The sequence below is a fragment of the Phyllostomus discolor genome, chromosome 5, assembly GCF_004126475.2.
Source record: "Phyllostomus discolor isolate MPI-MPIP mPhyDis1 chromosome 5, mPhyDis1.pri.v3, whole genome shotgun sequence".
Classification (NCBI taxonomy): Eukaryota; Metazoa; Chordata; class Mammalia; order Chiroptera; family Phyllostomidae; genus Phyllostomus; species Phyllostomus discolor.
In genome coordinates this window covers 117,671,978-117,723,640 of record NC_040907.2, presented here as the reverse complement: position 1 = coordinate 117,723,640, position 51,663 = coordinate 117,671,978, and the positions used below count along the sequence as shown (strand labels likewise).

The window sequence follows — 51,663 nt, the reverse complement described above, 5'->3', positions numbered from 1 at the left end:
ATCATTTACAATTTGAAGGGTAAATAAAATGCTTCCCAGACAAGTTAACTTAAAGGAGTTCATCATCACCAAGCCATTGTTACATGAAATGTTAAAGGAGCTTATTTAAGAAAAAGATGAAGATCAAAATTATGAACACTAAAGTGGCAACAAATTCACAGCTATCAACAACTGAATCTAAAAACAACCCAATAAACTAAGCAAACAAGCAGAACAGAACCATAGATATGGAGATCATTTGGAGGGTTCTCAGCTGGGAGGGGGAAGGGAGAGAATGAGGGGAAAGGCACAGGGATTAAGAAGTGTAATTGGTAGGTATAAAACAGACAAGAGGGAGTTAAGAACAGTATAGGAAACAAAAAAGTCAAAGGACTTATATGCGTGACCCATGGACATGAACCGGTGAGAGGGACTGCTAGAGGGGGGCAGAGAGGTAAAATTGGGACAACTGTAATAGCATAATCAATAAAATATATTTTTTAAAAAACAGAAAGGAAAAAAACCACCCACAGAATAAAATATTTGCAGATTACATATTTGATAAAAGTCTCATGTGCACAGCACATAAAGAACTCTGACAACAAAGGGCAACCCTATATTAAAAATGGGCAAAGGACTTGAATAGCCATTTTCCCAAAAAACAGAAACATACAAAGAGCCAACAAATATGTGAAAAGATGCTTAGCATCACTAGTCATTAGGTAAATCCAACTTAAAACCACAATGATAGACCAGTGGACACCTAATATAATGGCTATTATGGAAAGACATGGTGAGCATGTGGCAGCAGGAAACTGTTATATAAGCATTGCTGGTGGGAAGGTAAAATGGTACAGCTGCTGTGCAAATAAATAAATAAATAAACAAACAAATTAAATAAATGGTCATTTTTCAAAAATTTAAACAGAATTACTATTTGAATCAGCAATTCCATCCCTAGTTATGGACCCAAGAGAAATGAAAGTATGTGTCCACACAAAAGGGAATGAAGTATTGATATATGCTATATAGTGTGGATGAACCTTGAAAACATACTAAGTGAAAAAAGACACAAAAGGCCACATATTGTAGCATTCTGTTTATATGAAATGTCCAGAATAGGGAAGTCCATAGAGATGGAATTATCAGTGGGTTCAAGGGGTGGTGAGAGGGGAAATGGGAAGTGATGTTTACTAGGCACAGGGTTTCCCTTGGGCTGGTTGAAGTGCTCTGGAATTAGAGAGCGGTGATGATTGTACAACATGGGGAAGCCACTGCATTTGTACAGTTTAAAATGGTTAAGTTTGAATTTTTTGTTACGTAAATTTTACCTCGGTTAAAAAAAAATGTTTTAACTTGAATGAGCACACAAATCCCCTGGGAGGGAGCTCATTAAAATGTAAATTCTGATTTAGGAGGTTTGGGTGGGGCCTCAAATTCTGCATTTCTGACAAACTCCCAGGTTAGGCCGCTGCTGCTCATCTGTGGCCATACTCTGAGCAGCAAGGCTGCCCGAAGGACACTTCCACTGCATCATCGTATGATTCTGGGCTTCAAGTGCCTCACCTCTGTGGACCATGCCTGCCCTGTCCGCCCCTATAAAGAAGGGTGGCTGAAGCACAGAAGGGATGGGGGTTCCCAGGTCTGAGCCTTTAGGGGGATGTGGGCCTCAGGCTATGGGAGTAGATGGGGAAGGGGCTGTGGCTGTAAGGGTCACTCTGTCAGCAGACACAGATCAGTGGAGTAGCTTTTATTTTGTACAAAGCTGAGGAAGAAAGGCCAGACGCAAGGCTCCATTCTTAAAGGAGAGCTGTCGGATGGGTGTATTATTACTTCCAGTTGCTGGGCAACACCATCTCCAGTGCTCAAAAATGATCTGAAAGAAAGGGAGAGGTTCAGAGAGAGGGCATGCTGAAGGCACCCTCCCCTCCCCTCCTCTTCCCTCCCCTGAGGAGCTCCTGTGCCAGGGAACAAACACAGGACTCAAGGAGGGAGCAGGGTGGCAAACTCTCCACTGGCTGGTCAGAGGGATGCTAGTCTTTCCTGAAAGACTAGCACACAGGTGGTCCTTGGAAGGGACAGGAAAGGAACCAATGAGCTTGGAGGCAGCTGCTCTGTGTGAGGGTGGTGGTGCTAAGAGTGGACCTTGGGAGAACGGGGAGCTCCTCCAGGTGCCCTGAATGATGCTGGGCTGCAGCCACTCACGGATGGGGGCGGGGACCAAGAACACTCGGGTGAGCTAGGGGAAATGTCTTCCCACTTCTGCCCCACAGAGGAGCTGGAGCCATGGCTTGTTCAGGCTATTACCAGTACACCTATCCCCATCCTGCTTGCCCAGCCTCAGAGGATGTCATCTCTGCCACCTGAGACACTACACTCACCATCTCCCAGGAGATCAGGGGTTGGGCTGAAGGGTCCCTGGGGCAGGTTCCAGGCCAGCTCCTCCAGCTGGTTCATCAGGCCTTTCACTTCTGCCTCCAGGTGCTCCACTGTCTTCTCTACCTTCTAGAGCAAGGAGTGATGGGAACAGTGTGAGAGGAGCCGAGGATAAGAGTAATACCAAGTCCTGCTTCATCAGGAGCACTGGTGGTGCAGTGGGGAGAGAGAGCTGGGTGCCAGGGGACCTGGGTTCTTCTGGGTCAGCTTCTGTCCTTGCCTGACTCCTGTTCCCCAGATGACAAAATCTTTAGGGGCTCCCTCTCTATGGCTGCTCCTGACTCTGGCACTCTGGTTTTTCTTAGTCACAGGTGTGGCGTGACTAGGGATCCTTCTCTATTTTTAGGACTCATAACTGGGAGTGCACATTCCTTTTGTTGCTCTGCCTCCTGGTGGCAACTCTGCCAAATGACAAGTTTGGGATTTTGAAATTTATTCAGTGTTTTTTTTTTCATGAATGAACCCCATTAATAGTCTAGTGAAACCTACAGACCCCTTCTTAGAAAAATGATTTAATTAAAAAATAAAACATAGGATTTCCAAGGACACCAACTGCATATTAAAATTAAATTTTTGATATGTTTTTTTAACTTTTATTTATTGATTTTTAGAGGGAGAGAGGAAAAGAGTGAGAGAGACAGCAATTTGTTGTCCCACTTATTGATGCATTCATTGGTTGATTTTTGTGTGTGCCATGACTGGGGACTGAACCCACAATCTTGGCACATCAGGATGGCACTCCAGCCAACTGAGCCACCTGGTCAGGGCTAAAATTTATGTTTTATTAACTCACTAAACAACATGATCTACCATAAGGTCTAACAACTACTTCAATTTTGACATACTAGTTAGAATAAATGATATGTTGGATACATTGAGATATTTGCAACAACTCTAACGGGATGAAATTTTCTGATTTCTGTGATAACAGAAATCGTAGTACTGTCAATATTACTATGGTTTGTGGTATTTATATGAAATTGAAATGCTAAGGTTTTTGAAATAAAGTATAATTTTCCCCACACAAGTTTGTAACCCCAGGTTACATACTTTGGCTGTATAACAAAATGCAGTGACTGACCACCTTTCCCACTAGCAATTTCTGGCTGGGTGTCAGCAAGGCCCTAGGGGTGGCAGGACCCTTTGGGAGCTGGTCAGCCTGACAGCCCAGGCAGGGCAGGGAAATGTTTAGCCTGCCAGCTCAGTGGCCAGGCAGCAGGATTGGCCTGGATCTCCCTAATATTCCAAAGCAAGGTTGGTCTGAACACTATAAAGCCACCAGCCTGGCAGGGGGACCCAAAGAAGCATGTCCTCCCAGGTCACCCTTGTCACCTCCTCTATGACGTCTAAACGGCCGTGGACAGCCATGTGTGTGTCACACCCTGTGCTTCGAGCCGGGTCTCCTCGGGAGGGGATGAAAGGTTCAGCAGCTGTGGGAAGACAAGTCTTGTAACTGTGGGGACCTTTGTTTTCTTCGTTAACACTTGAGATTCCTGTAAAACACTGGGTTCAAGTGAGGTGGGGTCTGAAAACAGTCACAAAGAGAAGCAAAGGCAGGCTCAGTGGGGGTCAGGTAACAAGTATAGGGCTGCCCCAATTGCTCATTTGTCTCTGTGGTTTCTATGAGCTCACTTACCATCCAGGTGGGCTTCCTCATGGAGGTGCTGCCTGAGCTGGTTAAGAAAGGAAGAAAGTCTCCACCAGAGAAAATGGCATGTGCAAAGACAGAGAAGCATGAATGAGCAGGGCTCATGTACCAACCCTGGGGAGTTCAAAGTGGCTGGGAAGTACAGGGTGTGTGGGAGATGAGACTTGAGAGGTAGATCATAAAAACCAAGCCAGAGGCCCTAATAACCAATCATGATGCTTGTTATGGGGTTTAACAGAAGGGTCACATAGTCATATATGAATTTTTAAAATACAGAGACTGGATTGGGGGACTTTGTCTTTGAAGGCAGGAAGTTATTGCAGTAATCAGGGTAAAAGATGAGGAAAAAGGAGGCATAGCAGTAGGAACAGAGAGGAAGAAAATGTGTGGAGATTTTAAGAGTAGCATTGACACCGGTAACCAGTTAATAATAGCTGACATTTGATGAGTGCTTACTATGTACCACAAAGTGTGTTAAACAGATGTATTAACTCAATCAAACTCTATAATAATGAATTATTATCCTTAATTTATACACAAGGAAATTGATACACAGAGGGGTGAAATGATATGTCCAATGTCACACAGCTAGTAAGTGGAAGATCTGAGGTTCAACCTGTTCAACCCTTGACTCATCATTTCTCTCCCCAATGCTGGTTCTCCTTGGTTCTTCTTGGCACTATCAACCTTCATACCAGAAGTCTTACACCCCTGGTTCTGAGCTCAGGTGTCAGAGTTGGTGGCTCTGAGATGCCCATGGGTCATCAGAGTTGGCTGGAACTTTGAAGAATGCTGACAGAAGGGAGGATACTCTCCCAGAAAGTAAGAGAAGCAAAGAGCTTTACAGAGGATGAAGTGGTCAGTGTGATCTACAGCACCCCAGAGGTCTAGCAAGCTAAGGATGAAAAAACAGAGTGACAGGAAAGTCACTAGTAAATCCACCCCAGCACTTTTAGTGGACTGGTGGAAGCAAAGTAAAGTTTAGGTTGCAGTGGGATGAAAGGGAAGGAGGGATCAGAAGGTAAAAATCTGGATCCTGGAAAATGTTTCCATGAAGCTTGACTGTGAAGAAAGGGAGAGCAGAACACAGGTCTAGAGAAAGTTTATTGTTTCTTCCCATTTTCTACTGCACTGAAGAAACACAGCCATGCTTGTAGCCCAAGGGACAAGAGGAAGAGAGGAGAACTGAAGGAATGTATTCAAGAGAGGCCATGCAATCCAGAAAGGGGTGGTGGCAGTAGAGATAAACATGGAAGGAAGAGAGAAGGAATGCAGCAAAAATGGGTTAAAAATTCTATTTCTAGAGGGAGTGCCAAAAGTTGAATGAGTTCCCACCTGATGGGCTCTACTCATTCTGTAAAGTAACAGGAGAATCATTTTGCTGAAAAGTCATGTAGGGTGAGGAAAGAGGAGAGATGGTTGTTGAATTTTCAGGAGTTCTGTGAGTGGGCTGTTAAACACAGTTACTAAAATAGAAGCCATGGTGAGAGCATTGACAGCACACCAGTGGGGAGCTGGAATAAGGAGAGGGCTCCCAAAAGGGGTGAGGAGAAGAAAGAGGCAGCGCAGGAGGACTGCAGTATGACCTGGCATCAGTGAGGATCTTTGGAAGCACCAGTCCTCCCCCAGTGCAGTGCAGAGCGGCAAAGATGAATGGCTAGATGGAGCTGAAGCCTGGAAGTCTGCAGGATGAGTGTGGTGGAGGGCAAAGGAGCAAAGGAATTGAGGGTTTGACTAGCAAGGGGTTGAGAGAATGAGCTCTGGAATCTTGCTTGGATAAGGAAGAAAAGAGGCCAATAAGTAAACCACGGGGAGAAATGGAGGGGCTGAAAGGATTGGAGGTCTTGATATGATGATGAGAGAAACAAATGGAACAAGTAGTGAGGGATACTGCAATTTTAGCTTTTAAAGGTGGAGTAGCATCACAGTCACAATATCAGGGTTGTGGCTCTGGATATGGACATCTGAAACACAGGGGGTTAACAGTTACTGCACTTGGTCTCCGTAGGTGCAAAACTTCTGAACTTATAATGTGTCAATTGGGTTGTCCAAAGAGACATCTAAAGTTACCTAAAAGGTTGGGAGGTCTTGAGGTAAGAATGGAGATGTTAAGCCATTTCACTGGTGATGAATGTGTCACTCTGAGAGGTTGAGTGACTTGCCCAAGATCACATAGTCAACAAATGACAGGATCCCAAGCAACCTGGCCTTCTCCTGACACCTCCTCAGCAAGCTGGCCTTCTGATCTCTGCTGGAATCACTAGATTCTCTGGTTCCAACTCTATCTAGATCATAGTTCTTGTATTCAGGGCTGAGGACCATGAGCAAAGACGAAAATCCCTTCCACTTTGAGCATCTTTTGTGGAGAACAATTTGTTTTACACCCTTCATTTCATTATTTCCCTCTACTGAACTTACAAAAGCCTCTTCAAAAGACAATGGTCTTCTGAACTTCTGGCCAAGATGGAGGCATAGGTAGACACACTGTGCCTCCTGGCACAACCAAAATAAGGACAACAACAATTTAAAAACAAAATAACAATCAGAAATGATAGAAAATTGAACTATAAGAAAGTCTGACAACCAAGGAGTTAAAATAGACACAGTCATCCAGACCAGTAGGAGGGGCGGAGTTAGACCTTCGGGTGGAGAGGGGTCTCAGCAAAAAAAAAGCAGTGGCACCAGATGTGCAAGGCAGCAGCTGACAAACCCCGGGAGCACAAGACAGCAGCGGGCGGGCCCTGGGCACACAGGCAGGGGATAATAGACCACAGGCCCAAGATGGCAACTGGCAGACCCAGCAAGGTGGCGATTGTGAAGTGGGGCATAGTGTGCAAGGTGGCTGGCTGATCAGATGGCCCCACATTTGCATGCAGATAAACCAGGCGAAACTGAGGAGCAAGACAAATCGCGCAACTCAGAGTCCCAGCGCAGGGAAATAAGGCTCAAAACATCAATTGAAAACACCTGTGGGGGTTGAGGTGCCAGGAGGGACTCCCAGCCTCACAGGAGAGTTTGTTGGAGAGACCCACAGGATCCTAGAACATACACAAGCCCACCCACACAAAAGGCCCAGTTTGCTTGGGGGAAACAGCAGAAGGGACTGAAGTCTGACAGAGAGTGGAGCAAGAGCCATTGTTCCCTCTCAGACCCCTGCCCCACAAACAGCGTCACAACCCAGGGACCCAGGTTGCCCCCACTGGTGAATACCTAAGGCTCTGCCCCTCACTATAGAACAGGCACAAAAAGACAAAAAAAAAAAAAAAAAAAAAAAAAAAGACCCAAATGGAAGAACAGATCAAAGCCTCAGAGCAAATACTACTAAGCGACGGAGAGATAGCCAATCTATCAGATGCACAGTTCAAAGCACTGGTGATCAGGATGCTCACAGAATTGGTTGAATTTGGTCGCAAATTAGATGAAAAAATGAAGGCTACGCTAAGTGAAAGAAGGAAAATGCACAGAGAATCAATAGTAATGGGAAGAAAACTGAGACTCAAATCAATGGAGGGGACCAGAAGGAGAAAAGAAACAACCAAACAGAAAAGAATGAAGAAACAAGAATTCAAAAAAATGAGGAGAGGCTTAGGAACCTCCAGGACATCTTTAAACGTTCCAACATCCAAATTATAGGGGTACCAGAAGGAGAAGAGGAAGAGCAACAAGTGGAAAACTTATTTGAACAAATAATAAAGGAGAACTTCCCCAATCTGGCAAAGGAAATAGACTTCCAGGAAGTCCAGGAAGCTCAGAGAGCCCCAAAGAAGTTGGACCTAAGGAGGAACACACCAAGGCACATCATAATTACATTAGCCAAGGTAAAAATGAAGGAGAGAATCCTAGAAGCAGCAAGAGAGAAGGGGACAGTTATCTACCAAAGAGTTCCCATCCACCTGTCAAGCTGATTTCTCAAAAGAGACCTTGTAGGCAAGAAGGGGCTGGAAAGAAACATTTCAAGTCATGAAAGGCAAGGACCTACAACCAAGATTGCTCTATCCAGCAAAGCTTTCATTTAGAATGGAAGGGCAGATGAAGTGCTTCTCAGATAAGGTCAAGTTGAAGGAGTTCATCATCACCAAGCCTTTATTTTATGAAATGTTAAAGGGACTTATGTAATAAAAAGAAGAGAAAAAACATGTGTAGTAAAATGACAGCAAACTCACAGTTATTAACAACCACACCTAAAACAAAACCAAAAGAAACTAAGCAAACAACTAGAACAGGAACAGAACCACAGAAACAGAGATTACATGGAGGGTTAGCAACAAGGGAGTGGGAGGAGGAGGGGGTGGAAAGACACAGAGAATAAGTAGCATAGATTGTAGGGAGAAAATAGACAGGGGGAGGGCAAGAATATTATGGGGAATGTAGAAGCTAAAGAAGTTATGACACATGGACATGAACTAAAGGGGGGAATGTGGGTGGGAGAGGGTGTGCAGGGTGGAGAGGAATGAAGGGGGGTAATAGGACAACCGTAATAGCATAACCAATAAAATATATTTAAAAAAGACAATGGTCTTCTTGTTGACTTTGGGTAGGGAGGGGGATGTTATAATGGCTCTTTGGTTACTTTTTTTAAAGGGAGTGTTTTAGAGATCTATACCAAAATATTTACAGATGAAATTCTATGATGTCTTGGATTTATTTCAAAACAATCTAGTCCTGGGAGTGGGATGAGGCATAGGTGGGAGTGCAGAGCAAACAGGATTGGCCAAGATTAACAACCATTGAAATTGGGTGATGGGGACAGGAGAGTTCACTGTACTCTTCTCTCTAGTGTTGTACATACATATGGTTTAACATTTTTCATAAGAAAAGCCAGTTGTCTGTCGGGTTGTTGCAAAAAACCCCAGAGACTATCATGGGCTGCGTGCACTCATGGAAAATGTTTAGGGCTGGGGAGGGGTGGCAGGGAAACGCGGCCTAAAGGGCCCTGCTCCATTCTGGGCCACATGTCCTAAGCAGGTATAGTGGTAGCCAGGATGAAGGGACTCCAAGTTTTGACTCATTTATCTCAGTGGAAAGAACTGGGGAGCTCAGTCTGAAGAGGAAAGGCTTCAAGGGGGCAGGAAGAGCAGTTCTCACCCACAATGAAGGCTGTCGCGGAAGAGGTGGCTGCCCCATTGTGGGTCTGTGTCCACACTCACCCTGTATAGATCTGCCCAGTGCCTTTGGCCAAATTTTTCCCCTGAGCCTTGCCTGCCCTCTCCCAGAGCCTAACCTACTCTCTGCCCCTCTCCCAAGCTGAGGCAAAGAGGAAGCACCATGGCTCTGTCAGCCAAGTAGAGATCAGCCAACTTTGTAACTCATGAACAACATGAATATGCCCCTCCCACTGGCCTAAAACATACTGTTCTTTATGTGTCTGTGGTGAGATCTAAGTTGGCTCCAAAACCCCTCCAGGGATAAGGCTGGACTGACGTTGCTCTCTATATTACACAGCACTAATCTCTCACATCTGGATAGGTCTTTGCCCTGAGCTCCACCGCCCAACTGTCCATGAGCTCATCTGAGCCTCCCGACCAGTTCACAGAGAAAGCTGGGGCAGAGCCAGGGACAGAGCCAGGGCCAGGGCCCTCACTCTGCACCACAGCTTCCTTGCCCACGTGGGTCTCCCTGGCATTGACCTCAACACATGATGGCAGAAAATACACTGGACACCCATGTTCTCAGCCCAGCTCAGCCATGAATTGGTGTGAGCCTGTGAGAAAATTTCTCCTCTTGTCTCAGTCTTTGCAGCTTTCTCTGTAATAGGGGTAGGAAGGCCCAAAGCACTGCAGCCCAGATATAGCTCATCCGAGATGCTGCTGGGTCTTTCAGAGCCTGCTGAGAGGCCTCAAAAATTAGCTACAGCCCTGACCAGTGTGGCTCAGTGGGTTAGGCGTGGTCCTGCCGAACCCAAAGGTCACAGGTTTGATTCCAAGTCAGGACACATGCCTGGGTTGTGACTAAGGCGTGTACAAGAGGCAACCAATTGATATTACTCTCTCACATCAATATTTTTCTTTCTTTCTTCCTCCCCTTCCCTCTCTCTACAAATAAATAAATAAAACCTTAAAAAAATTAGCTACAAGGATAGCACTGGGATGAGTCAAGGACAAATTGCTTCCTGGACCAGAACCTCCAGTAAGGCAAGACTTGGGTGCCTTCTATTTTTTTTTTTTTGAACTTGTACAAATACACGCACACATATACCTTGGAGCTGTGGCTTCCTTCTCAATAGAAAGGGGCTCAGGATAATGCCTGCTTCATGAGGCTTTTATTTTTTATTTTAAATATTTATTTATTTATTTTTAGACCAAAGGAGAAGGGAGGGAAAGAAATATCAATGTGTGGTTGCCTCTCACAAGACCCCTACCAGGGAACCTGGCCTGCAACCCAGACATGTGTGCCGACTGAGAATTGAACCTGCAACCTTCTGGTTTGCAGGCTGGCACTCGATCCACTGAGCCACACCAGCCGGGGATTCACGGGGCTTTTAGAAAACTCCAACAGGAGAGGAGTGGGGAAGCCTGAAGGATTACCATGCTCCACCCTCAGTAGCCAAGGCTGTGGTTCTCATCTTCCCTTCCTTCCTCAGCTCCCTCCCTCCCTGCCTGGCCTATGGGGAAATGAACCTTTTTGGAAGCTGGTTGTTTTCCCTGGACTGGCTCCTGCTCAGGGCCTTTGTGCAACCTGGACAGTGGCCAGGGGTAGAATGTCATGAGCTGGTGAGAACAGGCTGCCAGTAGAGGCCAGAAGCCCAGGGGGAGGCACTGGGCTAACTTCCCGAGTTAAGGAGACATGGTCACTCATAAGCAGAGGAGAACTTTTTCATCTGGGACTCAAACACTACGAAAGCACCCACAACTCATTTCTGCCTTGCCAGGCGATGACAGGCACTTTCTCAGTGGTGATGCTGGAAGGTGCTGCTGTGCCTCCATCAAAGATGCACTGCATGACCAGCAACTGTTGTCACTGGGGGGTTCATTATATTTGACCACATTCAATATAATAGAATAATAAATTTTACCACATTTGATGTTTGTATTAAACTTTGTGATTCATTCAAAACCATCAGTGGTTTTTGATTATTTTTTTAAAGCAAAAGAACATTATTTTCAAGCAATTATGTAAAGAACTCCAATCTGTGGAACTGCTCTGGCTGAAACAGCAGAGGGATCCTCAGATCCCCAAAGAGCTCAGACTCTAAGGAACATTTTAGTTTAGTTTAGTTTAGTTTTGTTTTGGGAGAGACACGTCCTGCTTCCTTGGTCTCTAGTCCTTTTCCAGACATGGATTTAAGCCTTGCTGATCACACGGAGAGCAAAGCAATGTCATTCCAACACCTTCAGTATCTGGTTAAGTTAATATTTTGCCTAGGACACAAATTAGGCTGCTGTAACAAAGAGCCCCCTAAATTATACACGTGTTTATTTCTTTCTCATGTATCCGTTCAGAGGCAGACTGGCTGGTGGTCAAGGCTGTCGGGCAGCTTGGCTCCCTCAGGCCATACAGAAACCAAGGTTCCTTCTATCTTGGAATACTGGGCTTTTTAATTCACTGGGTTATAATGTACTAGAACATTCCCAAACCCCCATAATGTGGAGAAGGTCTAAGAAGCCACCTGGGATAAATAACCTCTCTCCACACGCTGTGAGGAGAACGCAAGGCTGGGAGTTGGGGACACAGTGATATCGTCACTGCTTACTGACTGTGCTCTTTGCCTCACACTAGCTTCCTTGTCTGTGAGGGATCTGCTCTGCTCTGCCTCTTTGCAGGATTGCTGTGTTGATCACAGGAGATCCTGTATTTGAAGATGCTTTGGAACTTCCAAGGGAGGTACAAATGCCATGCAGGGCATTTACCAGGTGAGCTGAAGACTGAGTAGGTCAGTGAAAGTGCCCCATGGCTCCCTCCTCCACATGGGGTCAGTGCTCTTGGCTAGATCACTCCAATCAGCTCTCCTCAAGATGGGGTGGGGTTGGGGACACCTGCTCTAGAACTAAACCCATGCAGATGTCCAAGGGATGCTGGGAGGAGCTTCTCCAACAAGCACAAAAAGGGCTCAGTGCTGATCCAGCTCTCTGGGCTCTCTTAAGTCAATCCCACTTGTTGGGGCCTTAGTTTCCTCACCTTTAGAATGGGCATAACCATATTCTACTTTCAAAGCCACTCTTGGTATGTGATCACTTACTATGTGCCAAGCTTTTTGTTGACTGTTTAAATACATTACTTATTTATTCTATCTGTAAGCTCATTACTCATATCTTTTATTTTTACAAATCAGAAAACCAACAATCAAAGACATTAATGCCCCAGATTACACAGCTAGTAGGTGACAGGATTTGAATCTGAACTTCCCGACACTGTCTATACTATGCCCTGGCAGTGGTGTGACCTTGTGTAAGTTCCTCCCAGTTGAAGCCTCAGCTGCCTCTTCTAAAAATGAGGGGTTGGACAGGTGTGGGGCAAATGGGACCTGTACACTTGACACCTTTGCAGCTGTCTTGAGGCCCCACAAGAGCCCAAATGTGTGCCTTTGACCCAACTGTCTTTGAGTGCTTTGCTCCCCACAACATATATTTTTGTAAGAAGAAAAGCTGTGATCCTCACCACAGCCCTTCAGGATCTTCCTCTTTCTCCTATAAAAGTAGGATCCTGAGGGAAGTCAGGGACCCAGAGTGGTCAGTGGTGGACAGTGAGAGCTCCCCCAATGGGCCCGGAGGCATAGGTGCAGGGGGTTACACTGGTTAAAAGGAGCAGGCTCTAGCCCTGGCTGGCGTAGCTCAGTGGATTGAGCTCGGGCTGTGAACCAAAGTGTCGCAGGTTCGATTCCCAGCCAGGGTACATGCTTGGGTTGCAGGCCATAACCCCCAGCAACCGCACATTGATGTTTCTCTCTCACTCGCGCGCTCTCTCTCTCTCTCCCTCCCTTCCTTCCCTCTCTAAAAGTGAATAAAAAAAAAGATATAAAAAAGTAAAAAAAAAAAGGAGCAGGCTCTAGGATTCCAGGTCCCTCTGTTGGCAAAACAGGAAAGAAACACTGCCAAAGTCTGAACCTAAGAAAAAATTCTCTACAAGTGACACAAAACAGTTTGCCTCACTCAATACATAAAGGGTTTTTACAGATCAATATGAAAAGTCTCAATAACAATTGAAAAGTCAAAAACAATTTACAAGGAGTTGTAGGAACAACCAATATGCATTTGAAGAAAAAGTTCACTCTTGGTAGTGATTAAATAAATGCAAATCAAGACAATAGAGACCATCTAAAAGTATTCTTGCAAAAAAAAATTCTAACTGGGATTAGAACAAGCTTCTAGATCTAGCTACTAGTTTATAGACAATACAGGGGCAAAAAGAACATTTAAATATTTGAGGGGTACAAACAGCCAAAACCTAAATGTGGAAAACAATAGGACAAACGACCAGTTTCCTTAACAAATAAATTTTAAGAAAAAAGAAGGAGAAGGGAACTTACGTATTTAAAGACACTTAACAGACATATCAACCAAAAGCAATGTATGCATCTTATCTGGGCCAAAGAAAGCAAATGTGGCAAAATGATGCAATCGGGCAGCGGAACTCTGAACATCTGATGATGTTAAGGGATTCTGGTCCTCTTTTAGGTTGTAATAATGGCATCGTAGGTATGTTTATTAAAAGATTACTTATCTTTTAGAGATACATCAGGAAATTTTTAGGATGAAAAATATGATATCTATAATTTCCTTCAAAATAATTTACAAACATACCTCAATTTATTGCACCTTGCCAATATTGCATTTTTTTTTTACAAATTGAAGGCAAGATCCTCCACCAGCAAAAAAGATTATGACACAGTGAAGATTCAGATAATGGTTAGAATTTATTTTTATCAATAAAGTACTTTTAAATTATTGTTTTTGTAGACATAACTATTGCTCACTTAACAGGCTATGGCACAGTGTAAATAATTTGACTCATTTTATTGCAATAGTTACATTATTGTGGTGGTCTGGAACTGAGCTGACAATATTTCTGAGGTCTGCCTTTATATCCAGAAGATTTCATAAATGAAAGTTAAGAAAAACAGTGGTACATTGTGTGAAGTTTTATGTGAAGTTCACAAAAATGTGTGAACTCAATGTGAAATTACATGAACACATTTATGCTTTCCTCCTTTTTCTTAATGTGTAGCAATGAGCATGCATAATCATAAAGAAAATAAAAATGATTGTAAATTAAAGATTATAGATATACATTATATACACACACATACATACACATATATATACACACACATACACACGCCCCAGTTGTGGCTACCGGGGCCACAGAAAGTCACTTGTGGGCAGGTGGCCAGCTCCTCTCTCAGGGAAGACCCAGAATCTGCTTTGTGTCCTCAGCTCCAGGGGGTGGGGACTGCCAGGGGAGGGGATGGGTATAGAAAAAGAAGGTCGTGCACTATGCTGAACCACTCCTCCCACAGCCTGTGAGCTCCTCTTTACAGGTGAAGAAATTGAGGCTCAGAGGGATCAGTTGGGGCTGTCTGAGGGGAGGAGAGAAGGATCCAATGCATGTTGACATTTGGGTGCTTCCTCTTTTGTCTAATGCAGGCAGAGAGCTCTGTGGGTTGGGTGTCATTCTTCCTAATTTACAGAGGAGGACATAACCTTAGAAAGGTGAAGTGACTTACCCAAGGTCACTCAGCCAGGGTTGCCCTGATCAGGACTGGCCTCGATTCTTTCCCTGGTGCTTATTCCCACAGCTCACTGTGCCCTGAGGTGGACTAGGGTTGAGGCCTGCCATTCAACTAACACAGGGGACATTGCCTGGGTGAGTCAACACCCACTTGCTCCAGGTTGATGGGGGAGCAGCCTGGCCTCAGGGGAAAGGGCCTGACTGAGGGCAGGCAGCCTGGATGCTTAGTGCAGGCTCTGCCTTGGCACCACCATGAGACCTGAGTTTCCTCTCACCTGGACAACTGGGATGAGCACCAGCTGCCTCCTGCTGAGGCCTTTTTGAGACATTGAGTATGTGGGAACAAGGCTTGTAAACTGTAACATTGTGCAGTATGCAGAGTCTTGGTGGGGATGAGGGGCAAGGAAGGAGCATCTATGTGTACAGAAAACAAATATACCTGCAGGCACCTGACCTGAGGCACCTGACAGGTGAAGGGGCAGCACTTAAGACTGCTTTTGGGGGATTGTAGAGGGGACAGTGCAAGGCAGAGAGCCCAGCCAGCATGGCACCCAGAGGGCTTCTCCCTCCTGCACCCCTTCTTCCTCCCCTCAAGGCAGCTCAGGCTCTCAGAGACCTCTCTGGCAGCCTGGAGACTGGTCTCCTCAACCCACCTGTGGAGCCTCTTCAGGCCACCTGACAAGTGAAACAGGGACCTTTCTCCTTTCTTCTGGGCCTGCCTGCCTGTCCCTGACTGGTTGTGCTGGGCCAGGCCTGGATCACCTGCCTGTTGAAGCTCAGTTTCCAAGGCCCAATAAGACCAGGCCTGGGAGCCTCTGGACCCTCTGGAGAGAGCAGGGTAGGGGTCAAGGGCTGCCCCTCCTTCAGACGTGACCTCCCACACTGTTATACTTGTCTCCTCCTCTCTCTCTCCTTCGTCGTGGGGTTTCTCCGCAATCTCTCTTCCTTTTTGGTCTCTCAAATCTTTGTCTTTTCTGCTGTATTCTCTTCCCGCCCCCATTTCTCTTATCATGTTAAGTCCTCTATTTCTTTCCCTCTTGTTCCCTTTACCTCTCAAACTCCTTTTTCCTTCTATCCCAGTTCATAGCTCACAGTTCACACCCATCTGTTTCTCTCCAAAGTCTGCCTCAGCCTCTACCTTTCTCTCTCTATTCTTCCCTCTGTCCTCTCTCTAATCGTCTGTCTCCTGCCTTTATTTCTTTGCCTTTTCCGATCTTTCTCTTATCTCTCACCATCTTCCTCTATTTCTCCATCTCTCTCCATCCGGCTCTGTTTCCACGTCCCTCCCTCCTCCATCGCTCTCACTCTTCCCTACCTCCCCGTGCGCGTCTCTTTGGAGCCCCTGCCCGTCCAGGCCCCACTCACCGACGTCCGTGCCCGGGGCGCGGAGCAGAGCGATCCCGGCCAGCGCGCAGAGCAGGGTCCACATGGTGCCGTCTGCCCGTCACAGCCCTCCCCGGTATCGCACGGAGATCGCGCCGGCCCGCCCGGGAGGAAATGCTCTCAGTCCCGGCCAAAATTCCTGGGCGGCTCCGGGCTTTCTGGCTCAAGCGAACCCGCCCCCTTCAGAGGCCCCTCTGCACCCTACGGGCCCTGCGGAGCCCAGAGACCCGGCGGGCGGAGGGTGGACGCGCCAGCCTTGGTGTCTGCTGGGCAAGGGGGTCCGCCCTGGAGTCCGCTTCGCCTCCTGGGGGCCTGGCAGAGTAGAGGGAGGAGGACGAGGGGGTAAGGGTAAAAGGAGTGGGCTCCTGGCTACCGCTCCCGGCCCTGGAACATTCGTTATGAGCCCATTTTACAGACCGTCCGGCCAACTGAAGCTTGGAGAGCAGTGCCGCCTTCCTCGGTGTGACCCACAGCTGTGGCACAGGATGTAAGCCCTTGACTGCACAGAGTGTGGAAGCTAGTCTCTGTCCCCAGACGAGTAAGTTATCACTCTTATTATATGAGAACAGTGTCTGGCCCTGAGAAGAGGTGTCTGCCCTCTATGAAAACGTACTGTTCTGCTAAAGAAGTAAATAGAACATTAGAAGATACTTTTCAAAAACAGTAAAAACCGTGAGAACTGTAAAATGAGCATGTGTTGAAGATTTGATTTAACTCATGGTTAATAAGGGAATCAGTAAGAGGTGACAAACCAGATCAAAGGACAGTCACATCCGGAATATAGACACGAATGTGCAATAGAGATAAAACTGGCTTCTTCTACACCCTGAGGGAGAATGAACTGAACCTATAACAGGAATAATTTGCATACATATAGACAAGCATTTTTTTTTGCATTCCTGTCTAATGGCTTACAGACTTGTAAAACAGGTTAAAGGCAATGAAAGGCCTCGATCCCTAAGAGAATCAGATATCAAGGTGTTTGGCTTTGTTCTAGGAGTGTTAGGTAGACTGGTGGAGGGAGAAAATGAAACAATTCTTATTCATATATGGTCTGCCCTCAAGGAGTTGTACAGTCTAGTTACCACTGTATTATTAATAAACAATAACTAATCTTTGATTTACCTCTACATACACCCTGTCTCTGATCTACACTGCAGCTCTGTGGGGGGCACATCATTATGTTCATTTTTCAGACCAAGAAACTGGAGACTCTGAATGTTAGGAACCTTGCTGACAGCCACCCAGCTGGTATAATGTGGAGTCAGGATTTGAATCCAGTTCTGCTGCCTCTGCAGGCCAGCTGTTAGATCAGTGATTTTCCAACCTTATTCTTCTTATGGGACACATAAACTAATCACTAAAATTCTGCAGCACACCAAAAAAATATACTATATTTTTTGCCTATGTAACAAAAAAATTGGTATAATTTTGATTCATTCATACTGGATGGCTATTGTCATTTTTAAAAATTTGACCATCTAAGGAGAAAGATGTCAGTGACCCTGACTAAATAGTCAGGTATTGCATATTTTAAAAGTTCTTGCTGCACACCGGTTGAAAATTGCTGCTTTAAATATATAATATACACTGTGCTTCTCAGAGCTGGTTTGTCTTTCTTCATTATAAGCAAGCCAGGGTTAAGAGCTGGGTGGGTTTTCAGGTCACTTCAAATCCACCTCCCTCTAGTTTAGAATATAGTAGGCAAACCCACATCCAAGTGCCAAAACAGTTAAGTTTTAGTAAAAACAAAAGCAAAAACTGAGTAGCCATAACATCTGTGCTGTAGAGCCTTGAGTGTTGTAGCCTGGGTTCAGTGGAGAGCCTTCACCACCAAGCCCAGGGGAGTGTATTTTTGCAGCAAAAGCCCCATCAGGGTTAACCAGAGTTCTTGCAGATCAAGGGCTTGCCTCTCTGTCTCTGCAGTTGTCCAGCACAGTCAGCACACTGACCAGTAATCCTGACTTTTTACTTCCTCCTCCACACAACAGCCATTAGGCACAGGAATTCCAGTTCTGAATCAGTAGATCTGGGACAGAGACTGGGATCTAATTGTTAAGATGCCCTGGTGAGGATTAGGATGCCCAGAAGAGCTGACTCAGAAGAATTTATTTTAAGAATGCCAATAATTTCTCACACTTGTTAGTAGGACATTCCTGGGCAAGTTAGTCAGGTGGGAAGTTGTTAAAGAACAGCCAAACTGACAGGGATTCATGCAGCTCAGAACCAGTGTGCTACCTAATACTTGAATTTGCAATAAAAACAACACACATAAAGTACTTTCTTGTTGCAGTAGAGTCACAAAGTAAGGAAGCAGACAGAGGAAAGTGTAAAACTCCTTTCTGTCACTAATTCCCCCTACACAGTGAATCTAATCCAATCCCCTCAGCTTGTTGACCTCTTCCAGTTCTTTGTGCATTCCCTAACTATCTAAGATATTCAAGCAGACATAAACATATACCTGGGATTGAAAAAAAGATATCTTTGGAACTTGCTTTCACATCCTTGTTTATCTCACTCATACTATCAAATCTGGAAGATCATTCTACATTAGTGTTGCTGGTGGAAATGGGGTCCTTTTAAAGTCATGAGGAAAGCATTCTAGGGACCCACATATGGGAGGATAAGGTGTAGTGGTAAGATGTATTGTAGAAGCAAAATCAAAGGACTGTCCTGGGTTGAGCTCCATTCCACTGTGAAAGAAGTTAGCTTTGTCTTCTGCAGGCCCAGAAATAGGGCCAATGTCCAGACATTTTATGCTACACTGATGTTTAGTCCAGTTTAGCCTCTGTCCTTGTCCCACTAGTTAGTGTGTGATCCAGATGCACTCTGGCTGGTGTCGAGTTCCTGTACCTAGGCTCATGCTTGGAGCCTGCACTTGAAGTCTGTGTAGCTGCTATGGAGAGAGAATGTGTGAGTGCATGGAGCAAGTGAGAGAAGGAGGGAGGGAGGGAGAGAGACAGAGAGAAGGAGGGAGAGAGGGAGAGGGAGGGAGAGAGAGAGACAGAAAGAAGGAAGAAGAGAGGGAGAAATCTTTGTTAAGTTTGGATCATATTATCTCGGGTTTGGGAAGGACCAGGAACTCTTTCAAACTAACCAATCAATTTCCCAATACTTTATGGGCTAGCATTGGGTCTTTTCCTCTAACCAATCCATTTTCCTAGATTTTCTGGGGTTTTGTGTCCCTTATCCTATACAATCCTTTTTTCCAAGCTAGGCTCCACCCTTATGGTCACCATCTTGCCTCCTACTGTGCAGGCCTCATAATAGAGACATCCCCCTGCACCATCTGGCTTCTACTGGCATGTGCCCAGCCGAGGAATTTCCCCTTTTATTGTTTTATTCCTGCCACATCCCCCCTCCCATGAATGAATTTGCACCCTCGAGAGATTGGGAAAACGGTCCTTCCTCCCAGAATGGCCTCGGGGAGGTGTTAATTCCACTTTTCGGGGCAATGCTACAGTCCCTTGGGGTTTCTGAAGCTGTAATTTCCTAGCAAAGCAGGCTTGTATCCCTAGTTGATTTGCTTAAAAATGTCTAATTCCCTTTGCCCTCTTCCTTTATTAATATCTAGCTACCTATGCTAACCGTACACATAAAGCTACTTCATTCCTTTGAAGAGTTGCAAAATATCTTGTGAATGGTTGCACCATTAATTTTTTCAGACAACCCCCTATTGATGTACATGCAGTTTATTTCTCCCACCACCCCCAGTGTAAAGTATGCTTCAATGAACATCCTTTTGCATATATCTTTATATACATATTACATACTTATTATTTGTGAAAAGCTAGATTCCTGGAAGAGAAATTGTTGAGCCATAGGGCATTTTATATTTTGTTTGAATGTGCCAAAAAAACTCTTACTAAACCCATTAGTGGGACCTGGCACCGAGTTCCTCTGGGCTTTCCCCTATTAATCCTGTTCTATGTTGGAGTTGTGCTGCAGGTGGGCGCTATTTACATAAAATAGCTTAAGTAGAGGAGAGACTTGAAGTTCCATATCTAGTAGCCTTGTACATTCTCCAACACTGGATATAAATGTTTTAAAATATAGACAATTTGATGATAAAAATGTTACCTTGTTGTTGTTTTTATTTATGTGCTATTTACTATGAGTTGAGCTTTATTTGCCAATTCAAATACTTTTTTTAGCCCCCTGTTTTCTTTACATATTCTGATTATCAATTCAATATTTGTTATAGGTATTGGCAATGTTTTCTTCCATTCTCCCATTGTATTTTTCTTTGTGGTGACTTTCATCACACAGAAGGTTTACACATTTAGGTAGTCAAATTCTCAATATTTTCCTTCATGGCTTGTAGGTTTTACAACTTGTTTATGATTCCTCATGCCAAAACTGTAAAAATCTTTTCCAATATTTTCTTCAAATAGTTTAAAAGCTTTTTCAAATCCATTTAGAATTTGTATATGGTTGTAAGAAAAGACTTAATAATTTAATTCCCCCCTGCAAATGACATTGAAAATCCTCATGTTCTTTATTGATGGCTTCTTCCTTTGGCCACTAATTTGAACATGAAATAAATTGCTGGTTAGTTTATTTCATGGAACTCCATTCCCAAGTGGAGTCCAGAAAGTGCTCTAGCCATCATGTCCATCCTGAGGTCAGGGAAACAAAAATAAAAGTGTATCATTTTAATAAAATACTGGAAACTATTGTTTGATTGAAAGTAACAGCTATCTCAAACTTAAAAACAGCAACAAACTCTAAGAGGCAGAAATAAAGGAAATAAAGGGACATCTCCTAACAAGGTAACTACTTTATCTTAAACAAAAAGTTTACATGTATATTCTGGAGGAAGGAGCGAGGCATTCTTATTAAGCCCACCATCACCACTACTAATTATCCATGGTTTGATTGAGGCAACGAAGCACTAATGAATGGAAGAGATTTATGAAGGGAGAGAAAATAGTGCTAATTAATGGAAGATTCATTTGCTTTTTTCGAAATACAGTATACTAGAAGAACTAAGAAGTGTTTGGAAATCAATTTATTTCCTCACACCAACAGAAATCAGCTTAAACACAAAGGAAAACTTCTAGGCAAGATGATAGTAGGACTCATTTTGCTAGTCTCCCTCCTTCCAAAATTCTCTAGAAATGACCAATGGAACTAAAAATATGGGAAACGGGCATCAGTGCCAGTAACTTGGGAAATATGCTGCCCACATGCCAGGCCTCAAAGCAAGTTGATGGCCAGCTGGGATTAATGGCAATAACAATCATTATGTATCATTAGTCTGTTATTTGCTAAACGTCTTCTTTGAACTGGTATTGAGCTAAGGCTGTATATGTTTTATCTTATGTAATCCTTGTACCAATAAACCTGTAAGGTAGGTATCCTAATCTCTGTTTTTTCAAATATGATATATTTGATCAAGGTCAGAGGGTGGTAGTTCTAAGGCTGGAAGCAAGTAGATCTGATTCTAAAATCCATGCTCTTAAGTATTATCAGGCCACTTTACTCTCAGGCCCCAAGGGAGTAGTTAGGTAGTGAGGGTGTCTGGAGAGAGGTGGAAATAAGAAGACAGCGAAACTGTCTTAGCATAGCAAGTTCTTAGCAGTTAGGGGGAGCCCACCCATAACCACCTGCATAAATGAAATGACATAATGTGCAGAGCTTTTCTTTCACTTAATGCTCCTGTCACCCTGGCAGGCAGCATCAAGGTCCACAGTGAACACCGTGTGAGGCTCGGAGAAGTTAGGAGGTGCCCATATAGAAATGTGGGGTTTGTTTCCAGGGTGCCTATTCCATCCTGAGGCAAAGCCACAGGATGCACATGGGCCTCCCAGCCTGGCTGTGCTGAGGGGACAAATGATGGGGAGTCTGGCAGGGGGGCTATGGGAACAGGAAATAGGGGCCTGGCCACCTCTCTGGGGGTGGAGTGGGAGGAGAGGGACAGCCCCTATTGAAAGGGCTTTGGTGGCCAGGAGGGTGGGAAGCTGCACAAAGCTTTCTTTGTCTTCTGTCTTGGCACAGGCAAGACCAGTCCAGGAGAGCCCTCAGCACTATGTGGGTCAGGCCACCTCCTCTCTGCATAGATGCAGGGGCCCAGGGACACACAAATTATGGTCAGAGAATTGAAACACTTGGGTGTGGGTATTCATGTCTCCGTTGGGGGAACAAAAACAAGGGGCACTTGACAAACTGAGATCTAAGAATTTTTTTGTTTTTAATCCCACCTAAGGGACATGTTTCCATTGATTTTGTAAAGAGACGGGAAGGAAGAGAGAGAGAAACATTGACGTGAGAGAGAAACATAGATTAGTTGCCTCTTGCACACACCCTGATCAGGGATATAACTCGCAACCCTGGATCGAACTGGCAACCTTTCTGTGCACAGAATGACTGTCCAAGAAACTGAGCCAACTGGAGAGGGCTTCTTCTTTTTTTAAATCTACCCTCCTTACTTGCAGTTCTGAATCCTCCCAGGCAGGGCAGATGGGAAAATCTGTTGGGTACAGGAAGAAGTAAAGTTTGGGAGGAGGGTAGAGGTCTATTATTAACAATAATTATAGTTCTAACAGCCAATGTTCATTGATTCTGACTTTCTGTCAAGCACTGTTCAAAGCATTGTGTGCTTAATTTCTCTGTTAATCTGGGCTATCTCCTGCATGAGGTGGCTTTTGCAGTTATCTCAGAGCTTGGCAATAGCAGTTTCCTAAACAGTGTGCTTTGAAGTAATGAACCCACATTTAAAGGTTGCGCAATAGAATCCTACCCACCTTGGCTTTGAGATATTTTTGCACACATTCACATTGCTTATTGGCAATTCAATTAATAGGTAATTCTGAGATCCTCTGTGCACTTGGGGATCAAGGAGTCCGTGGCATTTTCCCTAGCCTTCTGAGAACTTTGTTGCAGTGTTCTCTAGGGATGTCTCATTTTGCTCCTTGAGGTTGGTGTTGCAGTAAATGTAACCTGTCTGAGGACTCGGTTTGCCTGACTACTCAAAGCATTTCAGTTAGAATTCTCTCAGTAATGGGAGGTTTCAAACCCTGACCTTATCCTTACTGGCTGTGAGGCTTTAGGCAGGTCACCTTTCCTTCACTGAGCTTCAGTTTCCTCACCAGCAAAGAGGACTAACACATCATTTACCTCACAGTGGAAAATTATGAATGCCTTGCTTGCCTCCTGACCTGCTTTCCAGCTTTCTTGAGCCTGTCACTGTTTCCTGGTCTTATTTATTTGCAGGTTGGGAGCTTCCTAAAGGTAGAAGGGTGTGAGCAGTTCCTGACAGGGCTATGGAGGAACTTTTGGAAGGAGTTCAATGTTCCAAGGAGTCAGAAAAATCAACTGCTGACCAAGTAAGAGCCAGCAAAGAGGACCAAAGAGCAGCTGACTGCTTCCTGAAGGAGGTGCAGGAGGATCACAGCCATTGCTTTCATAATCTTTTGGAACACAGACCCCTTTTAGGATTTTATAAAAGCAGGGGACTTGTGCCTAAGTATACACCTACACTCACACATACACACATGCAACTTTGTATACACTTCAAAGAATTAATTGATGATCTCAGTGTATGAGACATCATATAAAAAGCCCAAATTGACTTTTTGGAGGATGAGATACCACATAGAGTCCTAAGTTGTTCTAGTCCTTCCAAAGAGGTTCATAAGTGAGTCCAGAGAGATCAACAAAGACCAGCAGAAAAATCACCCTTCTGAGCCCAGCCCAAATTGTCATGTGCAGAATCATGAGGTAAATAATGGCTAGTGTTTAAAACTACTACATTTGGGGATGGTTTATTATACAGCAAGAGCTAATTGATACAATCTCCATGAAGAAAAATTGGAAATGCTATTGGCAGACACAAAATAAGACTTGAACAAATGGAAAGACATATCATGTTTCTTGGATAGGAACACTTAAGGTCAGGGAGATATCATTTTCCCCTACAGTTATTCTATAATTTAAATAAGCTACAAATGAAATACAAATAGGGTTCTTTTTAATATCAGATGAGCTGATTTTAAAGTTTATATAGAAAAACATCAAGAACCAGGAAAAAAAAAAACCCCGGAAGAGAAACTGCTGTTGCTGGGCCTCTCTGGATTCCAGACAATATCAAAGCTTCACTGACTCATCCATGGACCCCAGGATAAAAACCTCTATTTTAGAAACTTCGGAGTGCTGAAGGCCAGGTTCTTCTTTCTACATTCTGCAAGACAATCCTCACTCAGCCACCTCCCAATGTTACAGGGATGATCATCTCCCCATTTCTGATATACCTTTTTGGGTACCCAGCCTCCTGTAGTCCCAGTGGCCTCTTAATCTCTACCTTGATTCTGCATGAAGCTGCCTGGTCTCTGACTCATAGACCCTTGAAGACTAATGTCCATTTACCTACCCCTTCCACCTGGTCTGGATTGTAGCAGTTACAGCTCACCTGCTTGGAGTTATCTTCCCCACAGTAACCATGGAAGAAAAGCTTGGTACTTGCTTGGGTGGGGCCTGGGCCTGGCCATGCCTACCCCTAGAAGATGTTGGTTGCCACTAATACTACCTTGGAGCATATCTCTTAGCCACATTAACCCTCCTTCCCAACCAGGCAGCATGGCTGGCTCTGTGCTTCTCAGTTAGCCCCTCCTCCTCCCCTTGAATTAACTCCCTATGGTGAGAAATCAAGAAGCATCGCTGCCATCTTTTACAAGGGCCAAGCTTCTGTTGTATAGTTTCCCAGTGGCTTCAGAGCAGGCTGCTGTAGCCAATCCTTGCTCAGATTCATGTTCAGATACCTGAGGGAAATCCTGTCTCTGGAGTCCTTCCAGTCAAAGATGAATGAATTGGCCCAGACACAATCTGTCTGGGGGAGAAAGGGGCTAGAGATTCCCTCCGCGGAGAATGTCCCCAACCCTTCCTCGAAACAGCTTTTATTGAGATCAGAATGCACAGGGTATACTGCAGATGTGCATGCTTATCAATCAATGTCAAAGGCTATAATTACAGAAAACAGCTATTATCTATAGATAACAATTGAAGAAACACAGATCTGCCTCAAGTTAGGGTCTGTTAGATAAGCTGACACCAGAGAGTCGTTAAGGCATGGATCATGAATTCAGGAGTTCACTCCTTTATGCTTTGAACTTAAACATCTGGTTTATACAACAGGGTTATACAAAGCAAAGCAAGCTTTAAAGGGTACAATGCATTCTTTAGGCCTGATTTCCCACGGGAACCCTCAGTGATAGCTTTGGGTCATGCCCGCCTCCTGCATTCCCCGTTTTTCTGGTCATCTTACAGGTCTCTTTCAAGACTTTGCTTGCCCAGGGCTACAGTATCCCATACCACACAAATGGTCCCTAACAGATACCATTTCAATAGACATTTCAACTGGACTCCTTGCTTGAAATAGAAATGGAGTATTTCTACATAAGGATTAGATGGTGGAATCTATTTTAAATGTGTACTCTTCACAGAGCCATGTATTTTACTGTGAAAATACTGATGCCAGGGAGTGATTTTAAATGTCATGGTTATAGCTATAATTTACAATCAATAGGCCATGAACACACACATGCACACAAAAGCCGAACACAGGCTTTGGAGTCACAGGGATCTAGCTGTGATTCCTGCTTCTGCCACTCACTAGCTCAGATTGTTAACAAGCTACTTAATTTCATTAGGCATCAGTTTTCTAACTGGAAAAATGGCACAGTGGCACCTACCTCCTAGTGGCTAAAGGGAGATTAAGTGAAAGCACACCTACTCCTAGTGGCTAAAGGGAAGATTAAGTGAAAGAATACACTTGAGGTCCTAAGCACAATGCTTGGCATACAGTGAGTGTAAAAGTAATGTTTGTTCTTATTACTATTAACAAAGAGGCCATTCTTTGGGATTCCTGTGGGTTCAAGGATATAGTGAAATTACACAAGAATTCCTGCCTCTGGCCAATAGTATGTTTTGCAACAAACATGACAGGATGCACAGGACAATATTAGTGACACATTGACAACTGAAATTTTATAATATATTTATTTTCAGTTCCCTAGGAAAGATTCTGTAATACTCTGAAAACCCAGCAAGCTCTGTAGCTGTGCAGATATTATAGCTTCATAAATGCTATGAATACCTCTATTCTATGTACATGTGCAACATATTATTGCTGCACCTATTAACCAATGGCAAGAAAACCCCTAGGTCTGTGAGTGTTTTGGTATTTGTGCATTGCTATGGATACAGTATCAAAGGCAGGCGCCAGTAACATGAACAGGATGTAGTTTAGGGCACGCTAACAGTGATGGAAACTATTCTCACTCTTAATGGGTCATTCTTGGATAATATTTGTAAAATATTTGGGAGGTGAGGCATGCTGTGTTGAGAACATTTCTTTGGCTGCTTCATCCAACAGTGCTGACAGGCAAGCTTAGTGAAATGCTAAGGAGTCTGGGACTTTGGTCTGCCACCAAATTGGCTAGGTGGACTTTGCTTCGTGGTTACTTTGCTTCATGGGCCCTCAGTTTCTCCCAGTGTCAAGTGAGGGGGTCTCTCTGAAGATTTTTGCAGTCCTTCCAGCATTCTCATTACAAGTGGACACAAACATGATTTTATCTCATATCCTGTGTAGTTTAATGCAGTTCTGGTGCAGTCAAGCAAATTAAGAGAGATTTTTGGAGGCAAGATGAGCTATGTGAGTTGGCTAGCCTGGACTTTCTTTTCCTGTTGTTACCTGTCTTGTCACAGACACGTAGCAGGTTCAAATTGGCTCTCACATTGTCTTGGAGACAGATTTTTTCCTCCTCCAAGGGAGCACGTGGAAAGTGGTCAACTCAGCTCCTTTGGCAAATTGTCAAGAATTAAATGAAAATCAGATTAAGTAACAAACTCCCACTGTCCTCACGGTCCTTCTCAAGATGCCTAAGTTCAGCAGCAGTTGACATACTGGAACATGATTGGGTCTTATCACAACATTTTATTTATTTTAAATATTTTATTTATTGATTTAAGAGAGCAAGAGGAACACTGATTTGTTTTTCCACTTATTTATATATCGTTGGTTGACTCTTGGGTGCCCTGACCGAGGATGGGACCCACAACCTTGATGTACCGGGATGACACTCTAACCAACTGCACTACCCAGCCAGGTCCACAACACTATTTATTTAGATTAAAAATACATGCTCACAGAACAACAATGTGGTTTTTGCAAGAATGCATGCACAGCAAATGCACTGGAATCATTGCCTGGGAGTCATTGCAGGAGGAAAATGGGGATAAAAGGAAAGAAACAAATCAAGAGGGGAGTAAACACTGAGACTCAAAGAGAGGATAAAAGTTACCCAAGGTGATGTAGGTAGTGAGTAGTGGGTAACAATTTGAACAGAGCAGTCACTCAAAAGCCAAGGACTCTATTCCATTACAGTATACTTCCTTTTGCTCCTAATGGAACAAAACAGTAACAACAAATTATCAAAATGTGACTTGTTATTTATCAGTTCTCTAGAGGGTGCTATGTTTTTACTTTTTCCTTGAAAAGTAAAGTACCTGCAAGATTCCCTCTTAGGGAGCTTTCTCTTTATCAGATCTTGTATAATTTGGGTGATTTCATTCCCCAGTAGCATGAAAGTTATAGTAATTAATTTGAGTCAAGTTGTCTGAGATCGTTTCAGGGTAAATAATTCCAGTTCATCGAGATTTTAGACTCTAGAGGGTTAAAAAGTGGAAAGCATCTCAAATTTGTTTCTTAGTCTGGTATACCACTCTCCCAGGGATAGCACCTGAAATATGTTAGGTGTTTTGTGAAAGAGCCTCTTCCTCTTTTCATCTGGGAAATCTACTCTATGGAGCATCTATTAAAGGAATTGACATTTAAGGAAAAGGCAAAATAAAAAATATTCATGTGTGCCATGGCTGGTGTGGCCCAGTGGATTGAGTGCCAACCTGTGAACCAAAGGGTTGCAGGTTCCATTCCCAGTCAGGGCACAAGCCTGGTTGTGGGCCAGGTCCCCAGTAGGGGGTATGCGAGAAGCAACCACACATTGATGTTCCTCTCCCTCCCTCCTTCCCTTCCCCTCTCTCTAAAAATAAATAAATAAAATCTATACAAAATACTCATATGTATTGCTTTTATTTGCAAAATTACACACAGGAAGGATAAACAAGAAATTAATGATATTTGTTATGTAAGGTAAATGAAAATAAGATTGAATTTTCCCTGTTACCAAAAGAGAGAGATATTTTCTCCCTTCTCTTTTCTTGGAAACCCCTTTTTCTCTTTGGAAGCTTCTAAAGTTTTCTCTTTGTCCTTATTTTTTTGAAGTATATTTTACTGATTATGCTATTACAGTTGTCCCAACTCTTTCCCCCTTTGCCCCCCTCCTCCTGGTATGCCCTTCCCTCCAGCAATGCTCCTCTTAGTTCATGTCCATGAATATTGCATATAAGTTCTTTGGCTTCTCCAGTTCCTGTACTATTCTTCACATCTCTCTGTCTGTTTTGTACCTACCAGTTATGCTTCTTATTCCCTGTACCTTGCCCCCATTCTCTTCCTTCTCCCCTCTGATAACTCTCCATATGATCTCTATATCTATGATTCTGTTCCTGTTCTAGTTGTTTACTTACTTTGTTTTTGTTTTTAGATATAGTTGTTGATAGTTGTGAGTTTGTTATCATTTTGATGTTCATAGTTTTGATCTTCTTTTTCTTAAATAAACCCCTTTAACATTTCATATAAGGGCTTGGTGACGATGAACTCCTTTAGTTTTACCTTGTCTGGGAAGCACTCTATTTGCCCTTCAATTTTAAATAATAGCTTGCTGGACAGAGTAATCTTGGATGTAGGTCCTTGCTTTCATGACTGTGAATACTTCTTGCCAACCCCTTCTTGCCTGCAAGATTTCTTTTGAGAAATTAGCTGATAGTCTTATGAGAACTTCCTTTGTAGGTAACTGTCTCCTTTTTCTCTTGCTGCTTTAAGATTCTCTCTTTATCTTTAAACTTGGGCACTTTAATTATGGTATGTCTTGGTCTAATCCTCTTTCGGTACAACTTCTTTGGGACTCTCTGAGCTTCTTGGACTTCCTGGAAGCCCTATTTCCTTTGCCAGATTGGGGAAGTTCTCCTTCATTATGTTTTCAAATAAGTTTTCAATTTCTTGCTCTTCCTCTTCTCCCTCTGGCACCCCTATGATTCGGATGTTAGTATGTTTGGAGATGTCCCAGAGTCTTCTTATTCTCTCATTTTTTTTAAACACTTGTTTCTTCATTCTGTACTGGTTGACTATTTATTTTATCCTTCCTTATGTACCAAATCATTGATTTAAATCCTGGTTTCCTTCCCTCTACTGTTGGTTCCCTGTGGATTTTTCTTTATTTCACTTAGTGTGAAATTTCATTTCTTCCCTTATGTGTTTGCCATACTCAATGAGTTCTCTGAGCTTCCTTAACACCAATGTTTTGCTGTGTATCTGATAGGTTGGTTATCTCCATTTCATTTAGTTTTTTTTTTTTTTCTGGAGTTTTGTTCTGTTCTTTCATTTGAGCTACATTTCTTTTTCTCCTAAATTTGGCAGCCTCCCTGTGTTTGTTTCTGTGTGTTAGGTAGAGCTGCTTGACTACTTGTCTTGGTGCACTTGTTACATTGTATGGGATAGAGTCTTAAATATTCACCAGGGCAGGGCAACCCGGTTCACTGCTTTGTGGTGCTGTATGTGAGGGAGAGGTCAAGGAGGGAACAATGCTGCTTACTTGGCCCTCACCCTGTTTCCAGTCACTTTACCCACTCTGGCATGAGACTGGCATCCCTCTAGCTTTGCACTGGAGGTGATTCCCAGAGTGGATGGGTTTGCATAAGTTCTAGGACCTTGGGGCCCTCTAAATGGACTGTCCAGGGAGACCAGCAGTTTATTCTGCAGCCCCAATCCCACTTGTTTGTATAACCAAAAGTTATGAGGCTTTATTTTCCTGGTGTGGGGACCCTGGGCTGCGTGGTCTGGCCTCAGGCTGCAATCACTCACTTCCCAAGTGTTCCTCCTGGTTTTTATTCACCGCAGATGAATGTGGGACTGCCTGTTTGCTGGCCGCACAGCTACTGCTACACTGCCATCACACCGTGACCTCTCTAACCCCGGCTCCCTGGCTCCACCCCTCCTACCCATCTGGATGAATATTTCTTCTTTAATCCTTAGTTGTCAGACTTCCATACCGTTCTACTTTTTTGCAGTTCTGATTGCTTTTTGTTTTGAGGTTAGTTGTGTGGGGAGGTGAATCATGTCTACCTATGCCTCCATCTTGGCTGGAAGTCCTCTCTTTGTCATTACTATTCTAAAGTGTTATTGTTCAGGATGTTTCCTTACCACATTTGTTTAGCACTTTTTAAGCCCATTTAAATAAAGTCATTTGGGGGAAATTTATCTACATTATTTCTTCAAATATTTCCTTCACATTATTTTTACTTTTCTCTCTATCTGGAACTACTGCCCAGGCATCAGCATTTCTAAGTTAATTGTCCACATTTCCAAGTTTTTCCTTCACATTTTGTATCTTTTGTGTTTTCCTATTGTAAGATTTCCACAGTCTTGTATTCACAATTTTTTTCTTCAACTACATCCATTCTATTTTACTTCTTCTATTTTCATTTATTAGATTCTTTATATCATGCCTATCTTGAATGAATTCGAAAAGTTTGGAGGCTTTACTAGAAATAAATTACAAAAATTTATTCAAGATTCTTAGGGTTTGCAAATCATAAATGAAACTAGGCAAAAGTCCAGAAGTGTTCTGAAGAAGAAAGAAAAGAGTCATTTTTTTGAAATATATATATATTTTTAATATTTAGTTTTACTTTTAGAGAGGGAAGGGAGGGAGAAAGAGAGAGAGAGAGAGAAACATCAATGTGCAGTTGCTGGGGGTCATGGCCTGCAACCCAGGCATGTACCCTGACTGGGAATCGAACCTGCGACACTTTGGTTCGCAGCCCATGCTCAATCCACTGAGCTTCGCCAGCCAGGGCTGAAAAGAGTCATTTTTTAAAAAATTATTTATTTATTTTTAGAAAGAGGGAATGGAAGGGAGAAAGAGGGAGAAAAACATCAATGTGTGAGAGAAACACGGCTTGCAAGCCCTCCACAACCACACCAGGCAAGACAAAGTTAAGAGTTCTTATAGTGAAAAACGCATTCCTGAGAAGAATCAGTCCTGGATTCGGGGCCCTAGGATTGGCACCAGGATGGTTATCAGTCCAATGTCAGGTGGTATGGAAAATGGATGACAGGTCATCTGGAAGATGGCACCTGAAAGTCTTCTTATGTCTGGTGGTGTGGATGATGGGAGTCACATAGATGTCAGGTGGACAGGATATGTGAGTCCTTCAGGGGGTAACCAGAGAGTTATCTGGAGTATTGACATGATATTGAGGCAGGGCTGGAAAGTTCAAAATTTAAGTTCCTAGGCCAGTTAAAACAAGTATATAATAATTTCCTCATGCCTCATTCTACTCAATTTTAGTAAGTTAGCAGCTTGCCTATAGTGACTCCATCTTATTTCTTCATTCTGTTCCTCAGTGAATATTTTTACTTAGTTCTTTTTTGTGATATTTTGTTCCTATTTCATATTGCTAATATCTTCTTTTATTAACTCTTTATCTCCTATTCATGGAACATTTTTAGTTCTAATGCTGTTCTAATGCTTCTCTTCAGATGATATGTGGCTCTGTGTATAGCTGTTGTCCTCTGCTACCTGGTTATTTGGCTTGTGAGCTTATTTTCTCTTGGGGCCACGACCAGCATGTCTCATAATGTGCAATGGGGGAGGGCTGAGGCTAGACTCAGTTTATGTTGAAATCAATGGTTTAGAGTTGAGAATCTAAGAACCATGAAACCCTGAATGAATCATTGTTTGATGCCAATCCACTGGTCACTTGTTTGCCTGGGTTTTAACTTTTAAACCTTTAGAAGGAAATGATGATGTAATTCACAACTATGGTGATTTGGTTGGGAGCATGGTGGAGGGCTTGAGCCCAAGGGCTGACAGCCTGTGTTTATTTCAATGAACTCTCCCCTATTCCTCAGAAGGGCTTTTGTGTTACTAGTAATGACAAACATTGCCATGGCACTATTACTGCCCACTTCTGTACTCAAGGGCCAGGCCAATGACCATCTGTCCCAAGGCACCTTGAGGGAGAAACAAGACTAGAAGGTAAAAAGTTCACCTAGTTTGCTTTGCTGCCCAAGGCTACAGCCACCAGTACTCCCACCCCACACCAATTCCAGTAGTCTTCCGTCTGGAGGCAGCAGGGGTGGGGGGTGATTCTTCAATTTCCCCCCTTGATTTCAAGAATCTCTCACTGTCTACTACTTCTTCAGGGTTGATCTTGGGAGAGGGGATCAGTGACTTCAGCTAGTCAGCCATCAGAGCAGGGGTCCTGTCAGTGTCTTCAACTATAAAATGGGCATAATTGTTATCTCAAAGTGATGCTGAGGATTTTGGATATTTTATATCAATGTCTGGAACAATATATTTGAAAAGTATTGGATTCTTTTTACTTTCAAAGACCTCAGTCAAAACCTTTATTCTCAATGAGGGAGGAGTATGCAGATATGACGGTTGGCTAATTTGATGAGTTTTAGCCTAATGACACTGCTCTTTGCCAGTTGTTGTTTACGTTGAGTGCTGAGCTCCCAGTGAGGTACTTAGCAACTTTTCTTACTAAAACATGTTAGCACATACAGAAATCAGTCCCAAGCCTCATAAAATCAGGGTTGAACAGTTTGATAAATTTTCTTTAAAACTCTTGCTACTCAAAGTGGTCTGCAGATCAGCAATCTTAACATCACCAAGCAGCCTGCTAGACAGCAGAATCTTGGACCTGCTCCACACTGAATGAATCAGGAAATGTATTTCACCAGATCTCACCTGATCCACCTGCATGGTCAAGTTTGAGAAGTGCAAGATGCATCACTGGCAACTATCAAGCTTCCAGTAAAACTATACTCTTGCTTAATGTGTTATCATGTACAAAGTTGCTTTACTAGATGATTTCACTGAAATTTACCATTCCATTTCATCCCAGCCACAATGTAAAATTACTCATACTCTTTTTAATAATAAAACTGAGGTCCAGGAAGATGGCTACTTGTCTAAAATCCTGTGGCTAGACCTAGGTTAAAGCTCACATTTGTTTCAGTGAGTAGTGTAATACTTTCTGATTACTAATAATATGCTATCAGTAGTATGCCCAATATTATCATTAGTATGCATAGTGATTTAAGGTAATAATTATGCTTCATTCTCACATGTGTTGGAGAAAAATATAATGAACCAAGCTTGGTTTTTTAGTTACTCTTGCTTAGAACGATTTTTTAAAGTCTATTCAGGTACAGTATAGACATGATTGAAGTTGTGACAGTTGTTTCTACATACCTGTTTAGCCAACACTTCCCCACTTTACACTAAAGGTGACATTCCTCTCTTTCATTCATAGCAGTGTCAGGATTTCAATTTTAGTGGCAATTGTAACTAATTTTTATTTACTAGGAACATCCTGTGCAACATGTTGGCAAAGAAAAAGTTCTCGCATGACTATTTCCCTGAATAGTATTAGTATGCCAAAGATATTTTCCCTAATCCAACTTGATGATAACACAAACAGAAACAAGGCAATCATTATACTCAATCCTATTAAGAAAGCTTAGGAATCATCTTAAAATGTTTGATGATAGAAATTGCAAACACAGTATTTTGAATAGGATTTTCAAGTGTCCACTGTGGAATCAAAGTATAGCTCTCCTCTTCATAAAGAGAAATGTGAAATGACAACTGTACACTCATTGTCCAACCTTGGTGAAGAGGGAACAGTGATTCCCAATTTGATGTGGACAAGTGACCTTGCAGAGAAAAGGGTCTCACAGACTTCAAATGTATTACTCAGCTGCCCTACTGGCTTTTTTCTTTTTTTTCCTCCCTCCCTCCCTCCTTCCCCTTTTTTCTTGTCTGTGCTGGTAAGGGGAGGATAAGTGATATAACTCATGGTGCTAAACTAAGAGCCTTTGATTAACAAGGCTCCAGGAAGGGCTGGGGCAAAGATAAAAATATGATTGCATTCTGTACTCTAACCTCAACAGCAGACTCTCCATGTAAATACATACAGGCTCTCAGATGGCAAGCTGTTTTGCTAAAGAACTCTTTAGCAATTTATTTAACCTTTTAAATGGAATATAACCTCTTAAACTCAAAACTTGTTTTAAGACCATGGTTTATAAAACACATTTAGACTTGGATTCCATAGTCATAAACATTTTCAATGTAGGAAAGTGTTAGTTTATAAATCTGGCCTGCTTTTACTTAAATTGTGAGGTCACTAGTTGCCCCCCTTCCCCCCAATGGTCCTTTTTTGTTCTTATAAACTATACATGCTCTTGACAATTTTCTGGTTTGGGGAGGGGCTGGGTAAGAGTTCAGCTTGGCCTCCATGGCTGCTTCCACCAAAATGCCTTTGGCCTTTTCTTACCCAAACTCGACATAAAGATGTTTCTCCTAAATCACCACTATGACGGCAATTCAAAGCCATGATGTCTCCATTTTTCTGTTTTTTGCTTCACAGACTTACTTCTCAGCTCCTGGGCTATGGGGGAGGGGAGAAACACAAGATGCAGTCACTCTGGCCTCTCTCTGTGTGGTGTTACCACACCTTGATGGGATGTAGTGTCTGTAAAATAAATCACTGGCACCATTTGTCCAACAAGATCATTTTTTGCTGTAAGCCATATACCCAAAATAAGATTACAGAATTTTATACTTTTGGCATTAAAAACAGTCAGAATAGTCTCACTTGCAGCATAGATTGCATGATACGCTAAATGAATTGTTAATGGAAACTAGAGGACAGTCCCATAATAAAAGGAGACACTTGTGTCCACTTGGGGGTCAGTGTGCGTGGAGAAAAGTGGGCTGTGGGCAGCTCTATAAATGTATTGAGGAGTATACAAACCACGACCAGTGCATTCTGCATTTATTGGTGAAAAAAAAATCCCTGATATCTGAACTGGACAAACAATTCTATAACAGAGTCTACTTGAGAAAAGGTAGAATCAAAAGTGTGACAATACATCAAAACTGACACAAAAACAGTATTTTATTGGAGACAATTCATAGCATTTCATCAAATAAATTCATTTCATTCAATAATCTGCCATATTGTTTCTGGCAAAATTAATACTATTGTCAATATTTCCCTTGGAGAGGATCATGCTTTCAAAAAAATCTGAGTTGGATTCTTACATTTAAAATATTCTACCATACCAAAAAGCAACACCTAATCAGAAGAGAAACAAAGGGAAAGACAGATTTGTAGAAATTGATCTCCACTAGAAACAATTCATTGTCCATAATCTTTCAGGGTTGTGCTTTTACATGGGGACTTTTTTGGGAGAGGGGGGAAGAGGGCTGTTTCTCATAAATGTTTGCTGAAAACACATAGTATACCCTACTTCAGCGATTTTCAACAGGGGTGCTGTAGCACACTGGTGTGCAAGAATTTTTTAAAAAGTTTAATCCTCACCCAAGGATAGGTTCATCGATTTTTAGAGACAGAGTTTAAGTGGGAGAGAGGAAGAAACATCAATGTGAGAGAAACATTGATCAGTTGCCTCCTGTAGGTACCCTGACTGGGGACTGAACTCACAACCCTTTGGTGAACAATGATCCAAACAACTGAGCCACCCGGCCAGGACTGCAGCAAGAGTTTTTAAAACACACAATACCTGATTATTTATCAGGGGTACTGACCTCTTTTCCTTTACATTGTCAAATAAGAAATGACAACAGCCTGGCTGGTATAGCTCAGTGGATTGAGCAGAGGCCTGCAAACCAAAGGGTTGCTGGTTCAATTCCCAGTCAGGGCACACAAGAGGCAACCACACACTGATGTTTCTCTGTCTTACTTTCTCCTTCCCTTCCCTTCCCCTCTATCTCTAAAAAATAAATAAATAAATAAAATCTTAAAAAGAAAAAGCCAATACAACAATAGTTGTGTGGTATGAATGATTCAAAATTATACCGTTTTTTTTTGTATATCAGCAAAAAATATATTTTTTGGTGTGCCATGAGATGAAAAAAGTTGAAAATCACTGCCCTACTGTAACCAGTCAGTATTAATGAGGTATAATGAGGTCAATTGGTGGAAGAGGTGGTAACCAGCTGGATGACCCATGGACTAGAATCTCTAGAACAGGAATGTTTGTGTTGGAGTAAGCCAGAGCTGAAGGGAGACACCTATAGCATTTGGAGAAAAGGACCAAGAATAGGAAAGTGTGAAAAAGATATAGGTGTCCCATCAGGGGACCAACAGAAAGGTGGTAATACTAGTCAAAGATAGTCCTGTGCTTTTCCTTGAGACTAGGTTACACTAAATGGGTTCTGCAGTTTTCACATAAAAATTGGATTGATACTGGACAGTAAAATCAAAGTTCCCTTCTTTGTTCCATGAACACTGATAGAAAACCTGTGAGCAAGGCAATGGGGCAGGTGCTAAAGGTAAAATAAAGCTGTCTAAGATGTAGTCCTGACTTGAAGGAGTAATCCAGCATTAGCCATCAGACCTTGCACTGTGTCCAAGGGGCCATATGGAGGGAAGAATCACTCTGGTTGGCAGAATCAAGGAAGGCATTCTCCAATTCTCTCTTCTTGGGTGTCAGCATGTCCTTTTGCCTTTATGTATCTGCTCAGTCTGCCTGGTTCCAGGCACTGGCTTATCTTCCTTATCTTTTTTGGTAGTACGAGAAATGAAAATTTGAAAGGATAAGATTTTGCCTCACTGGTGCTAACAAATGCATGTGGAATTGATATATTATGGATGTGTTTACTCCCTCATGGTCCAGAAAGGTGGAAAAATTTTGGGAAAAGAGAGCTAAGATGGTTGTAAGGCGTTTTAGTCAGAAGATGGGAGCAAAGGTACACCAACAAACATATTTAGTACATGGCTTAAACCAGATGATAGGGAGAGAGCACCAACACAGCCAAGGACTTCAAGAAGGTAGCTGGAAGCCCTCTGACAAATAGCTTAGTCTACAGAATAGGAGAGCTAAAATCTTTTCCTATGATCTACTCAAGTTCAACCAGAGCATACAAAATAATGAATAACTAGAGAGTCTTAACTTTCTAGAAAATAGAAAGATGGAATAAACAAAGCACTCCCCAAAAAAGGTGAGGTTGGATGTCAAAGTGTAGAGAAAGCTTCTGAATATGTTCTTTAAGTTTTTTTGGGGTGCTTTGGTTTGTAAGCAATCAAGATGGAGAGGGAGGCTATCCCAAAGAGGAAAGTCTGTAGGAACCAGAGTAGTTGAGCCCGAGCATTCGTTATGCCTTTTGACCTAAAAAAAGAAAAGAAAAATTTAACCGTCAGAATTTTAATATTATGGTTTCATAGGAGTTACTGTCTTTTATTTTTTAAAAATAATACACTCCTTCTAACTACTTTCATTGGGCTTATTTTGCCATTTTCTACGGCGTCTTAACTCAAATGCTTGGTTGATTTCTTTTAATTTTTCTTGTGCATTTAGGATGGTACACTCTTCCCTGAGAAACAGTCTGGCCACTGCCTAGAGCACTGTATTATACCACTGTTTCTCACATGATTTTGATGAGTGGATAGAGTTAAAGTAGCACTGGTATGGCTTCAGAGCAAGAAGAAAGTGTTTTGAAGAAATACCAGATGTGAATCTTAGCTTGGCCAACTAACCGCTGAGACCCTGGGCAAGTCACTCATTCTTTAGACAATTTCCTTGTCTAAAAAAATTGGAATAATGGTATTTAGCTCATCAAATTTCAGATGATTTATGAGATAATGGACACAAAGTGCTTAGTAAAGGGCTTGACATACAGTAATAATAAACACCTGTAACTAAACTGCTTAAAACAAAGCTCAAAAGAAAATGACCCAATTGAAGTGAGTGACGTGCTACAGTTTCGTCTGTATATAAATAAGTCTCACATGGATGACTTTTCATTGAAAACAAAATTTAAAAACAATATGTAAAAATGATACACAGTTGATCCTTGAACAATGTAGAGGTTAAAGGAACTGACCCCTCCACATAGTTGAAATCTGTGTATAACTTCTGACTTCTGCAAAATTTAACCACAGTTGGCCCTTTTTATTTGCAGGTGATAGGTCTCAGGAACCCTTGGAGATACAGAAAACAGAAGATGCTCAAGTCTCTTGTATAAAATGATGTAGAACAATGCAAACAGGCCCTCCACATCTGTGGATTCCAAACTGTGGACTGAAGACACTATTTTCTATCAGCAGTTGGTTGAAACCACAGATGTGAAACCCATGGATATGGAGGGCTGACTGCATGTATTAAAAAAAAATACCCAACATGTTCTTTAGGGGTCAAGGGCAATTTTCCACAATAACAAATTAAAGGAGAAAAATCATATGATAATCTTAATAAATGAAGAAGAAGCATCTGATAAAATTTCAAAATTCATTCTGACCTAAGATCTTAGCAAACCTAGAAATGTTAGAATGGAACTTCCTTATTCTGATAGTGGAGATCTACACAATTCTAGAAAAGACATGATACAAAATGCTACAAGCTTTCCCTTTGATCAGGAACAACGCAAAAATGCCTACTACCACCATTTCTAGTCACTACTGTATTGGAGGTACTAGTCAGTGCAATACAAAAAGAATCCTGAATAAAAGATATATAGAATTAGCCCTGGCTCATGTGGCTCAGTAGATTTAGTGCCGGCCTGTGAACTAAAGGGTTGCCAGTTCAATTCTTAGTCAGGGCACATGCCTGGGTTGCCGGACAGGTCTCCAGTTGCCGGGGTGGCACGTGAGAGGCAACCACACACTGATGTTTCTCCCCTTCTCTTTCTCCCTCCCGTCCTCTCTTTTTAAAAATAAATAAATAAAATCTAAAAAAAAGATGTACAAAATTGAAAGGAAGAAATAAAACTGTCTATATAGTGTTACTTACAATAGTAAAAACTAGACTTAAAAGTCCATCACAATGGGAATTTGTTAAATACATAAATATTGAGGTACATACACATATAGACTACTATGCACTAACAAAATGAATGAGACAAACTTATAGGTATAGACATGGAAAAATAGGAATAAATGAAAAGGAGAAAAGTTATGGAAGAGTGTGTGTGTGTGTAGCCACCCACATACAAAATGGTGGCTATAAAGCAATACATATAGTCCAATCTTAACTCTGGTTAAAAGGAATTCACCAATTCATTTTTATTGTTGGATGGTGGGATGTGGGATGCTACATATACACAATATGACTTTACATATTAAGTCATTCACTTGAATTATTCATTCATTCATAATCTAGAAGAAATGTTTATTTTGTTTTATAGTGACCAACAATACATTCCAACATGTTAGACCATAAAGAAATGATTTCAAGGACAAAATAATGGTGACTGAACTTCTCCACATTTGTTCTACCTCCACCCTTCAAGAAATGGATAGGAGGATGTTAATGAGTCTTTTGGTTTTCATTAGAGGTTCTAAACCAAGAACAAAATAGGTGTCAGGCACTCCAACAATGTAAGTTGAGGGGCTGAACCACTCACCTTTCAGCCAAGATTTCACCCAGAGGCTGAAAGGGCCATTGAAAAAAGGCACTAGTGTGCTGTGGCACTTCCTATCAGAAGTGAAGCCTAAATAACAGCTTTAACAGAACCACTTGGAGACCATCACGAGAATCCCCTGCAATTTAGGGGAAGGGATTAACATCTGATTTAAAGTTAAAAGACTGGTTGGCTTGCCTGCTGGGTACAAGGCTGTACTGTGAACAGCATGCACTTGCAGATTCAGCCCAGTGGTGGGATGAAGAAACTGTTATTGTGAGCCATACAGACTTTGTGGAAGGACACTGGATTTTGGTGGGCTTAAAAGGGACCTGGGCTTAGAGGCCTGACTGAATGGAAGAAGAGAATTCAATAAAAGAGAATTTTCCCCCAATCATAGATCCCGAGGAGAAACTGAAATGGCACACTGTAGGATGTGTCTGAAGAAACCAGCACGGGAACTGCAGAAGGGAGATCCCAAGTGATGAGTGGTTTTGCAAACACCCACCAGAGCCCCTCTGGAGGGAAGAGCCAACACTCAGTATGCAACATTCTCAGCACCCAGCTGCTGATCACAAGGCAGACTATGCCCTGTTGCCCCTAACTGCTCCCACAACCTCAGGAGGCCACAAGCAGCTGCTAATGAATAGAAAAAGAGGTGGAGAGGAGACATCAAATCCCCTCTCTTCTACACAGCAGGATCCTGGGCACCAGCTTGATGAGAGTAGACATTCTGAATAGATAAGAGTTTCCAGTTTTAGCCCTGGCTGGTGTGGCTCAGTGGACTGAGCATTGGCCTGTGAACCAGAGGGTCACTGGTTCAATTCCCAGTCAGGGCACATGCCTGGATTGTGGGCCAGGTCTCCAGGGGGGAGCGCACAATAGGCTGCTGCACATTGATGTTTTTCTCCCTCTCTTTAAAGAAAATGAAAAAAAAGTTTCCAGTTTTAGTAAATTCATGGGACTATACTGGAAAATATCACAGGGAAAACCTACAGAACTGCTTCAGATTTCATCCAGGCATAGGGTGGGAGACAGACAACAATCTATACAGTGAGTGTATTTGGAGAGGTGTGAGAAAGAATAAAGCTGGTTTCAGTTCCTCCCCTGGAAACTCTAGCTTGTTTAATCAACCAGAAGACAGAGTGCTACCCATTTAAAGAACTTAGCAGTGTCTGGCATAGTGCGTACCCAATAAATATGAATTACTTTTATTAACAGAACATAGTAATAATACAATACCATATTTTCCACTTTTAGCAGTAATACAGCAATAATAGAGGCAACAGTCTTGACCAGAAAAATATCAATTGCCAAGCAGTTTGGCATGACTATAACTATCTCTTTCATTACATCATACTTTCTGTATATGCTACATGAAGTACAAACATAAAGAGAACCTTTCCTAGTACTCTCACACATATTAACCTACACTGGCATCTGCTGAGTGGCATTTAGTCAAGTGGCTTTTAACTTGCATTTACTACCCGTGGAGCTTGTAAAAATAACACAATCCCATGTCTGAAGCAAGGCTGACCAGATCAGGATCTTGTGGGTCTGGAAACCAGGATTGTGTATTTCGAAAAAGCTCCTCAGGCAACTCAGTTGTGAAAGTAGGATTGAGAATCATCAGCCCAGTCAGTAAGTAAGCCTTTTCAAACTAGAAGGCAGCTTCCTAATCTTTGTTCTTGTTGGTGCAAATACAGAGAATTTTTTTGAAAAAAATAAGAAAAGTCATCTAAATTAAGTAACTAAACAATTTTCCCTCTGTCAATTAGGCTTTTGAGAATAATTAAGTTCCAATAGATCTAAAATTTATTAAGCTAACACAAATGAAATGAATTCATTCATTAAACATTTATTGACTACTCCCTCTGTGCTAGGCTCAGTATTAGGTGTGGGGATTCAACTCTACCCTGAGAATGCTCTCAGCCTACAAGTACATGAATTATTTAAATGAGGCTACTCTCAACTTATATCAGATGCTAAGAGAAAAGTGACAAATAACTATTTAAAACACTTACTTGCACAATACCATCGCATACAAGGACTCTCCCACATGGATCAGCCAGGCAAGCCAATACCTGAAACAAAGTCAGCTCAGTTTAAGGTAAAGGTTATTTGCTGATGAATTCTAACACAGAAACCTCAAAAAGAAGGTGCTTTAACGTGAACTAGCACCATTCTTAGATATCTAAAGGCAACTGCAGGCCTCCCAAGTCTACAGGGAGACCATAGCTGCAGTGGTCCAATCCCATTGCTGCTGCTCTCCTTACCCATTGTGTAGGAGGGTGTGATGGTGGTCCACCAAGTACTGAGTGAAGACGCCCAGAGGCCCTAGGCTCTGATAAGGAATACTTTGAGGCCAGAAGACAACCCACTGAAAGAGAACCAAAGGCACAGAACACCAATTAGGTCACTTAACTCATTGCATTTGAGAGAGGCTATGAAATAATCCTGATTCTACAACAGTAAGGAGAGAACAAAAAAAATTCTGAATTAAGTCACGTGGGGTTCCACGCTTGACTTCTATTTTCTGAAAAATATTCGAGTGGGAGATTTATGCTGAGGAAACTATGCGGTTATCAGACTTATTGCCCAGGTTGGATGACTTCTATTTTTAATGAATTCAACCAAAAGACTTTTTAATAAAGTTTATTAACAATTTTAAGAGCTTATGTGTCCTGGCTAGCTTCCTTACTGCACAAACTATGGCTTGGGCCAAATCCCCATTTAATTTACAATCCCTTTCTCTTCTTTCATCTGTTCTACCTCTAAAACTGTGACTGATTCACTGCACAGAACTGGAAAATAAGTAAGATCAGGTTTGTTAAGTGCTAATAGCAACTACTTAATCACATAGGATTTTTGTAATCTTACCAACTTTCCCTCTGTCAATTAGGCTTTTGAGAATAATTAAGGCCCAACAGATCTAAAATTTGTTATTCCACACAGATTCCAGCCAAGAGCAGTACTGCCTCTCCCATTATAGTGTTACACACCTAAAATTTAAATAAAGCATAAAACCAAGTCATCCTCCCAAACCAAGGAGAATGGAATGGGCAGCATCCACCAGCTCCACAATATCCCAATATGAAGCCACCAAAGCTTTACTCTATTTATATCCTACTTACTCAGAGATGCAGACTCAAAGAACAGAAGTGCACCTTTGAAATTTTTCAGTTCAACACCTCCACTTTACATATGGGGAAATTTCACAACAAACAACTATGTGGACAAAACACTTCTAATCCTGTCTCCAGGATATACCAGGAAATATCCAAATAGTTTTGCCTTCATTCAAAATTATGCCAAGTCAGTCTCCAACCGACTTTTCCAGTTTTGCCCGTTGTTTTTTAAATGAACTCTGTCAGGCAGACAAGAGTTGCTCCTCCTCTCAGTAGAGATCCTCTGCCTTCTTGGTTCCATATCCGTGCCATAACATTTATATCCTCTCTATTCCTTCTTACCAATTAAATCCTACTCATTCTTTAGGTTTATCTCCATTCCCTAACCAATTCCAACTGCCTCAAACATTCTCCTTCAGAAGCCCTATCCTGACTTGGCAACCCTACGGCAGTGTAACCTGGTTTCCTCGCGGAGTTCTGAGACTGAGCTAAAACGCAGTAACCGTGGGCAAACAAAAAGGCAGAGGCACTATAAAGTAGAAACTGGGCTGCAAGGCTATTGAACTTCCGCTTAGTGAAGTAACCTTGGCAACCTCCACCAGCCCCAGCACCGGACGACGCTCCCCGCTCCCCGGGAGCCCCTTGGCCTGCGGGAGCCTGACAAGCCCAAAACAGATGCCCCGCCCTCCCGACGCCTCACCGCGAAATATCCTAGCCCGAGGAAGGTGACGAGCAAGGGCAAGGGTCTGGCTGTACGGAAGTAGGCAGTGGCAGCCTTGCCGGCCTCTGACTTTGCCACCACCATTTTGAAAGATATGGACACTGAGCTGTGGGGTGGAGAGCAGTACCTGCTCCCGCCCTCACACAAGAAAGCCTGAGTAGCTGGTTTTTCAGGGCTTCCAGCGTCGGCTAAAGACGCGGACAGATCAGTGCGCCTGTGACTTTTTATGGACTTTAGTATCCTTCCGCTGAGAGCGCGAGGGTGCGAGATTGCGTCTGCGCGACCAGTCCTCCCTGCAGGCCCGGATCTTGCGTTGAATGAGGCACTTGCTCCCTTTACTGCCTTTACCGTGTAATAGCCAAAGGAGAGGCTGATGATGGTGAACCAGAACAGACTGGCCCTCCGGAAGTAGGCTTTATTGTCCGCTGCCAACCCCATCGCTGTAGCACATTCCTGGGAATGCGTGGTAGGGTACCGCTTCCTTCGGAGATGGAGGCGCGGTGGGGGCGGGGCCTGGCCGGTGCTCCTCCCTCCCTCTCCCTTCCTCCTCCCTCCCTCTCTCTCCCTCCTCCCTCCCGGGTGGGAGAAGGTTCTGTGGATTGCAACGAGAGACATTCCTGCTGGATTCTGGGCTGGTGGGCTGGACTTCATCTGCAGGGTAGAACCCCCTGCCCCCCAGTGTCATTTTGCCGCATTTATGATGGAGGTGTGGAAATAGATGCTGTTTTACGCATGTCTAATAACTACGAGTCTAATTTTTGAATTTAAGCTCGGCTGGCTCTGTGAGGAATAACGCTGTTCCTTTAGATCAGACGTGTGGAACATGGAACCTGCAGTCAGCCCATGCATAAATGTTTCCTCAATGACGATTAGGCAATGAGTACCTTACAGAGTGATCCCTGCAAAACTGGAAGATAACTCACCTTCAGTGAATATTGTTAATCTCATTTTTGCTGAGCCCAATCCCACAATCATCAGAAAGGGTCAGAAGGCAATAAAGGAAAGATGGCCCAGTTTTGTGAAACTCATTTCTCTAGGACAAGCCTGAGTAACATTCCATTGTATATATGTATTACATCTTCTTTGTTCAGTCATCTATCAATGGACTCTCAGGTTGTTTCCATATCTTGGTTATCAAAAGTGATGCTGCATAGGGGTGCATATGCTTTTCAAATTAGTGTTTTGGGTGAATACTCAGGATAAATACTCAGAAGTGGAATTTCTCGGGTCTTATTGTTCTTGTTACAACCTTTGCTTTAAAGTTTTTTTTCTGTTTTAAGTATTGCTATCCCAGCTTTTTTTTGTTTCCATTTCCTTTAAATGTCTTTTTCTGTCCCTTTACTTTCAGTCAGTGTTTGTATTTTGATCTGAAGTGGGTTTCTTGTAGGCAGCATATGTATGGGTCTTGTCTATATCTTCTGAAGAAATACTTTAGTCCTTTGCCCATTTTAAAATGCAGTTGGGCCCTGGCTGGTGTCTCCATATTGTCTCCCTTCCCACCTTCCCTTTGGTCACTGTTCGTTTTGTCTTTATTTCAATGTCTGTGGTTATATTTTGCTTGCTTGTTTGTTTTGTTTTGGTTCTACTTATAGGCGAGGTCATATGGTAGTTGTCTTTCACTGCTTAGCTTATTTCACTTAGCATAATGCACTCCAGATCCATCCAAGCTGTTATGAAGGGTAGGAGCTCCTTCTTTCTTTCTGCTGCATAGTATTCCATCATGTAAGTCTACCATAGTTTTTTGATCCATTCATTTACTGATGGGCACTTAGGTGTTTTCCAGCATTTAGCTATTGTGAATTGTGCTGCTATGAACATTGGGGTGCATAGGTTCTTATGGATTGGTGTTTCAGGATTCTTAGGATATAGTCCCAGCAATGGAATTGCTGGGTCAAAAGGCAGTTCCATTTTTTGTTTTCTGAGGAAATTCCATACTGTTTTCCACAGTGACTGCCCCAGACTTCGTTCCCACTAACAGGATACTAAGGTTCTCTTTTCTCCACAACCTCACCAGCACTTATTGTTTGTTAATTTGTTTATGATGGCCATCCTGATTGGTGTAAAGTGGTATCTCATTGTGGTTTTAATTTGTGTCTCTCTGATGCTGAGCATCCTTTCATATGTCTCTGGATCCTCTGTATGTCCTCCTAGCAGAAATGTCTGTTCAGGTCCTCTGCCCATTTTTTTAAAAAGATTTTATTTATTTTTAGATAGAGGGGAAAAGAGGGAAAAAAAGAGGGAGAGAAACATCAATGTGTGGTTGCATCTCACGCGATCTTTACTGGGGACATGGCTTACAACCCAGGGATGTGCCCTGACTGGGAATCAATTTGGCACCCCTTTGGTTCACAGGCCAGTACTTAATGCACTAGCCACACCAGCCTGGGCCCTTTGCCCATTTTTTAACTGGGTTATTTTCTTCCTGATGTGGAGTCGTGTGAGTTCCTCATATATTTGGGACATCAAACCCTTGTTCAAGGTATCATTTGCAAATATATTTTCCCAGATGGTTGGTTTCCTTTTTATTTTGCTGTTTTCTTTAACTGTGCAAAAGCTTTCTATTGTTTAAATATATTTTATTGATTGTGCTGTTACGATTGTCCCATTTTCTTCCCTTTAATCCCTCTGCCATGTATATGCCCCCACCTTCACTCCCTCCCCCTTAGTTCATGTCCATGGGTCGTACATATAAGTTCTTTGGCTTCTACATTTCCTATACTATTCTTAACCTCCCCCTGTCTAATTTGTGCCTACCAATTATGCTTCTTATTCCCTGTACATTTTTTGCTATTCCCCCTCTTCACTGATAACCCTCCATGAGGATCTGTTCCTGTTCTAGTTGTTTGATTAGTTTGTTTTTATTTTTAGATTCAGTTGTCTATAGTTGTGAGTTTGTTGTCATTTTACCATTCACAGTTTTGATCTTCTTTTTCTTAGATAAGTTCCTTTAATATTTCATATAATAAGGGTTTAGTGATCATGAAATCCTTTAACTTAACCTTGTCTGGGAAGCACTTTATCTGCCCTTCAATTCTAAATGATAGCTTTGCCAGATAGAGTAATCTTGGATGTAGGTTATTGCCTTTCATGACTGTGAATACTTCTTGCCAGCCCCTTCTTGCCTGCAAGGTTTCTAATGAGAATCAGCTGATAGTCTAATGGGAACTCCTCTGTAGGTAACTGTCTCCTTTTCTCTTGCTGCTTTTAAGATTCTCTCCTTATCTTTATTCTTGGGTAATTTAATTATGATATGCCTTGGTGTGTTCCTTCTTGGATCAGGCTTCTTTGGGACTCTCTGAGCTTCCTGGATTTCCTGGAAGTCTATTTCCTTTATCAGATCGGGGAAGTCCTCCTTCATTACTTTTTCAAATAAGTTTTCAATTTCTTGTTCTTCCCCATCTCTTTCTGGCACTTCTGTGATTTGGATGTTGGAATGTTTAAAGTTGTTCTGGAGATTTCTAAGCCTCTCCTCATTTTTTTGATTTCTTGTCTCACCGTTCTGTTCCAGTTGAATGTTTCTTTCTTCCCTCTGCTCCAAACTGTTGATTTGAGTCATGGTTTCCTTCCTGTCACTGTTGGTTCCCTGTATATTTTCCTTTATTTCACTTTTCATAGCCTTCACTTTTTCCTCTATTTTGCAACCATACTCAACCATTTCTGTGAGCATCCTGATTACCAGTGTTTTGAACTCTGAATCTGATAGGTTGCCTATCTCTTCATCACTTAGTTGTATTTTTTCTTTAGCTTTAATCTCTTGTTTCATTTAGGCCATTTTTTTGTGTGTATCGGTGTGCCTGTTACACTGTAAGTGGCAGAGCCTTAGGTATTCACCAGGGTGGGGCAACCCACATTGTTGCACTGTGTTGCTATATGTAGGGGAGTGCTCTGAGAGGGAACAATGCCCCTTGCTCAGCTCTCAGCCAACTTCCAGTCACTTCTTCCACTACCCACAAGCAAATTGGGCCCTTCTGGTGCTGATCCCTGGGTGGCTGGTTTTGTGTACATTCTAGAACCCTATGAGTCTCTTCAATGAACTTTCCGGTGACGTTGGGTGTTTCTCTCACCACTGCAACTCCTATAAGTTTTTTCAGTCAGAGGTTTTGAGGCTATTTTCCCTGCACTGGAACCCTGGGTTGTGTGGTCTGTCTTGCTCCCCAGTTTTTCCTCCCTGTTTATCCATATGGAAATGTGGGACTACCCCGTCTGTCTGCTGCCTTGCAGCAAGTCCTCTCCACCCTGGCTGCCCATCTCCACCCCTCCTACTGGTCTGGATGAATGTTTGTTCTTTAACTCCTTTGTGGTTGAACTTCCATACAGTTCGATTTTCTGGCAGTTTTGGTTGTTTTTTGTTTTTAAATTTGTTGTCCTTCTTTTGGTTGTGCAAGGAGGCACAGTGTATCTACCAATGCCCCTAATCTTGGCCAGAAGTCCTCAGGAGCTTTCTATTTTGATGAAGCCCCATTTGTTTATTCTTCCCTTTATGTCCCTTGCTCTAGCGGACACATCGGTGAAAATAGTGCTGCATGGAATATCTGAGATTTTCCTCCCTATGTTCTCCTCTAGGACTTTTGTGGTGTTCTGACTTATATTTAGGTCTTTTATCCATCTTGAGGTTATTTTCGTATATGGTTTAAGTTGATGGTTGAGTTTCATTTTTTTGCCTGTATCTGTCCAGATCTCCCAACACCATTTGTTGAAGAAGCTATTGTTACTCCATTTTAGCCTTCTGTCTCCTTTGTTGAATATTAATTGACTATAGAGACTTGAGTTTATTTCTGGACTCCCTATTATGTTTCATTGATCTATGTATCTGTTCTTATGCCAGTACCAGACTGTTTTGATTACTGTGGCATTGTAACATAGTTTGATGTCAGGTTTTGTGATCCCTCCTGCTTTGTTCTTCTTTCTCAAAATTGCTGCAGCTATTCAGGTCATTTATGGTTCCATATAAATTTTTGAAACATCTGTTCTATATCTGTGAAATATGTCATTGTTATTTGAATAGAGGTTGCACTGAATCTATAAATTGCTTTGGGTAGTATGGCCATTTTGATAATGTTAATTCTTCCAATCCATGAACACTGTATATGCTTCTATTTGTTTGTGTCTTCCTTAATTTCTTTCTTCAGTGTTGTATAGTTTTCTGAGTACAGGTGTTTTATTTCCTTGGTTAGGTTTATTCCTAGGTACTTTATTTTTCTTGTTGCCATATCGAATGTTTTTTCACCCTAATTTCTATTTCTGATATTTCATTGTTGGTGAACAAAAATGTCTTCAATTTCAGAATACTGACTTTGTATTCTGCTGTTTTGCTACATTCACTTATTAGGTCGAGTAGTTTTTTGGTGGAGTCAGTAGGATTTTCTGTGTACACTATCGTGTCATCTGCAAACAATGACAGTTTTTCTTTCTATTTTCCAATTTGGATGCTTGGTATTTCTTTTTCTTGTCTGATCTCTGTGGCTAGGACTTCAAATACTCTGCTGAATAGAAGTGGTAAAAGTGGACATCCTTGTCTTGTTCCTGACCTTAGTGGGAAAGCTTTTAGTTTTTGCCCACTGAGTATGATGTTGGCTGTAGGTTTGCCATGTATGGCCTTTATTATGTTGAGGTGTTCTCCCTCTACTCCCACTTTGCTGAGGGTTATTATTTTTTTTATCATAAATGGGTTCTGTACCTTACCAAATGCTTTTTCTGCATCTACTAATAGGATCATGTGATTTCTTTCTTTCTATTTGTTTATATGATGTATTACATTTATTCATTTGTGAATATTATGCCATCCTTGCATCTCTGGGATAAATCCCACTTGATCATGGTGTACAATCTTTTTAATGTATTGCTGGATGCCATTTGCCAATATTTTGTTGAGGATTTAGCATCTACATTCATCAGCAATACTGGCCTGAAGTTTCCTTTATTTGTTGTGTCTTTACCTGGTTTTGGGATTAAGATGATGCTGGCTTCGTAAAAAGAGTTTGGGAGTTTTCTCTCTTCTTGGATGTTTTGGAATAGTCTGTGAAGGGTAGAGGTTAGCTCCTCCTTAAATGTTTTGTAAAATTCTCCTGTTAAAATGTCCGATTCAGGGCTTTTGTGTGCCAGGGGTTTTTTGATTGCTATTTCGATTTTGCCAGCTGTTATAGGTCTGTTCAGGATTCTGCTTCTTCTTGATTCAGTTTTGGAAGATTATATATTTCTAGAAATGTGTACATTTTGTCTAGGTTGATAAATTTCTTGGCATATAGTTGTTTATAATAATTTCTTACAATCCTTTGTATTCCTGTGGAATCAGTTGTAATCTTTTCTCTCTCATTTCTGATTTTGTTTATTGGGGTCTTTTGTCTTTTGTTCTTGATGAGTCTACTTTAAAGGCTTGCTGATTTTATTTATCTTTTTAAAGAACCACCTCCTGGATTTATTGATCCTTTGAATTGTTCTTTTAGTCTCTATATCATTTAATTCCTCTCTGATTTTGTTATTTCCTTCCTTCTACCTGCTCTGGGCTTTGTTTTTGTTCTTCCAATTCTTATAGATATAGGGTTAGGTTGTTTATTTGAAATGTTTCTGTCTTTTTTAGGTAGGCCTGTATCATTATGAACTTCCCTCTCAGGACTGCCTTCACTGTGTCCCATAGGTTTTGGATTGTTTGAGTTCATTTCCATTTGTTTCCAGAAACTTTTTGATTTCTTCCTTGATCTCATTCTTTACTCATTCATGGTTTAATAGCATGCTATTCAATCTCCATGATTTTGAGTGTTTTGGGTTTCTTCCCTTGAGGTTGGTTTCTAGTTTCAGTCCCTTGTGGTCAGAGAAAATGCATGATATGATTTCAATTTTCTTGAATTTGATGAGGCTTGTTTTGTGTCCTATCATGTGGTCTATCTTTGAAAATGTTCCATGTGAATTTGAAAATAATATGTACTTTGCTTCTAGGGATGAAAGGTTCTACATATATATCAGTTAAGTCCATTTGATGTAGGGCATTTTTCAGTGCTGCAATATCCTTGTTGATATTTTGTTTGGAAAACATTCATTTTTGATGGTAGGGTATTAAAATCCCCTAGTGTAAGTGTGTTGCTATCTATATCTTTCTTGAAGTCCTCCAAGATTTTCCTTATATATTTGGGTGTTTCTTTGTTGGGTGCATATATGTTTATAATGTTTATGGCTTCTTGGTGGATTTTTCCCTTGAGTATTGTGAAGTGGCCTTCTGTGTCTCTTTTTATGGCCTTTGTTTTGAAGTCTGTTTTGTCTGATGTAAGTATCGCTACCCCAGCTTTTTTCCCCTGTCCATTTGCTTGGAATATTTGTTTCTAGCCCTTCATTTTCAGTCTGTGTAGGTCTTTTATTCTGTGGTGGGTCTGTTGTAGACACCATATGTGCAGGTCATGTTTTCTCATCCATTCAGCTATGTTATGTTTTGATTGGGACATTTAATCCTTTTACATTTAAGGTTATTATTGGTAGGTACTTACTCATTGCCATTTTACTCCCTTTGTACTTGTGTTCCTCTCTCTCTTGCTCTCTTTCTTTCTTTTCTTAAAGCAGTCCCTTTAGTATATATTGCAGTGCTGGGTTGATGGAGGTGTATTCTTTGAGTTTTCTATTGTCTGGGAACCCCCTTATTTTGCCTTTCATTTTAATTGAGAGCCTTGCTGGATAGTGTAGTCTTGGTTGCAGGACTTTGCTTTTCCTTATTTGGAATATTTCTTGCCATTCCTTTCTGGCTTGAAGTGTTTCCATTGAGAAGTCAGCTGCTAGTCTTATCAGAGCTCCCTTGTATGTTACTTCCTGTTTCTTCCTTGCTGCCTTTAGGATTCTCTCTTTGACTTTTAATTTTTCCATTTTAATTATAATGTGCCTTGGAGTGAGCCTCTTTGGGTTTCTCTTGATTGGGACCCTCTCTGCTTCCTGGATTTGTGTGACTTTTTTCTCATCATATTAGGGAAGTCTTACATCATTACTTAAAATTTTTTAAAAATATATTTTATTGATTATAATATTATACTTGTTCCGTTTTTCCCCTTTATTTCCCTCTGCCCTGAACACACCCTCCCACCCTCATTCCCCCTCTTCAGTTCATGTCCATGGGTTGTACATGTAAGTTCTTTGGCTTCTACATTTCCTATACTATTCTTAACTTTCCCC

At 42.1% G+C, this 51,663-nt stretch overlaps 2 protein-coding genes and 1 long non-coding RNA gene across 5 annotated transcripts; 1 reads left to right on the top strand and 2 right to left on the bottom strand.

The window, feature by feature from the left end:
• Positions 1–1,063: 1,063 nt before the first annotated feature.
• On the bottom strand, positions 1,064–16,385 carry PLAC9 (placenta associated 9). Its single transcript, XM_036026753.1, has 4 exons — positions 16,094–16,385; positions 3,748–3,845; positions 2,361–2,484; positions 1,064–1,855 (listed from the first exon to the last, which is right to left on the bottom strand). The coding sequence occupies exons 1-4, from the start codon at positions 16,155–16,157 to the stop codon at positions 1,845–1,847; spliced, it is 297 nt and encodes a 98-aa protein (XP_035882646.1). The 5' UTR covers positions 16,158–16,385; the 3' UTR covers positions 1,064–1,844.
• Positions 16,386–16,568: 183 nt separating this feature from the next.
• On the top strand, positions 16,569–40,151 carry LOC118500800. The gene is made up of 2 exons (XR_004903382.1): positions 16,569–16,649; positions 40,067–40,151. It is a non-coding gene; the product is annotated as an uncharacterized LOC118500800 (long non-coding RNA).
• TMEM254 (transmembrane protein 254) lies at positions 35,178–44,016 on the bottom strand. 3 transcript variants are annotated; one of them, XM_028514099.2, is made up of 4 exons: positions 43,864–44,016; positions 41,943–42,046; positions 41,691–41,750; positions 35,178–37,436 (listed from the first exon to the last, which is right to left on the bottom strand). In XM_028514099.2, exons 1-4 carry the CDS (start codon positions 43,951–43,953, stop codon positions 37,316–37,318), a joined length of 375 nt encoding a protein of 124 aa, XP_028369900.1. In that variant the 5' UTR covers positions 43,954–44,016; the 3' UTR covers positions 35,178–37,315. The 3 variants fall into 3 exon arrangements, with proteins under 3 accessions (XP_028369900.1, XP_028369899.1, XP_035882645.1); XM_028514098.2 differs by lacking the exon at positions 43,864–44,016 and adding an exon at positions 43,495–43,756; XM_036026752.1 differs by lacking the exon at positions 43,864–44,016 and adding an exon at positions 42,937–43,336.
• Positions 44,017–51,663: the final 7,647 nt, after the last annotated feature.

What these genes read in the sequence shown, in the direction of transcription:
- PLAC9 (XM_036026753.1), bottom strand. Translation starts at nt 16,157, where the DNA reads ATGTGGACCCTGCTCTGCGCGCTGGCCGGGATCGCTCTGCTCCGCGCC. An exon ending in CGCCCCGGGCACGGACGTCG is followed by an intron (nt 3,846 to 16,093) that starts GTGAGTGGGGCC and finishes GTCTTCCCACAG; the next exon opens with CTGCTGAACCTTTCATCCCC. An exon ending in GTTTAGACGTCATAGAGGAG is followed by an intron (nt 2,485 to 3,747) that starts GTGACAAGGGTG and finishes TCCTTGCTCTAG; the next exon opens with AAGGTAGAGAAGACAGTGGA.
- TMEM254 (XM_028514098.2), bottom strand. Translation starts at nt 43,599, where the DNA reads ATGGTGGTGGCAAAGTCAGAGGCCGGCAAGGCTGCCACTGCCTACTTC. An exon ending in TCGGGCTAGGATATTTCGCG is followed by an intron (nt 42,047 to 43,494) that starts GTGAGGCGTCGG and finishes GTTCTCTTTCAG; the next exon opens with TGGGTTGTCTTCTGGCCTCA. An exon ending in TATGCGATGGTATTGTGCAA is followed by an intron (nt 37,437 to 41,690) that starts GTAAGTGTTTTA and finishes TTCTTTTTTTAG; the next exon opens with GTCAAAAGGCATAACGAATG.